Source organism: Gorilla gorilla, chromosome 12 (genome assembly GCF_029281585.2).
Source record: "Gorilla gorilla gorilla isolate KB3781 chromosome 12, NHGRI_mGorGor1-v2.1_pri, whole genome shotgun sequence".
NCBI lineage: Eukaryota > Metazoa > Chordata > Mammalia > Primates > Hominidae > Gorilla > Gorilla gorilla.
Genome location: NC_073236.2, coordinates 17,483,681 through 17,555,769, shown reverse-complemented (window position 1 = coordinate 17,555,769; position 72,089 = coordinate 17,483,681).

Below are 72,089 nucleotides of genomic sequence, written 5' to 3'. Positions count from 1 at the left end.
CGTTCCGTTCCATTCCTTTCCATTCCATTCCATTCCGTTCCAGTGCACTCTACTGCACTCCACTCCACTCCACTCCACTCCGGTACATTCCATTCCATTCCATTCCATTCCATTCCATTCCATTTCCATTCCCATTCCATTTCCATTCCCGTTCCATTTCCATTCCCGTTTCTTTTCCATTCCCGTTCCATTTCCATTCCAGTTCCATTACCATTCCCGTTCCATTTCCATTCCCGATCCATTTCCATTCCCGTTCCATTTCCATTCCCGTTCCATTTCCATTCCCGTTCCATTACCATTCCCGTTCCATTTCCGTTCCCGTTCCGTTTCCGTTCCCGTTCCATTTCCGTTCTCGTTCCGTTTCCGTTCCCGTTCCATTTCCATTCCCGTTCCATTTCCGTTCCCGTTCCATTTCCATTCCCGTTCCATTTCCATTCCCTTTCCATTTCCATTTCATTCCATTCCGTTCTGCTCGGGTACATTCCATTCCATTCCATTGCATTCCATTCCGTTCTGCTCCTGTCCATTCCATTCCATTCCAATCCGTTCCATTCCATTCTACTCGGGTAGATTCCATTCCATTCCATTCCATTCCATTCCATTCCATTCCATTCCATTCCATTCCATTCCATTCTACTGGTGTCCATTCCATTCCATTCCATTCCATTCCATTCCATTCCATTCCATTCCATTCCATTCCATTGCATTGCATTCCATTCCATTCCATTCCATTCCGTTCCGTTCTACTCGGTTACATTCCATTCAATTCCATTCCATTCCGTTCTACTCGGGTAGATTCCATTCCATTCCATTCCATTCCTTTCCATTCCATTGCATTCCATTGCATTGCATTGCACTCAATTCCATTCCATTCCATTCCATTCCATTCCATTCCATTCCATTCCGTTCCGTTCAACTCGGTTACATTCCATTCAATTACATTCCATTCCGTTCTACTCGGTTACATTCCATTCCATTCCATTCCATTCCATTCCAATCCATTCCATTCCATTCCATTCCGTTCTACTCGGGTACATTCCGTTCCATTCCATTCCATTCCATTCCATTCCATTCCTTTCCGTTCTACTTTGGTACATTCCATTCCATTCCATTCCATTCCATTCCATTCCATTCCATTACATTCCATTCCATTCCATTCCGTTCTACTCAGGTTGATTCCATTCTATTCCATTCCACTCCATTCCATTCCATTCCATTCCATTCGATTCCATTCCATTCCATTCCATTGAATTCCATTCCATTCCATTCCATTCCATGGAATTCCATTCCATTCCATGGAATTCCATTCCATTCCATGGAATTCCATTCCATTCCATTCCATTCCATGGAATTCCATTCCATTCCATGGAATTCCATTCCATTCCATTCCATTCCATTCCATTCCATTCCATTCCATTCCATTCCTTTCCATTCCATTGAATTCCATTCCATTCCATTCCATTCCATTCCATTGAATTCCATTCCGTTCCATTCCATTCCATTGAATTCCATTCCATTCCATTCCATTCCATTCCATTCCATTCCATTGAATTCCATTCCATTCCATTCCATTCCATTCCATTCCATTCCATCCCATTCCATTCCATTCCATTCCATTCCGTTCTACTCGGGTTGATTCCATTCTATTCCATTCCATTCCATTCGATCCCTTTTGATTCCATTCGATTCCATTCAATTCCATTCGATTCCATTCCATTCCACTCCATTCCATTCCATTGAATTCCATTCCATTCCATTCCATTCCATTCCATAGAATTCCGTTCCATTCCATTCCATTCCGTTCCGTTCCGTTCCGTTCCGTTCCGTTGCGTTCCGTTCCGTTCCGTTGTGTTCCGTTCCGTTCTACTCGGGTTGATTCCATTCTATTCCATTCCATTCCAATCCATTCCGTTCCATTCCATTGAATTCCATTCCATTCCATTCCATTCCATTCCATTCCATTCCATTGAATTCCATTCCATTCCATTCCATTCCATGGAATTCCGTTCCATTCCATTCCATTCCGTTCCTTTCCGTCCCGTTCCGTTCCGTTCCGTTCCGTTGCGTTCCGTTCCGTTCTACTCGGGTTGATTCCATTCTATTCCATTCCATTCCATTCGATTCCATTCGATTCCATTCGATTCCACTCCATTCCATTCCATAGAATTCCATTCCATTCCATTCCATTCATTTGAATTCCATTCCATTCCATTCCATTCCATAGAATTCCATTCCATTCCATTCCATTCCATTGAATTCCATTCCATTCCATTCCATTCCATTCCATTCCATTCTACTGGTGTCCATTCCATTCCATTCCATTCCATTCCATTCCATTCCATTCCTTTCCATTCCATTGCATTCCATTGCATTCCATTCCATTCCATTCCATTCCATTCCATTCCACTCCATTCCACTCCACTCCACTCCATTCCACTCCACTCCACTCCGGTACATTCCATTCCATTCCATTCCATTCCATTTCCATTCCCATTCCATTTCCATTCCCGTTCCATTTCCATTCCCGTTTCTTTTCCATTCCCGTTCCATTTCCATTCCAGTTCCATTACCATTCCCGTTCCATTTCCATTCCCGATCCATTTCCATTCCCGTTCCTTTTCCATTCCCGTTCCATTTCCATTCCCGTTCCATTACCATTCCCGTTCCATTTCCGTTCTCGTTCCGTTTCCGTTCCCGTTCCATTTCCATTCCCGTTCCATTTCCGTTCCCGTTCCATTTCCATTCCCGTTCCATTTCCATTCCCTTTCCATTTCCATTTCATTCCATTCCGTTCTGCTCGGGTACATTCCATTCCATTCCATTGCATTCCATTCCGTTCTGCTCCTGTCCATTCCATTCCATTCCAATCCGTTCCATTCCGTTCTACTCGGGTAGATTCAATTCCATTCCATTCCATTCCATTCCATTCCATTCCATTCCATTCCATTCCGTTCCATTCCATTCCATTCTACTGGTGTCCATTCCATTCCATTCCATTCCATTCCATTCCATTCCATTCCATTCCATTCCATTCCATTCCATTGCATTCCATTCCATTCCATTCCATTCCGTTCCGTTCTACTCGGTTACATTCCATTCAATTCCATTCCATTCTGTTCTACTCGGGTAGATTCCATTCCATTCCATTCCATTCCTTTCCATTCCATTGCATTCCATTGCATTTCATTGCACTCAATTCCATTCCATTCCATTCCATTCCATTCCATTCCATTCCATTCCATTCCGTTCCGTTCAACTCGGTTACATTCCATTCAATTACATTCCATTCCGTTCTACTCGGTTACATTCCATTCCATTCCATTCCATTCCATTCCAATCCATTCCATTCCATTCCATTCCGTTCTACTCGGGTACCTTCCGTTCCATTCCATTCCATTCCATTCCATTCCATTCCATTCCTTTCCGTTCTACTTTGGTACATTCCATTCCATTCCATTCCATTCCATTCCATTCCATTACATTCCATTCCATTCCATTCCGTTCTACTCAGGTTGATTCCATTCTATTCCATTCCATTCCATTCCATTCCATTCCATTCCATTCGATTCCATTCCATTCCATTCCATTGAATTCCATTCCATTCCATTCCATTCCATTCCATTCCATTCCATTCCATTCCATTCCATTCCATTCCATTCCATTCCATTCCATTGAATTCCATTCCATTCCATTCCATTCCATTCCATTGAATTCCATTCCGTTCCATTCCATTCCATTGAATTCCATTCCATTCCATTCCATTCCATTCCATTCCATTCCATTCCATTCCATTCCATGGAATTCCATTCCATTCCATTCCATTCCATTCCATTCCATCCCATTCCATTCCATTCCATTCCATTCCATTCCATTCCATTCCATCCCATTCCATTCCATTCCATTCCATTCCGTTCTACTCGGGTTGATTCCATTCTATTCCATTCCATTCCATTCGATCCCATTTGATTCCATTCGATTCCATTCAATTCCATTCGATTCCATTCCATTCCACTCCATTCCATTCCATTGAATTCCATTCCATTCCATTCCATTCCATTCCATTCCATTCCATTCCATGGAATTCCATTCCATTCCATTCCATTCCATGGAATTCCATTCCATTCCATTCCATTCCATTCCATAGAATTCCATTCCATTCCATTCCATTCCACTGAATTCCGTTCCATTCCATTCCATTCCGTTCCGTTCCGTTCCGTTCCGTTCCGTTGCATTCCGTTCCGTTCCGTTGTGTTCCGTTCCGTTCTACTCGGGTTGATTCCATTCTATTCCATTCCATTCCAATCCATTCCGTTCCATTCCATTGAATTCCATTCCATTCCATTCCGTTCCATTCCATTCCATTCCATTCCATTCCATTCCATTCCATTGAATTCCATTCCATTCCATTCCATTCCATTCCATTCCATTCCATTGAATTCCATTCCATTCCATTCCATTCCATTCCATTGAATTCCATTCCGTTCCATTCCATTCCATTGAATTCCATTCCATTCCATTCCATTCCATTGAATTCCATTCCATTCCATTCCATTCCATTCCATTCCATTCCATTCCATTCCATTCCATTCTACTGGTGTCCATTCCATTCCATTCCATTCCATTCCATTCCATTCCATTCCATTCCTTTCCATTCCATTGCATTCCATTGCATTCCATTCCATTCCATTCCATTCCATTCCATTCCATTCCATTCCATTCCACTCCACTCCACTCCACTCCACTCCACTCCATTCCACTCCACTCCACTCCGGTACATTCCATTCCATTCCATTCCATTCCATTCCATTCCATTCCATTCCATTCCATTCCATTCCATTCCGTGCTTCTCGGGTACATTCCGTTCCGTTCCATTCCTTTCCATTCCATTCCATTCCGTTCCAGTGCACTCTACTGCACTCCACTCCACTCCACTCCACTCCGGTACATTCCATTCCATTCCATTCCATTCCATTCCATTCCATTCCATTTCCATTCCCATTCCATTTCCATTCCCGTTCCATTTCCATTCCCGTTTCTTTTCCATTCCCGTTCCATTTCCATTCCAGTTCCATTACCATTCCCGTTCCATTTCCATTCCCGATCCATTTCCATTCCCGTTCCATTTCCATTCCCGTTCCATTTCCATTCCCGTTCCATTTCCATTCCCTTTCCATTTCCATTTCATTCCATTCCGTTCTGCTCGGGTACATTCCATTCCATTCCATTGCATTCCATTCCGTTCTGCTCCTGTCCATTCCATTCCATTCCAATCCGTTCCATTCCATTCTACTCGGGTAGATTCCATTCCATTCCATTCCATTCCATTCCATTCCATTCCATTCCATTCCATTCCATTCTACTGGTGTCCATTCCATTCCATTCCATTCCATTCCATTCCATTCCATTCCATTCCATTCCATTCCATTCCATTGCATTCCATTCCATTCCATTCCATTCCGTTCCGTTCTACTCGGTTACATTCCATTCAATTCCATTCCATTCCGTTCTACTCGGGTAGATTCCATTCCATTCCATTCCATTCCTTTCCATTCCATTACATTCCATTGCATTGCATTGCACTCAATTCCATTCCATTCCATTCCATTCCATTCCATTCCATTCCATTCCGTTCCGTTCTACTCGGTTACATTCCATTCCATTCCATTCCATTCCATTCCATTCCAATCCATTCCATTCCATTCCATTCCGTTCTACTCGGGTACATTCCGTTCCATTCCATTCCATTCCATTCCATTCCATTCCATTCCTTTCCGTTCTACTTTGGTACATTCCATTCCATTCCATTCCATTCCATTCCATTCCATTCCATTACATTCCATTCCATTCCATTCCGTTCTACTCAGGTTGATTCCATTCTATTCCATTCCATTCCATTCCATTCCATTCCATTCCATTCCATTCGATTCCATTCCATTCCATTCCATTGAATTCCATTCCTTTCCATTCCATTCCATGGAATTCCATTCCATTCCATGGAATTCCATTCCATTCCATGGAATTCCATTCCATTCCATTCCATTCCATTCCATTCCATTCCATTCCATTCCTTTCCATTCCATTGAATTCCATTCCATTCCATTCCATTGAATTCCATTCCGTTCCATTCCATTCCATTGAATTCCATTCCATTCCATTCCATTCCATTCCATTCCATTCCATTGAATTCCATTCCATTCCATTCCATTCCATTCCATTCCATCCCATTCCATTCCATTCCATTCCATTCCGTTCTACTCGGGTTGATTCCATTCTATTCCATTCCATTCCATTCGATCCCTTTTGATTCCTTTCTATTCCATTCAATTCCATTCGATTCCATTCCATTCCACTCCATTCCATTCCATGGAATTCCATTCCATTCCATTCCATTCCATTCCATTCCATTCCATGGAATTCCATTCCATTCCATTCCATTCCATTCCATAGAATTCCGTTCCATTCCATTCCATTCCGTTCCGTTCCGTTCCGTTCCGTTCCGTTGCGTTCTGTTCCGTTCCGTTGTGTTCCGTTCCGTTCTACTCGGGTTGATTCCATTCTATTCCATTCCATTCCAATCCATTCCGTTCCATTCCATTGAATTCCATTCCATTCCATTCCATTCCATTCCATTCCATTGAATTCCATTCCATTCCATTCCATTCCATTCCATTCCATTCCATTGAATTCCATTCCATTCCATTCCATTCCATGGAATTCCGTTCCATTCCATTCCATTCCGTTCCTTTCCGTCCCGTTCCGTTCCGTTCCGTTCCGTTGCGTTCCGTTCCGTTCTACTCGGGTTGATTCCATTCTATTCCATTCCATTCCATTCGATTCCATTCGATTCCATTCGATTCCACTCCATTCCATTCCATAGAATTCCATTCCATTCCATTCCATTCCATTGAATTCCATTCCATTCCATTCCATTCCATAGAATTCCATTCCATTCCATTCCATTCCATTGAATTCCATTCCATTCCATTCCATTCCATTCCATTCCATTCCATTCCATTCCATTGTACTGGTGTCCATTCCATTCCATTCCATTCCATTCCATTCCATTCCATTCCATTCCTTTCCATTCCATTGCATTCCATTGCATTCCATTCCATTCCATTCCATTCCATTCCATTCCACTCCACTCCACTCCACTCCACTCCATTCCACTCCACTCCACTCCGGTACATTCCATTCCATTCCATTCCATTCCATTCCATTCCATTCCATTCCGTGCTTCTCGGGTACATTCCGTTCCGTTCCATTCCATTCCATTCCATTCCGTTCCAGTGCACTCTACTCCACTCCACTCCACTCCACTCCACTCCAGTACATTCCATTCCATTCCATTCCATTCCATTCCATTTCCATTCCCATTCCATTTCCATTCCCGTTCCATTTCCATTCCCGTTTCTTTTCCATTCCCGTTCCATTTCCATTCCAGTTCCATTACCATTCCCGTTCCATTTCCATTCCCGATCCATTTCCATTCCCGTTCCTTTTCCATTCCCGTTCCATTTCCATTCCTGTTCCGTTACCATTCCCGTTCCATTTCCGTTCCCGTTCCGTTTCCGTTCCCGTTCCATTTCCGTTCTCGTTCCGTTTCCGTTCCCGTTCCATTTCCATTCCCGTTCCATTTCCGTTCCCGTTCCATTTCCATTCCCGTTCCATTTCCATTCCCTTTCCATTTCCATTTCATTCCATTCCGTTCTGCTCGGGTACATTCCATTCCATTCCATTGCATTCCATTCCGTTCTGCTCCTGTCCATTCCATTCCATTCCATTCCGTTCCATTCCGTTCTACTCGGGTAGATTCCATTCCATTCCATTCCATTCCATTCCATTCCATTCCATTCCATTCCATTCCATTCCATTCCATTCCATTCCATTCCGTTCTACTCGGGTTGATTCCATTCTATTCCATTCCATTCCATTCCATTCCATTCCATTCCATTCCATTCCATTCCATGGAATTCCATTCCATTCCATTCCATTCCATGGAATTCTATTCCATTCCATTCCATTCCATTCCATTCCATTCCATTCCATTGAATTCCATTCCATTCCATTCCATTCCATTCCGTTCCATTCCATTCCATTGAATTCCATTCCATTCCATTCCATTCCATTCCATTGAATTCCATTCCATTCCATTCCATTCCATTCCATTCCATCCCATTCCATTCCATTCCATTCCATTCCGTTCTACTCGGGTTGATTCCATTCTATTCCATTCCATTCCATTCGATCCCATTTGATTCCATTCGATTCCATTCAATTCCATTCGATTCCTTTCCATTCCACTCCATTCCATTCCATTGAATTCCATTCCATTCCATTCCATTGAATTCCATTCCATTCCATTCCATTCCATTGAATTCCATTCCATTCCATTCCATTCCATTCCATTCCATTCCATTCCATTCCATTCCATTCTACTGGTGTCCATTCCATTCCATTCCATTCCATTCCATTCCATTCCATTCCTTTCCATTCCATTGCATTCCATTGCATTCCATTCCATTCCATTCCATTCCATTCCATTCCATTCCATTCCATTCCACTCCACTCCACTCCACTCCACTCCATTCCACTCCACTCCACTCCGGTACATTCCATTCCATTCCATTCCATTCCATTCCATTCCATTCCATTCCATTCCATTCCATTCCATTCCGTGCTTCTCGGGTACATTCCGTTCCGTTCCATTCCTTTCCATTCCATTCCATTCCGTTCCAGTGCACTCTACTGCACTCCACTCCACTCCACTCCACTCCGGTAGATTCCATTCCATTCCATTCCATTCCATTCCATTCCATTTCCATTCCCATTCCATTTCCATTCCCGTTCCATTTCCATTCCCGTTTCTTTTCCATTCCCGTTCCATTTCCATTCCAGTTCCATTACCATTCCCGTTCCATTTCCATTCCCGATCCATTTCCATTCCCGTTCCATTTCCATTCCCGTTCCATTTCCATTCCCGTTCCATTACCATTCCCGTTCCATTTCCGTTCCCGTTCCGTTTCCATTCCCGTTCCATTTCCATTCCCTTTCCATTTCCATTTCATTCCATTCCGTTCTGCTCGGGTACATTCCATTCCATTCCATTGCATTCCATTCCGTTCTGCTCCTGTCCATTCCATTCCATTCCAATCCGTTCCATTCCATTCTACTCGGGTAGATTCCATTCCATTCCATTCCATTCCATTCCATTCCATTCCATTCCATTCCATTCCATTCTACTGGTGTCCATTCCATTCCATTCCATTCCATTCCATTCCATTCCATTCCATTCCATTCCATTCCATTCCATTGCATTCCATTCCATTCCATTCCATTCCGTTCCGTTCTACTCGGTTACATTCCATTCAATTCCATTCCATTCCGTTCTACTCGGGTAGATTCCATTCCATTCCATTCCATTCCTTTCCATTCCATTGCATTCCATTGCATTGCATTGCACTCAATTCCATTCCATTCCATTCCATTCCATTCCATTCCATTCCATTCCGTTCCGTTCAACTCGGTTACATTCCATTCAATTACATTCCATTCCGTTCTACTCGGTTACATTCCATTCCATTCCATTCCATTCCATTCCAATCCATTCCATTCCATTCCATTCCGTTCTACTCGGGTACATTCCGTTCCATTCCATTCCATTCCATTCCATTCCATTCCATTCCTTTCCGTTCTACTTTGGTACATTCCATTCCATTCCATTCCATTCCATTCCATTCCATTACATTCCATTCCATTCCATTCCGTTCTACTCAGGTTGATTCCATTCTATTCCATTCCATTCCATTCCATTCCATTCCATTCCATTCGATTCCATTCCATTCCATTCCATTGAATTCCATTCCATTCCATTCCATTCCATGGAATTCCATTCCATTCCATGGAATTCCATTCCATTCCATTCCACTCCATGGAATTCCATTCCATTCCATGGAATTCCATTCCATTCCATTCCATTCCATTCCATTCCATTCCATTCCATTCCATTCCATTCCATTCCATTCCTTTCCATTCCATTGAATTCCATTCCATTCCATTCCATTCCATTCCATTGAATTCCATTCCGTTCCATTCCATTCCATTGAATTCCATTCCATTCCATTCCATTCCATTCCATTCCATTCCATTGAATTCCATTCCATTCCATTCCATTCCATTCCATTCCATCCCATTCCATTCCATTCCATTCCATTCCGTTCTACTCGGGTTGATTCCATTCTATTCCATTCCATTCCATTCGATCCCTTTTGATTCCATTCGATTCCATTCAATTCCATTCGATTCCATTCCATTCCACTCCATTCCATTCCATTGAATTCCATTCCATTCCATTCCATTCCATTCCATTCCATTCCATGGAATTCCATTCCATTCCATTCCATTCCATTCCATAGAATTCCGTTCCATTCCATTCCATTCCGTTCCGTTCCGTTCCGTTCCGTTCCGTTGCGTTCCGTTCCGTTCCGTTGTGTTCCGTTCCGTTCTACTCGGGTTGATTCCATTCTATTCCATTCCATTCCAATCCATTCCGTTCCATTCCATTGAATTCCATTCCATTCCATTCCATTCCATTCCATTCCATTGAATTCCATTCCATTCCATTCCATTCCATTCCATTCCATTCCATTGAATTCCATTCCATTCCATTCCATTCCATGGAATTCCGTTCCATTAAATTCCATTCCGTTCCTTTCCGTCCCGTTCCGTTCCGTTCCGTTCCGTTGCGTTCCGTTCCGTTCTACTCGGGTTGATTCCATTCTATTCCATTCCATTCCATTCGATTCCATTCGATTCCATTCGATTCCACTCCATTCCATTCCATAGAATTCCATTCCATTCCATTCCATTCCATTGAATTCCATTCCATTCCATTCCATTCCATAGAATTCCATTCCATTCCATTCCATTCCATTGAATTCCATTCCATTCCATTCCATTCCATTCCATTCCATTCCATTCCATTCTACTGGTGTCCATTCCATTCCATTCCATTCCATTCCATTCCATTCCATTCCATTCCTTTCCATTCCATTGCATTCCATTGCATTCCATTCCATTCCATTCCATTCCATTCCATTCCACTCCACTCCACTCCACTCCACTCCATTCCACTCCACTCCACTCCGGTACATTCCATTCCATTCCATTCCATTCCATTCCATTCCATTCCGTGCTTCTCGGGTACATTCCGTTCCGTTCCATTCCATTCCATTCCATTCCATTCCGTTCCAGTGCACTCTACTCCACTCCACTCCACTCCACTCCACTCCGGTACATTCCATTCCATTCCATTCCATTCCATTCCATTTCCATTCCCATTCCATTTCCATTCCCGTTCCATTTCCATTCCCGTTTCTTTTCCATTCCCGTTCCATTTCCATTCCAGTTCCATTACCATTCCCGTTCCATTTCCATTCCCGATCCATTTCCATTCCCGTTCCTTTTCCATTCCCGTTCCATTTCCATTCCTGTTCCGTTACCATTCCCGTTCCATTTCCGTTCCCGTTCCGTTTCCGTTCCCGTTCCATTTCCGTTCTCGTTCCGTTTCCGTTCCCGTTCCATTTCCATTCCCGTTCCATTTCCGTTCCCGTTCCATTTCCATTCCCGTTCCATTTCCATTCCCTTTCCATTTCCATTTCATTCCATTCCGTTCTGCTCGGGTACATTCCATTCCATTCCATTGCATTCCATTCCGTTCTGCTCCTGTCCATTCCATTCCATTCCATTCCGTTCCATTCCGTTCTACTCGGGTAGATTCCATTCCATTCCATTCCATTCCATTCCATTCCATTCCATTCCATTCCATTCCATTCCATTCCATTCCATTCCATTCCATTCCGTTCTACTCGGGTTGATTCCATTCTATTCCATTCCATTCCATTCCATTCCATTCCATTCCATTCCATTCCATTCCATTCCATTCCATGGAATTCCATTCCATTCCATTCCATTCCATGGAATTCCATTCCATTCCATTCCATTCCATGGAATTCAATTCCATTCCATTCCATTCCATTCCATTCCATTCCATTCCATTCCATTGAATTCCATTCCATTCCATTCCATTCCATTCCATTGAATTCCATTCCGTTCCATTCCATTCCATTGAATTCCATTCCATTCCATTCCATTCCATTGAATTCCATTCCATTCCATTCCATTCCATTGAATTCCATTCCATTCCATTCCATTCCATTCCATTCCATTCCATTCCATTCCATTGAATTCCATTCCATTCCATTCCATTCCATTCCATTCCATTCCATCCCATTCCATTCCATTCCATTCCATTCCGTTCTACTCGGGTTGATTCCATTCTATTCCATTCCATTCCATTCGATCCCATTTGATTCCATTCGATTCCATTCAATTCCATTCGATTCCATTCCATTCCACTCCATTCCATTCCATTGAATTCCATTCCATTCCATTCCATTCCATTCCATTCCATTCCATTCCATTGAATTCCATTCCATTCCATTCCATTCCATTCCATTGAATTCCATTCCATTCCATTCCATTCCATTCCATTCCATTCCATTCCATTCCATTCCATTCCATTCCATTCCATTCCATTCTACTGGTGTCCATTCCATTCCATTCCATTCCATTCCATTCCATTCCTTTCCATTCCATTGCATTCCATTGCATTCCATTCCATTCCATTCCATTCCATTCCATTCCACTCCACTCCACTCCACTCCACTCCATTCCACTCCACTCCACTCCGGTACATTCCATTCCATTCCATTCCATTCCATTCCATTCCATTCCGTGCTTCTCGGGTACATTCCGTTCCGTTCCATTCCATTCCATTCCATTCCATTCCGTTCCAGTGCACTCTACTCCACTCCACTCCACTCCACTCCACTCCGGTACATTCCATTCCATTCCATTCCATTCCATTCCATTCCATTCCATTTCCATTCCCATTCCATTTCCATTCCCGTTCCATTTCCATTCCCGTTTCTTTTCCATTCCCGTTCCATTTCCATTCCAGTTCCATTACCATTCCCGTTCCATTTCCATTCCCGATCCATTTCCATTCCCGTTCCATTTCCATTCCCGTTCCATTTCCATTCCCGTTCCGTTACCATTCCCGTTCCATTTCCGTTCCCGTTCCGTTTCCGTTCCCGTTCCATTTCCGTTCTCGTTCCGTTTCCGTTCCCGTTCCATTTCCATTCCCGTTCCATTTCCGTTCCCGTTCCATTTCCATTCACGTTCCATTTCCATTCCCTTTCCATTTCCATTTCATTCCATTCCGTTCTGCTCGGGTACATTCCATTCCATTCCATTGCATTCCATTCCGTTCTGCTCCTGTCCATTCCATTCCATTCCAATCCGTTCCATTCCGTTCTACTCGGGTAGATTCAATTCCATTCCATTCCATTCCATTCCATTCCATTCCATTCCATTCCATTCTACTGGTGTCCATTCCATTCCATTCCATTCCATTCCATTCCATTCCATTCCATTCCATTGCATTCCATTCCATTCCATTCCATTCCGCTCCGTTCTACTCGGTTACATTCCATTCCATTCCATTCCATTCTGTTCTACTCGGGTAGATTCCATTCCATTCCATTCCATTCCTTTCCATTCCATTGCATTCCATTGCATTGCATTGCACTCAATTCCATTCCATTCCATTCCATTCCATTCCATTCCGTTCCGTTCAACTCGGTTACATTCCATTCAATTACATTCCATTCCGTTCTACTCGGTTACATTCCATTCCATTCCATTCCATTCCATTCCAATCCATTCCATTCCATTCCATTCCGTTCTACTCGGGTACATTCCGTTCCATTCCATTCCATTCCATTCCATTCCATTCCATTCCTTTCCGTTCTACTTTGGTACATTCCATTCCATTCCATTCCATTCCATTCCATTCCATTACATTCCATTCCATTCCATTCCGTTCTACTCAGGTTGATTCCATTCTATTCCATTCCATTCCATTCCATTCCATTCCATTCCATTCGATTCCATTCCATTCCATTCCATTGAATTCCATTCCATTCCATTCCATTCCATGGAATTCCATTCCATTCCATTCCATTCCATTCCATAACATTGAATTCCATTCCATTCCATTCCATTCCATTCCATTCCATTCTACTGGTGTCCATTCCATTCCATTCCATTCCATTCCATTCCATTCCATTCCATTCCATTCCATTCCATTCCTTTCCATTCCATTGCATTCCATTGCATTCCATTCCATTCCATTCCATTCCATTCCATTCCATTCCATTCCATTCCACTCCACTCCACTCCACTCCACTCCATTCCACTCCACTCCACTCCGGTACATTCCATTCCATTCCATTCCATTCCATTCCATTCCATTCCGTGCTTCTCGGGTACATTCCGTTCCGTTCCATTCCATTCCATTCCATTCCATTCCGTTCCAGTGCACTCTACTCCACTCCACTCCACTCCACTCCACTCCGGTACATTCCATTCCATTCCATTCCATTCCATTCCATTTCCATTCCCATTCCATTTCCATTCCCGTTCCATTTCCATTCCCGTTTCTTTTCCATTCCCGTTCCATTTCCATTCCAGTTCCATTACCATTCCCGTTCCATTTCCATTCCCGATCCATTTCCATTCCCGTTCCTTTTCCATTCCCGTTCCATTTCCATTCCCGTTCCATTACCATTCCCGTTCCATTTCCGTTCTCGTTCCGTTTCCGTTCCCGTTCCATTTCCATTCCCGTTCCATTTCCGTTCCCGTTCCATTTCCATTCCCGTTCCATTTCCATTCCCTTTCCATTTCCATTTCATTCCATTCCGTTCTGCTCGGGTACATTCCATTCCATTCCATTGCATTCCATTCCGTTCTGCTCCTGTCCATTCCATTCCATTCCAATCCGTTCCATTCCGTTCTACTCGGGTAGATTCAATTCCATTCCATTCCATTCCATTCCATTCCATTCCATTCCATTCCATTCCATTCCATTCCATTCTACTGGTGTCCATTCCATTCCATTCCATTCCATTCCATTCCATTCCATTCCATTCCATTCCATTCCATTGCATTCCATTCCATTCCATTCCATTCCGTTCCGTTCTACTCGGTTACATTCCATTCAATTCCATTCCATTCTGTTCTACTCGGGTAGATTCCATTCCATTCCATTCCATTCCTTTCCATTCCATTGCATTCCATTGCATTTCATTGCACTCAATTCCATTCCATTCCATTCCATTCCATTCCATTCCATTCCATTCCATTCCGTTCCGTTCAACTCGGTTACATTCCATTCAATTACATTCCATTCCGTTCTACTCGGTTACATTCCATTCCATTCCATTCCATTCCATTCCAATCCATTCCATTCCATTCCATTCCGTTCTACTCGGGTACCTTCCGTTCCATTCCATTCCATTCCATTCCATTCCATTCCATTCCTTTCCGTTCTACTTTGGTACATTCCATTCCATTCCATTCCATTCCATTCCATTCCATTACATTCCATTCCATTCCATTCCGTTCTACTCAGGTTGATTCCATTCTATTCCATTCCATTCCATTCCATTCCATTCCATTCCATTCCATTCGATTCCATTCCATTCCATTCCATTGAATTCCATTCCATTCCATTCCATTCCATTCCATTCCATTCCATTCCATTCCATTCCATTCCATTCCATTCCATTCCATTCCATTGAATTCCATTCCATTCCATTCCATTCCATTCCATTGAATTCCATTCCGTTCCATTCCATTCCATTGAATTCCATTCCATTCCATTCCATTCCATTCCATTCCATTCCATTCCATTCCATTCCATGGAATTCCATTCCATTCCATTCCATTCCATTCCATTCCATCCCATTCCATTCCATTCCATTCCATTCCATTCCATTCCATTCCATCCCATTCCATTCCATTCCATTCCATTCCGTTCTACTCGGGTTGATTCCATTCTATTCCATTCCATTCCATTCGATCCCATTTGATTCCATTCGATTCCATTCAATTCCATTCGATTCCATTCCATTCCACTCCATTCCATTCCATTGAATTCCATTCCATTCCATTCCATTCCATTCCATTCCATTCCATTCCATGGAATTCCATTCCATTCCATTCCATTCCATGGAATTCCATTCCATTCCATTCCATTCCATTCCATAGAATTCCATTCCATTCCATTCCATTCCACTGAATTCCGTTCCATTCCATTCCATTCCGTTCCGTTCCGTTCCGTTCCGTTCCGTTGCATTCCGTTCCGTTCCGTTGTGTTCCGTTCCGTTCTACTCGGGTTGATTCCATTCTATTCCATTCCATTCCAATCCATTCCGTTCCATTCCATTGAATTCCATTCCATTCCATTCCGTTCCATTCCATTCCATTCCATTCCATTCCATTCCATTCCATTGAATTCCATTCCATTCCATTCCATTCCATTCCATTCCATTCCATTGAATTCCATTCCATTCCATTCCATTCCATTCCATTGAATTCCATTCCGTTCCATTCCATTCCATTGAATTCCATTCCATTCCATTCCATTCCATTGAATTCCATTCCATTCCATTCCATTCCATTCCATTCCATTCCATTCCATTCCATTCCATTCTACTGGTGTCCATTCCATTCCATTCCATTCCATTCCATTCCATTCCATTCCATTCCTTTCCATTCCATTGCATTCCATTGCATTCCATTCCATTCCATTCCATTCCATTCCATTCCATTCCATTCCATTCCACTCCACTCCACTCCACTCCACTCCACTCCATTCCACTCCACTCCACTCCGGTACATTCCATTCCATTCCATTCCATTCCATTCCATTCCATTCCATTCCATTCCATTCCATTCCATTCCGTGCTTCTCGGGTACATTCCGTTCCGTTCCATTCCTTTCCATTCCATTCCATTCCGTTCCAGTGCACTCTACTGCACTCCACTCCACTCCACTCCACTCCGGTACATTCCATTCCATTCCATTCCATTCCATTCCATTCCATTCCATTTCCATTCCCATTCCATTTCCATTCCCGTTCCATTTCCATTCCCGTTTCTTTTCCATTCCCGTTCCATTTCCATTCCAGTTCCATTACCATTCCCGTTCCATTTCCATTCCCGATCCATTTCCATTCCCGTTCCATTTCCATTCCCGTTCCATTTCCATTCCCGTTCCATTTCCATTCCCTTTCCATTTCCATTTCATTCCATTCCGTTCTGCTCGGGTACATTCCATTCCATTCCATTGCATTCCATTCCGTTCTGCTCCTGTCCATTCCATTCCATTCCAATCCGTTCCATTCCATTCTACTCGGGTAGATTCCATTCCATTCCATTCCATTCCATTCCATTCCATTCCATTCCATTCCATTCCATTCTACTGGTGTCCATTCCATTCCATTCCATTCCATTCCATTCCATTCCATTCCATTCCATTCCATTCCATTCCATTGCATTCCATTCCATTCCATTCCATTCCGTTCCGTTCTACTCGGTTACATTCCATTCAATTCCATTCCATTCCGTTCTACTCGGGTAGATTCCATTCCATTCCATTCCATTCCTTTCCATTCCATTACATTCCATTGCATTGCATTGCACTCAATTCCATTCCATTCCATTCCATTCCATTCCATTCCATTCCATTCCGTTCCGTTCTACTCGGTTACATTCCATTCCATTCCATTCCATTCCATTCCAATCCATTCCATTCCATTCCATTCCGTTCTACTCGGGTACATTCCGTTCCATTCCATTCCATTCCATTCCATTCCATTCCATTCCTTTCCGTTCTACTTTGGTACATTCCATTCCATTCCATTCCATTCCATTCCATTCCATTCCATTACATTCCATTCCATTCCATTCCGTTCTACTCAGGTTGATTCCATTCTATTCCATTCCATTCCATTCCATTCCATTCCATTCCATTCCATTCGATTCCATTCCATTCCATTCCATTGAATTCCATTCCATTCCATTCCATTCCATGGAATTCCATTCCATTCCATGGAATTCCATTCCATTCCATTCCATTCCATGGAATTCCATTCCATTCCATGGAATTCCATTCCATTCCATTCCATTCCATTCCATTCCATTCCATTCCATTCCTTTCCATTCCATTGAATTCCATTCCATTCCATTCCATTGAATTCCATTCCGTTCCATTCCATTCCATTGAATTCCATTCCATTACATTCCATTCCATTCCATTCCATTCCATTGAATTCCATTCCATTCCATTCCATTCCATTCCATTCCATCCCATTCCATTCCATTCCATTCCATTCCGTTCTACTCGGGTTGATTCCATTCTATTCCATTCCATTCCATTCGATCCCTTTTGATTCCATTCTATTCCATTCAATTCCATTCGATTCCATTCCATTCCACTCCATTCCATTCCATGGAATTCCATTCCATTCCATTCCATTCCATTCCATTCCATTCCATGGAATTCCATTCCATTCCATTCCATTCCATTCCATAGAATTCCGTTCCATTCCATTCCATTCCGTTCCGTTCCGTTCCGTTCCGTTCCGTTGCGTTCTGTTCCGTTCCGTTGTGTTCCGTTCCGTTCTACTCGGGTTGATTCCATTCTATTCCATTCCATTCCAATCCATTCCGTTCCATTCCATTGAATTCCATTCCATTCCATTCCATTCCATTCCATTCCATTCCATTCCATTGAATTCCATTCCATTCCATTCCATTCCATTCCATTCCATTCCATTGAATTCCATTCCATTCCATTCCATTCCATGGAATTCCATTCCATTCCATTCCATTCCGTTCCTTTCCGTCCCGTTCCGTTCCGTTCCGTTCCGTTGCGTTCCGTTCCGTTCTACTCGGGTTGATTCCATTCTATTCCATTCCATTCCATTCGATTCCATTCGATTCCATTCGATTCCACTCCATTCCATTCCATAGAATTCCATTCCATTCCATTCCATTCCATTGAATTCCATTCCATTCCATTCCATTCCATAGAATTCCATTCCATTCCATTCCATTCCATTGAATTCCATTCCATTCCATTCCATTCCATTCCATTCCATTCCATTCCATTGTACTGGTGTCCATTCCATTCCATTCCATTCCATTCCATTCCATTCCATTCCATTCCATTCCTTTCCATTCCATTGCATTCCATTGCATTCCATTCCATTCCATTCCATTCCATTCCATTCCACTCCACTCCACTCCACTCCACTCCATTCCACTCCACTCCACTCCGGTACATTCCATTCCATTCCATTCCATTCCATTCCATTCCATTCCGTGCTTCTCGGGTACATTCCGTTCCGTTCCATTCCATTCCATTCCATTCCGTTCCAGTGCACTCTACTCCACTCCACTCCACTCCACTCCACTCCAGTACATTCCATTCCATTCCATTCCATTCCATTCCATTTCCATTCCCATTCCATTTCCATTCCCGTTCCATTTCCATTCCCGTTTCTTTTCCATTCCCGTTCCATTTCCATTCCAGTTCCATTACCATTCCCGTTCCATTTCCATTCCCGATCCATTTCCATTCCCGTTCCTTTTCCATTCCCGTTCCATTTCCATTCCTGTTCCGTTACCATTCCCGTTCCATTTCCGTTCCCGTTCCGTTTCCGTTCCCGTTCCATTTCCGTTCTCGTTCCGTTTCCGTTCCCGTTCCATTTCCATTCCCGTTCCATTTCCGTTCCCGTTCCATTTCCATTCCCGTTCCATTTCCATTCCCTTTCCATTTCCATTTCATTCCATTCCGTTCTGCTCGGGTACATTCCATTCCATTCCATTGCATTCCATTCCGTTCTGCTCCTGTCCATTCCATTCCATTCCATTCCGTTCCATTCCGTTCTACTCGGGTAGATTCCATTCCATTCCATTCCATTCCATTCCATTCCATTCCATTCCATTCCATTCCATTCCATTCCATTCCATTCCGTTCTACTCGGGTTGATTCCATTCTATTCCATTCCATTCCATTCCATTCCATTCCATTCCATTCCATTCCATTCCATTCCATTCCATGGAATTCCATTCCATTCCATTCCATTCCATGGAATTCTATTCCATTCCATTCCATTCCATTCCATTCCATTCCATTCCATTGAATTCCATTCCATTCCATTCCATTCCATTCCGTTCCATTCCATTCCATTGAATTCCATTCCATTCCATTCCATTCCATTCCATTGAATTCCATTCCATTCCATTCCATTCCATTCCATTCCATCCCATTCCATTCCATTCCATTCCATTCCGTTCTACTCGGGTTGATTCCATTCTATTCCATTCCATTCCATTCGATCCCATTTGATTCCATTCGATTCCATTCAATTCCATTCGATTCCTTTCCATTCCACTCCATTCCATTCCATGGAATTCCATTCCATTCCATTCCATTGAATTCCATTCCATTCCATTCCATTCCATTGAATTCCATTCCATTCCATTCCATTCCATTCCATTCCATTCCATTCCATTCCATTCCATTCCATTCTACTGGTGTCCATTCCATTCCATTCCATTCCATTCCATTCCATTCCATTCCTTTCCATTCCGTTGCATTCCATTGCATTCCATTCCATTCCATTCCATTCCATTCCATTCCATTCCATTCCATTCCACTCCACTCCACTCCACTCCACTCCATTCCACTCCACTCCACTCCGGTACATTCCATTCCATTCCATTCCATTCCATTCCATTCCATTCCATTCCATTCCATTCCATTCCATTCCGTGCTTCTCGGGTACATTCCGTTCCGTTCCATTCCTTTCCATTCCATTCCATTCCGTTCCAGTGCACTCTACTGCACTCCACTCCACTCCACTCCACTCCGGTACATTCCATTCCATTCCATTCCATTCCATTCCATTCCATTTCCATTCCCATTCCATTTCCATTCCCGTTCCATTTCCATTCCCGTTTCTTTTCCATTCCCGTTCCATTTCCATTCCAGTTCCATTACCATTCCCGTTCCATTTCCATTCCCGATCCATTTCCATTCCCGTTCCATTTCCATTCCCGTTCCATTTCCATTCCCGTTCCATTACCATTCCCGTTCCATTTCCGTTCCCGTTCCGTTTCCGTTCCCGTTCCATTTCCGTTCTCGTTCCGTTTCCGTTCCCGTTCCATTTCCATTCCCGTTCCATTTCCGTTCCCGTTCCATTTCCATTCCCGTTCCATTTCCATTCCCTTTCCATTTCCATTTCATTCCATTCCGTTCTGCTCGGGTACATTCCATTCCATTCCATTGCATTCCATTCCGTTCTGCTCCTGTCCATTCCATTCCATTCCAATCCGTTCCATTCCATTCTACTCGGGTAGATTCCATTCCATTCCATTCCATTCCATTCCATTCCATTCCATTCCATTCTACTGGTGTCCATTCCATTCCATTCCATTCCATTCCATTCCATTCCATTCCATTCCATTGCATTCCATTCCATTCCATTCCATTCCGTTCCGTTCTACTCGGTTACATTCCATTCAATTCCATTCCATTCCGTTCTACTCGGGTAGATTCCATTCCATTCCATTCCATTCCTTTCCATTCCATTGCATTCCATTGCATTGCATTGCACTCAATTCCATTCCATTCCATTCCATTCCATTCCATTCCATTCCATTCCGTTCCGTTCAACTCGGTTACATTCCATTCAATTACATTCCATTCCGTTCTACTCGGTTACATTCCATTCCATTCCATTCCATTCCATTCCAATCCATTCCATTCCATTCCATTCCGTTCTACTCGGGTACATTCCGTTCCATTCCATTCCATTCCATTCCATTCCATTCCATTCCTTTCCGTTCTACTTTGGTACATTCCATTCCATTCCATTCCATTCCATTCCATTCCATTACATTCCATTCCATTCCATTCCGTTCTACTCAGGTTGATTCCATTCTATTCCATTCCATTCCATTCCATTCCATTCCATTCCATTCGATTCCATTCCATTCCATTCCATTGAATTCCATTCCATTCCATTCCATTCCATGGAATTCCATTCCATTCCATGGAATTCCATTCCATTCCATTCCACTCCATGGAATTCCATTCCATTCCATGGAATTCCATTCCATTCCATTCCATTCCATTCCATTCCATTCCATTCCATTCCATTCCATTCCTTTCCATTCCATTGAATTCCATTCCATTCCATTCCATTCCATTCCATTGAATTCCATTCCGTTCCATTCCATTCCATTGAATTCCATTCCATTCCATTCCATTCCATTCCATTCCATTCCATTGAATTCCATTCCATTCCATTCCATTCCATTCCATTCCATCCCATTCCATTCCATTCCATTCCATTCCGTTCTACTCGGGTTGATTCCATTCTATTCCATTCCATTCCATTCGATCCCTTTTGATTCCATTCGATTCCATTCAATTCCATTCGATTCCATTCCATTCCACTCCATTCCATTCCATTGAATTCCATTCCATTCCATTCCATTCCATTCCATTCCATTCCATGGAATTCCATTCCATTCCATTCCATTCCATTCCATAGAATTCCGTTCCATTCCATTCCATTCCGTTCCGTTCCGTTCCGTTCCGTTCCGTTGCGTTCCGTTCCGTTCCGTTGTGTTCCGTTCCGTTCTACTCGGGTTGATTCCATTCTATTCCATTCCATTCCAATCCATTCCGTTCCATTCCATTGAATTCCATTCCATTCCATTCCATTCCATTCCATTCCATTGAATTCCATTCCATTCCATTCCATTCCATTCCATTCCATTCCATTGAATTCCATTCCATTCCATTCCATTCCATGGAATTCCGTTCCATTAAATTCCATTCCGTTCCTTTCCGTCCCGTTCCGTTCCGTTCCGTTCCGTTGCGTTCCGTTCCGTTCTACTCGGGTTGATTCCATTCTATTCCATTCCATTCCATTCGATTCCATTCGATTCCATTCGATTCCACTCCATTCCATTCCATAGAATTCCATTCCATTCCATTCCATTCCATTGAATTCCATTCCATTCCATTCCATTCCATAGAATTCCATTCCATTCCATTCCATTCCATTGAATTCCATTCCATTCCATTCCATTCCATTCCATTCCATTCCATTCCATTCTACTGGTGTCCATTCCATTCCATTCCATTCCATTCCATTCCATTCCATTCCTTTCCATTCCATTGCATTCCATTGCATTCCATTCCATTCCATTCCATTCCATTCCATTCCACTCCACTCCACTCCACTCCACTCCATTCCACTCCACTCCACTCCGGTACATTCCATTCCATTCCATTCCATTCCATTCCATTCCATTCCGTGCTTCTCGGGTACATTCCGTTCCGTTCCATTCCATTCCATTCCATTCCATTCCGTTCCAGTGCACTCTACTCCACTCCACTCCACTCCACTCCACTCCGGTACATTCCATTCCATTCCATTCCATTCCATTCCATTTCCATTCCCATTCCATTTCCATTCCCGTTCCATTTCCATTCCCGTTTCTTTTCCATTCCCGTTCCATTTCCATTCCAGTTCCATTACCATTCCCGTTCCATTTCCATTCCCGATCCATTTCCATTCCCGTTCCTTTTCCATTCCCGTTCCATTTCCATTCCTGTTCCGTTACCATTCCCGTTCCATTTCCGTTCCCGTTCCGTTTCCGTTCCCGTTCCATTTCCGTTCTCGTTCCGTTTCCGTTCCCGTTCCATTTCCATTCCCGTTCCATTTCCGTTCCCGTTCCATTTCCATTCCCGTTCCATTTCCATTCCCTTTCCATTTCCATTTCATTCCATTCCGTTCTGCTCGGGTACATTCCATTCCATTCCATTGCATTCCATTCCGTTCTGCTCCTGTCCATTCCATTCCATTCCATTCCGTTCCATTCCGTTCTACTCGGGTAGATTCCATTCCATTCCATTCCATTCCATTCCATTCCATTCCATTCCATTCCATTCCATTCCATTCCATTCCATTCCGTTCTACTCGGGTTGATTCCATTCTATTCCATTCCATTCCATTCCATTCCATTCCATTCCATTCCATTCTACTGGTGTCCATTCCATTCCATTCCATTCCATTCCATTCCATTCCATTCCATTCCATTGCATTCCATTCCATTCCATTCCATTCCGCTCCGTTCTACTCGGTTACATTCCATTCCATTCCATTCCATTCTGTTCTACTCGGGTAGATTCCATTCCATTCCATTCCATTCCTTTCCATTCCATTGCATTCCATTGCATTGCATTGCACTCAATTCCATTCCATTCCATTCCATTCCATTCCATTCCGTTCCGTTCAACTCGGTTACATTCCATTCAATTACATTCCATTCCGTTCTACTCGGTTACATTCCATTCCATTCCATTCCATTCCATTCCAATCCATTCCATTCCATTCCATTCCGTTCTACTCGGGTACATTCCGTTCCATTCCATTCCATTCCATTCCATTCCATTCCATTCCTTTCCGTTCTACTTTGGTACATTCCATTCCATTCCATTCCATTCCATTCCATTCCATTACATTCCATTCCATTCCATTCCGTTCTACTCAGGTTGATTCCATTCTATTCCATTCCATTCCATTCCATTCCATTCCATTCCATTCGATTCCATTCCATTCCATTCCATTGAATTCCATTCCATTCCATTCCATTCCATGGAATTCCATTCCATTCCATTCCATTCCATTCCATAACATTGAATTCCATTCCATTCCATTCCATTCCATTCCATTCCATTCTACTGGTGTCCATTCCATTCCATTCCATTCCATTCCATTCCATTCCATTCCATTCCATTCCTTTCCATTCCATTGCATTCCATTGCATTCCATTCCATTCCATTCCATTCCATTCCATTCCATTCCACTCCACTCCACTCCACTCCACTCCATTCCACTCCACTCCACTCCGGTACATTCCATTCCATTCCATTCCATTCCATTCCATTCCATTCCGTGCTTCTCGGGTACATTCCGTTCCGTTCCATTCCATTCCATTCCATTCCATTCCGTTCCAGTGCACTCTACTCCACTCCACTCCACTCCACTCCACTCCGGTACATTCCATTCCATTCCATTCCATTCCATTCCATTCCATTTCCATTCCCATTCCATTTCCATTCCCGTTCCATTTCCATTCCCGTTTCTTTTCCATTCCCGTTCCATTTCCATTCCAGTTCCATTACCATTCCCGTTCCATTTCCATTCCCGATCCATTTCCATTCCCGTTCCATTTCCATTCCCGTTCCATTTCCATTCCCGTTCCATTACCATTCCCGTTCCATTTCCGTTCCCGTTCCGTTTCCGTTCCCGTTCCATTTCCGTTCTCGTTCCGTTTCCGTTCCCGTTCCATTTCCATTCCCGTTCCATTTCCGTTCCCATTCCATTTCCATTCCCGTTCCATTTCCATTCCCTTTCCATTTCCATTTCATTCCATTCCGTTCTGCTCGGGTACATTCCATTCCATTCCATTGCATTCCATTCCGTTCTGCTCCTGTCCATTCCATTCCATTCCAATCCGTTCCATTCCGTTCTACTCGGGTAGATTCCATTCCATTCCATTCCATTCCATTCCATTCCATTCCATTCCATTCCATTCCATTCCATTCTACTGGTGTCCATTCCATTCCATTCCATTCCATTCCATTCCATTCCATTCCATTCCATTCCATTGCATTCCATTCCATTCCATTCCATTCCGTTCCGTTCTACTCGGTTACATTCCATTCAATTCCATTCCATTCCGTTCTACTCGGGTAGATTCCATTCCATTCCATTCCATTCCTTTCCATTCCATTGCATTCCATTGCATTGCATTGCACTCAATTCCATTCCATTCCATTCCATTCCATTCCATTCCATTCCATTCCATTCCGTTCCGTTCAACTCGGTTACATTCCATTCAATTACATTCCATTCCGTTCTACTCGGTTACATTCCATTCCATTCCATTCCATTCCATTCCAATCCATTCCATTCCATTCCATTCCGTTCTACTCGGGTACATTCCGTTCCATTCCATTCCATTCCATTCCATTCCATTCCATTCCATTCCTTTCCGTTCTACTTTGGTACATTCCATTCCATTCCATTCCATTCCATTCCATTCCATTACATTCCATTCCATTCCATTCCGTTCTACTCAGGTTGATTCCATTCTATTCCATTCCATTCCATTCCATTCCATTCCATTCCATTCCATTCGATTCCATTCCATTCCATTCCATGGAATTCCATTCCATTCCATTCCATTCCATGGAATTCCATTCCATTCCATTGAATTCCATTCCATTCCATTCCATTCCATTGAATTCCATTCCATTCCATTCCATTCCATTCCATTGCATTCCATTCCATTCCATTCCATTCCGTTCCGTTCTACTCGGTTACATTCCATTCAATTCCATTCCATTCTGTTCTACTCGGGTAGATTCCATTCCATTCCATTCCATTCCTTTCCATTCCATTGCATTCCATTGCATTTCATTGCACTCAATTCCATTCCATTCCATTCCATTCCATTCCATTCCATTCCATTCCATTCCGTTCCGTTCAACTCGGTTACATTCCATTCAATTACATTCCATTCCGTTCTACTCGGTTACATTCCATTCCATTCCATTCCATTCCATTCCAATCCATTCCATTCCATTCCATTCCGTTCTACTCGGGTACCTTCCGTTCCATTCCATTCCATTCCATTCCATTCCATTCCATTCCTTTCCGTTCTACTTTGGTACATTCCATTCCATTCCATTCCATTCCATTCCATTCCATTACATTCCATTCCATTCCATTCCGTTCTACTCAGGTTGATTCCATTCTATTCCATTCCATTCCATTCCATTCCATTCCATTCCATTCCATTCGATTCCATTCCATTCCATTCCATTGAATTCCATTCCATTCCATTCCATTCCATTCCATTCCATTCCATTCCATTCCATTCCATTCCATTCCATTCCATTCCATTCCATTGAATTCCATTCCATTCCATTCCATTCCATTCCATTGAATTCCATTCCGTTCCATTCCATTCCATTGAATTCCATTCCATTCCATTCCATTCCATTCCATTCCATTCCATTCCATTCCATTCCATGGAATTCCATTCCATTCCATTCCATTCCATTCCATTCCATCCCATTCCATTCCATTCCATTCCATTCCATTCCATTCCATTCCATCCCATTCCATTCCATTCCATTCCATTCCGTTCTACTCGGGTTGATTCCATTCTATTCCATTCCATTCCATTCGATCCCATTTGATTCCATTCGATTCCATTCAATTCCATTCGATTCCATTCCATTCCACTCCATTCCATTCCATTGAATTCCATTCCATTCCATTCCATTCCATTCCATTCCATTCCATTCCATGGAATTCCATTCCATTCCATTCCATTCCATGGAATTCCATTCCATTCCATTCCATTCCATTCCATAGAATTCCATTCCATTCCATTCCATTCCACTGAATTCCGTTCCATTCCATTCCATTCCGTTCCGTTCCGTTCCGTTCCGTTCCGTTGCATTCCGTTCCGTTCCGTTGTGTTCCGTTCCGTTCTACTCGGGTTGATTCCATTCTATTCCATTCCATTCCAATCCATTCCGTTCCATTCCATTGAATTCCATTCCATTCCATTCCGTTCCATTCCATTCCATTCCATTCCATTCCATTCCATTCCATTGAATTCCATTCCATTCCATTCCATTCCATTCCATTCCATTCCATTGAATTCCATTCCATTCCATTCCATTCCATTCCATTGAATTCCATTCCGTTCCATTCCATTCCATTGAATTCCATTCCATTCCATTCCATTCCATTGAATTCCATTCCATTCCATTCCATTCCATTCCATTCCATTCCATTCCATTCCATTCCATTCTACTGGTGTCCATTCCATTCCATTCCATTCCATTCCATTCCATTCCATTCCATTCCTTTCCATTCCATTGCATTCCATTGCATTCCATTCCATTCCATTCCATTCCATTCCATTCCATTCCATTCCATTCCACTCCACTCCACTCCACTCCACTCCACTCCATTCCACTCCACTCCACTCCGGTACATTCCATTCCATTCCATTCCATTCCATTCCATTCCATTCCATTCCATTCCATTCCATTCCATTCCGTGCTTCTCGGGTACATTCCGTTCCGTTCCATTCCTTTCCATTCCATTCCATTCCGTTCCAGTGCACTCTACTGCACTCCACTCCACTCCACTCCACTCCGGTACATTCCATTCCATTCCATTCCATTCCATTCCATTCCATTCCATTTCCATTCCCATTCCATTTCCATTCCCGTTCCATTTCCATTCCCGTTTCTTTTCCATTCCCGTTCCATTTCCATTCCAGTTCCATTACCATTCCCGTTCCATTTCCATTCCCGATCCATTTCCATTCCCGTTCCATTTCCATTCCCGTTCCATTTCCATTCCCGTTCCATTTCCATTCCCTTTCCATTTCCATTTCATTCCATTCCGTTCTGCTCGGGTACATTCCATTCCATTCCATTGCATTCCATTCCGTTCTGCTCCTGTCCATTCCATTCCATTCCAATCCGTTCCATTCCATTCTACTCGGGTAGATTCCATTCCATTCCATTCCATTCCATTCCATTCCATTCCATTCCATTCCATTCCATTCTACTGGTGTCCATTCCATTCCATTCCATTCCATTCCATTCCATTCCATTCCATTCCATTCCATTCCATTCCATTGCATTCCATTCCATTCCATTCCATTCCGTTCCGTTCTACTCGGTTACATTCCATTCAATTCCATTCCATTCCGTTCTACTCGGGTAGATTCCATTCCATTCCATTCCATTCCTTTCCATTCCATTACATTCCATTGCATTGCATTGCACTCAATTCCATTCCATTCCATTCCATTCCATTCCATTCCATTCCATTCCGTTCCGTTCTACTCGGTTACATTCCATTCCATTCCATTCCATTCCATTCCAATCCATTCCATTCCATTCCATTCCGTTCTACTCGGGTACATTCCGTTCCATTCCATTCCATTCCATTCCATTCCATTCCATTCCTTTCCGTTCTACTTTGGTACATTCCATTCCATTCCATTCCATTCCATTCCATTCCATTCCATTACATTCCATTCCATTCCATTCCGTTCTACTCAGGTTGATTCCATTCTATTCCATTCCATTCCATTCCATTCCATTCCATTCCATTCCATTCGATTCCATTCCATTCCATTCCATTGAATTCCATTCCATTCCATTCCATTCCATGGAATTCCATTCCATTCCATGGAATTCCATTCCATTCCATTCCATTCCATGGAATTCCATTCCATTCCATGGAATTCCATTCCATTCCATTCCATTCCATTCCATTCCATTCCATTCCATTCCTTTCCATTCCATTGAATTCCATTCCATTCCATTCCATTGAATTCCATTCCGTTCCATTCCATTCCATTGAATTCCATTCCATTACATTCCATTCCATTCCATTCCATTCCATTGAATTCCATTCCATTCCATTCCATTCCATTCCATTCCATCCCATTCCATTCCATTCCATTCCATTCCGTTCTACTCGGGTTGATTCCATTCTATTCCATTCCATTCCATTCGATCCCTTTTGATTCCATTCTATTCCATTCAATTCCATTCGATTCCATTCCATTCCACTCCATTCCATTCCATGGAATTCCATTCCATTCCATTCCATTCCATTCCATTCCATTCCATGGAATTCCATTCCATTCCATTCCATTCCATTCCATAGAATTCCGTTCCATTCCATTCCATTCCGTTCCGTTCCGTTCCGTTCCGTTCCGTTGCGTTCTGTTCCGTTCCGTTGTGTTCCGTTCCGTTCTACTCGGGTTGATTCCATTCTATTCCATTCCATTCCAATCCATTCCGTTCCATTCCATTGAATTCCATTCCATTCCATTCCATTCCATTCCATTCCATTCCATTCCATTGAATTCCATTCCATTCCATTCCATTCCATTCCATTCCATTCCATTGAATTCCATTCCATTCCATTCCATTCCATGGAATTCCATTCCATTCCATTCCATTCCGTTCCTTTCCGTCCCGTTCCGTTCCGTTCCGTTCCGTTGCGTTCCGTTCCGTTCTACTCGGGTTGATTCCATTCTATTCCATTCCATTCCATTCGATTCCATTCGATTCCATTCGATTCCACTCCATTCCATTCCATAGAATTCCATTCCATTCCATTCCATTCCATTGAATTCCATTCCATTCCATTCCATTCCATAGAATTCCATTCCATTCCATTCCATTCCATTGAATTCCATTCCATTCCATTCCATTCCATTCCATTCCATTCCATTCCATTGTACTGGTGTCCATTCCATTCCATTCCATTCCATTCCATTCCATTCCATTCCATTCCATTCCTTTCCATTCCATTGCATTCCATTGCATTCCATTCCATTCCATTCCATTCCATTCCATTCCACTCCACTCCACTCCACTCCACTCCATTCCACTCCACTCCACTCCGGTACATTCCATTCCATTCCATTCCATTCCATTCCATTCCATTCCGTGCTTCTCGGGTACATTCCGTTCCGTTCCATTCCATTCCATTCCATTCCGTTCCAGTGCACTCTACTCCACTCCACTCCACTCCACTCCACTCCAGTACATTCCATTCCATTCCATTCCATTCCATTCCATTTCCATTCCCATTCCATTTCCATTCCCGTTCCATTTCCATTCCCGTTTCTTTTCCATTCCCGTTCCATTTCCATTCCAGTTCCATTACCATTCCCGTTCCATTTCCATTCCCGATCCATTTCCATTCCCGTTCCTTTTCCATTCCCGTTCCATTTCCATTCCTGTTCCGTTACCATTCCCGTTCCATTTCCGTTCCCGTTCCGTTTCCGTTCCCGTTCCATTTCCGTTCTCGTTCCGTTTCCGTTCCCGTTCCATTTCCATTCCCGTTCCATTTCCGTTCCCGTTCCATTTCCATTCCCGTTCCATTTCCATTCCCTTTCCATTTCCATTTCATTCCATTCCGTTCTGCTCGGGTACATTCCATTCCATTCCATTGCATTCCATTCCGTTCTGCTCCTGTCCATTCCATTCCATTCCATTCCGTTCCATTCCGTTCTACTCGGGTAGATTCCATTCCATTCCATTCCATTCCATTCCATTCCATTCCATTCCATTCCATTCCATTCCATTCCATTCCATTCCGTTCTACTCGGGTTGATTCCATTCTATTCCATTCCATTCCATTCCATTCCATTCCATTCCATTCCATTCCATTCCATTCCATTCCATGGAATTCCATTCCATTCCATTCCATTCCATGGAATTCTATTCCATTCCATTCCATTCCATTCCATTCCATTCCATTCCATTGAATTCCATTCCATTCCATTCCATTCCATTCCGTTCCATTCCATTCCATTGAATTCCATTCCATTCCATTCCATTCCATTCCATTGAATTCCATTCCATTCCATTCCATTCCATTCCATTCCATCCCATTCCATTCCATTCCATTCCATTCCGTTCTACTCGGGTTGATTCCATTCTATTCCATTCCATTCCATTCGATCCCATTTGATTCCATTCGATTCCATTCAATTCCATTCGATTCCTTTCCATTCCACTCCATTCCATTCCATGGAATTCCATTCCATTCCATTCCATTGAATTCCATTCCATTCCATTCCATTCCATTGAATTCCATTCCATTCCATTCCATTCCATTCCATTCCATTCCATTCCATTCCATTCCATTCCATTCTACTGGTGTCCATTCCATTCCATTCCATTCCATTCCATTCCATTCCATTCCTTTCCATTCCGTTGCATTCCATTGCATTCCATTCCATTCCATTCCATTCCATTCCATTCCATTCCATTCCATTCCACTCCACTCCACTCCACTCCACTCCATTCCACTCCACTCCACTCCGGTACATTCCATTCCATTCCATTCCATTCCATTCCATTCCATTCCATTCCATTCCATTCCATTCCATTCCGTGCTTCTCGGGTACATTCCGTTCCGTTCCATTCCTTTCCATTCCATTCCATTCCGTTCCAGTGCACTCTACTGCACTCCACTCCACTCCACTCCACTCCGGTACATTCCATTCCATTCCATTCCATTCCATTCCATTCCATTTCCATTCCCATTCCATTTCCATTCCCGTTCCATTTCCATTCCCGTTTCTTTTCCATTCCCGTTCCATTTCCATTCCAGTTCCATTACCATTCCCGTTCCATTTCCATTCCCGATCCATTTCCATTCCCGTTCCATTTCCATTCCCGTTCCATTTCCATTCCCGTTCCATTACCATTCCCGTTCCATTTCCGTTCCCGTTCCGTTTCCGTTCCCGTTCCATTTCCGTTCTCGTTCCGTTTCCGTTCCCGTTCCATTTCCATTCCCGTTCCATTTCCGTTCCCGTTCCATTTCCATTCCCGTTCCATTTCCATTCCCTTTCCATTTCCATTTCATTCCATTCCGTTCTGCTCGGGTACATTCCATTCCATTCCATTGCATTCCATTCCGTTCTGCTCCTGTCCATTCCATTCCATTCCAATCCGTTCCATTCCATTCTACTCGGGTAGATTCCATTCCATTCCATTCCATTCCATTCCATTCCATTCCATTCCATTCTACTGGTGTCCATTCCATTCCATTCCATTCCATTCCATTCCATTCCATTCCATTCCATTGCATTCCATTCCATTCCATTCCATTCCGTTCCGTTCTACTCGGTTACATTCCATTCAATTCCATTCCATTCCGTTCTACTCGGGTAGATTCCATTCCATTCCATTCCATTCCTTTCCATTCCATTGCATTCCATTGCATTGCATTGCACTCAATTCCATTCCATTCCATTCCATTCCATTCCATTCCATTCCATTCCGTTCCGTTCAACTCGGTTACATTCCATTCAATTACATTCCATTCCGTTCTACTCGGTTACATTCCATTCCATTCCATTCCATTCCATTCCAATCCATTCCATTCCATTCCATTCCGTTCTACTCGGGTACATTCCGTTCCATTCCATTCCATTCCATTCCATTCCATTCCATTCCTTTCCGTTCTACTTTGGTACATTCCATTCCATTCCATTCCATTCCATTCCATTCCATTACATTCCATTCCATTCCATTCCGTTCTACTCAGGTTGATTCCATTCTATTCCATTCCATTCCATTCCATTCCATTCCATTCCATTCGATTCCATTCCATTCCATTCCATTGAATTCCATTCCATTCCATTCCATTCCATGGAATTCCATTCCATTCCATGGAATTCCATTCCATTCCATTCCACTCCATGGAATTCCATTCCATTCCATGGAATTCCATTCCATTCCATTCCATTCCATTCCATTCCATTCCATTCCATTCCATTCCATTCCTTTCCATTCCATTGAATTCCATTCCATTCCATTCCATTCCATTCCATTGAATTCCATTCCGTTCCATTCCATTCCATTGAATTCCATTCCATTCCATTCCATTCCATTCCATTCCATTCCATTGAATTCCATTCCATTCCATTCCATTCCATTCCATTCCATCCCATTCCATTCCATTCCATTCCATTCCGTTCTACTCGGGTTGATTCCATTCTATTCCATTCCATTCCATTCGATCCCTTTTGATTCCATTCGATTCCATTCAATTCCATTCGATTCCATTCCATTCCACTCCATTCCATTCCATTGAATTCCATTCCATTCCATTCCATTCCATTCCATTCCATTCCATGGAATTCCATTCCATTCCATTCCATTCCATTCCATAGAATTCCGTTCCATTCCATTCCATTCCGTTCCGTTCCGTTCCGTTCCGTTCCGTTGCGTTCCGTTCCGTTCCGTTGTGTTCCGTTCCGTTCTACTCGGGTTGATTCCATTCTATTCCATTCCATTCCAATCCATTCCGTTCCATTCCATTGAATTCCATTCCATTCCATTCCATTCCATTCCATTCCATTGAATTCCATTCCATTCCATTCCATTCCATTCCATTCCATTCCATTGAATTCCATTCCATTCCATTCCATTCCATGGAATTCCGTTCCATTAAATTCCATTCCGTTCCTTTCCGTCCCGTTCCGTTCCGTTCCGTTCCGTTGCGTTCCGTTCCGTTCTACTCGGGTTGATTCCATTCTATTCCATTCCATTCCATTCGATTCCATTCGATTCCATTCGATTCCACTCCATTCCATTCCATAGAATTCCATTCCATTCCATTCCATTCCATTGAATTCCATTCCATTCCATTCCATTCCATAGAATTCCATTCCATTCCATTCCATTCCATTGAATTCCATTCCATTCCATTCCATTCCATTCCATTCCATTCCATTCCATTCTACTGGTGTCCATTCCATTCCATTCCATTCCATTCCATTCCATTCCATTCCTTTCCATTCCATTGCATTCCATTGCATTCCATTCCATTCCATTCCATTCCATTCCATTCCACTCCACTCCACTCCACTCCACTCCATTCCACTCCACTCCACTCCGGTACATTCCATTCCATTCCATTCCATTCCATTCCATTCCATTCCGTGCTTCTCGGGTACATTCCGTTCCGTTCCATTCCATTCCATTCCATTCCATTCCGTTCCAGTGCACTCTACTCCACTCCACTCCACTCCACTCCACTCCGGTACATTCCATTCCATTCCATTCCATTCCATTCCATTTCCATTCCCATTCCATTTCCATTCCCGTTCCATTTCCATTCCCGTTTCTTTTCCATTCCCGTTCCATTTCCATTCCAGTTCCATTACCATTCCCGTTCCATTTCCATTCCCGATCCATTTCCATTCCCGTTCCTTTTCCATTCCCGTTCCATTTCCATTCCTGTTCCGTTACCATTCCCGTTCCATTTCCGTTCCCGTTCCGTTTCCGTTCCCGTTCCATTTCCGTTCTCGTTCCGTTTCCGTTCCCGTTCCATTTCCATTCCCGTTCCATTTCCGTTCCCGTTCCATTTCCATTCCCGTTCCATTTCCATTCCCTTTCCATTTCCATTTCATTCCATTCCGTTCTGCTCGGGTACATTCCATTCCATTCCATTGCATTCCATTCCGTTCTGCTCCTGTCCATTCCATTCCATTCCATTCCGTTCCATTCCGTTCTACTCGGGTAGATTCCATTCCATTCCATTCCATTCCATTCCATTCCATTCCATTCCATTCCATTCCATTCCATTCCATTCCATTCCGTTCTACTCGGGTTGATTCCATTCTATTCCATTCCATTCCATTCCATTCCATTCCATTCCATTCCATTCTACTGGTGTCCATTCCATTCCATTCCATTCCATTCCATTCCATTCCATTCCATTCCATTGCATTCCATTCCATTCCATTCCATTCCGCTCCGTTCTACTCGGTTACATTCCATTCCATTCCATTCCATTCTGTTCTACTCGGGTAGATTCCATTCCATTCCATTCCATTCCTTTCCATTCCATTGCATTCCATTGCATTGCATTGCACTCAATTCCATTCCATTCCATTCCATTCCATTCCATTCCGTTCCGTTCAACTCGGTTACATTCCATTCAATTACATTCCATTCCGTTCTACTCGGTTACATTCCATTCCATTCCATTCCATTCCATTCCAATCCATTCCATTCCATTCCATTCCGTTCTACTCGGGTACATTCCGTTCCATTCCATTCCATTCCATTCCATTCCATTCCATTCCTTTCCGTTCTACTTTGGTACATTCCATTCCATTCCATTCCATTCCATTCCATTCCATTACATTCCATTCCATTCCATTCCGTTCTACTCAGGTTGATTCCATTCTATTCCATTCCATTCCATTCCATTCCATTCCATTCCATTCGATTCCATTCCATTCCATTCCATTGAATTCCATTCCATTCCATTCCATTCCATGGAATTCCATTCCATTCCATTCCATTCCATTCCATAACATTGAATTCCATTCCATTCCATTCCATTCCATTCCATTCCATTCTACTGGTGTCCATTCCATTCCATTCCATTCCATTCCATTCCATTCCATTCCATTCCATTCCTTTCCATTCCATTGCATTCCATTGCATTCCATTCCATTCCATTCCATTCCATTCCATTCCATTCCACTCCACTCCACTCCACTCCACTCCATTCCACTCCACTCCACTCCGGTACATTCCATTCCATTCCATTCCATTCCATTCCATTCCATTCCGTGCTTCTCGGGTACATTCCGTTCCGTTCCATTCCATTCCATTCCATTCCATTCCGTTCCAGTGCACTCTACTCCACTCCACTCCACTCCACTCCACTCCGGTACATTCCATTCCATTCCATTCCATTCCATTCCATTCCATTTCCATTCCCATTCCATTTCCATTCCCGTTCCATTTCCATTCCCGTTTCTTTTCCATTCCCGTTCCATTTCCATTCCAGTTCCATTACCATTCCCGTTCCATTTCCATTCCCGATCCATTTCCATTCCCGTTCCATTTCCATTCCCGTTCCATTTCCATTCCCGTTCCATTACCATTCCCGTTCCATTTCCGTTCCCGTTCCGTTTCCGTTCCCGTTCCATTTCCGTTCTCGTTCCGTTTCCGTTCCCGTTCCATTTCCATTCCCGTTCCATTTCCGTTCCCATTCCATTTCCATTCCCGTTCCATTTCCATTCCCTTTCCATTTCCATTTCATTCCATTCCGTTCTGCTCGGGTACATTCCATTCCATTCCATTGCATTCCATTCCGTTCTGCTCCTGTCCATTCCATTCCATTCCAATCCGTTCCATTCCGTTCTACTCGGGTAGATTCCATTCCATTCCATTCCATTCCATTCCATTCCATTCCATTCCATTCCATTCCATTCCATTCTACTGGTGTCCATTCCATTCCATTCCATTCCATTCCATTCCATTCCATTCCATTCCATTCCATTGCATTCCATTCCATTCCATTCCATTCCGTTCCGTTCTACTCGGTTACATTCCATTCAATTCCATTCCATTCCGTTCTACTCGGGTAGATTCCATTCCATTCCATTCCATTCCTTTCCATTCCATTGCATTCCATTGCATTGCATTGCACTCAATTCCATTCCATTCCATTCCATTCCATTCCATTCCATTCCATTCCATTCCGTTCCGTTCAACTCGGTTACATTCCATTCAATTACATTCCATTCCGTTCTACTCGGTTACATTCCATTCCATTCCATTCCATTCCATTCCAATCCATTCCATTCCATTCCATTCCGTTCTACTCGGGTACATTCCGTTCCATTCCATTCCATTCCATTCCATTCCATTCCATTCCATTCCTTTCCGTTCTACTTTGGTACATTCCATTCCATTCCATTCCATTCCATTCCATTCCATTACATTCCATTCCATTCCATTCCGTTCTACTCAGGTTGATTCCATTCTATTCCATTCCATTCCATTCCATTCCATTCCATTCCATTCCATTCGATTCCATTCCATTCCATTCCATGGAATTCCATTCCATTCCATTCCATTCCATGGAATTCCATTCCATTCCATTGAATTCCATTCCATTCCATTCCATTCCATTGAATTCCATTCCATTCCATTCCATTCCATTCCATTCCATTCCATTCTACTGGTGTCCATTCCATTCCATTCCATTCCATTCCATTCCATTCCTTTCCATTCCATTGCATTCCATTGCATTCCATTCCATTCCATTCCATTCCATTCCATTCCACTCCACTCCACTCCACTCCACTCCATTCCACTCCACTCCACTCCGGTACATTCCATTCCATTCCATTCCATTCCATTCCGTGCTTCTCGGGTACATTCCGTTCCGTTCCATTCCATTCCATTCCATTCCATTCCGTTCCAGTGCACTCTACTCCACTCCACTCCACTCCACTCCACTCCGGTACATTCCATTCCATTCCATTCCATTCCATTCCATTCCATTTCCATTCCCATTCCATTTCCATTCCCGTTCCATTTCCATTCCCGTTTCTTTTCCATTCCCGTTCCATTTCCATTCCAGTTCCATTACCATTCCCGTTCCATTTCCATTCCCGATCCATTTCCATTCCCGTTCCATTTCCATTCCCGTTCCATTTCCATTCCCGTTCCGTTACCATTCCCGTTCCATTTCCGTTCCCGTTCCGTTTCCGTTCCCGTTCCATTTCCGTTCTCGTTCCGTTTCCATTCCCGTTCCGTTACCATTCCCGTTCCGTTTCCGTTCCCGTTCCATTTCCGTTCCCGTTCCATTTCCATTCCCGTTCCATTTCCATTCCCTTTCCATTTCCATTTCATTCCATTCCGTTCTGCTCGGGTACATTCCATTCCATTCCATTGCATTCCATTCCGTTCTGCTCCTGTCCATTCCATTCCATTCCAATCCGTTCCATTCCGTTCTACTCGGGTAGATTCAATTCCATTCCATTCCATTCCATTCCATTCCATTCCATTCCATTCCATTCTACTGGTGTCCATTCCATTCCATTCCATTCCATTCCATTCCATTCCATTCCATTCCATTGCATTCCATTCCATTCCATTCCATTCCGCTCCGTTCTACTCGGTTACATTCCATTCCATTCCATTCCATTCTGTTCTACTCGGGTAGATTCCATTCCATTCCATTCCATTCCTTTCCATTCCATTGCATTCCATTGCATTGCATTGCACTCAATTCCATTCCATTCCATTCCATTCCATTCCATTCCGTTCCGTTCAACTCGGTTACATTCCATTCAATTACATTCCATTCCGTTCTACTCGGTTACATTCCATTCCATTCCATTCCATTCCATTCCAATCCATTCCATTCCATTCCATTCCGTTCTACTCGGGTACATTCCGTTCCATTCCATTCCATTCCATTCCATTCCATTCCATTCCTTTCCGTTCTACTTTGGTACATTCCATTCCATTCCATTCCATTCCATTCCATTCCATTCCATTCCATTCCATTCCATTCCGTTCTACTCAGGTTGATTCCATTCTATTCCATTCCATTCCATTCCATTCCATTCCATTCCATTCGATTCCATTCCATTCCATTCCATTGAATTCCATTCCATTCCATTCCATTCCATGGAATTCCATTCCATTCCATTCCATTCCATTCCATAACATTGAATTCCATTCCATTCCATTCCATTCCATTCCATTCCATTCTACTGGTGTCCATTCCATTCCATTCCATTCCATTCCATTCCATTCCATTCCATTCCATTCCTTTCCATTCCATTGCATTCCATTGCATTCCATTCCATTCCATTCCATTCCATTCCATTCCATTCCACTCCACTCCACTCCACTCCACTCCATTCCACTCCACTCCACTCCGGTACATTCCATTCCATTCCATTCCATTCCATTCCATTCCATTCCGTGCTTCTCGGGTACATTCCGTTCCGTTCCATTCCATTCCATTCCATTCCATTCCGTTCCAGTGCACTCTACTCCACTCCACTCCACTCCACTCCACTCCGGTACATTCCATTCCATTCCATTCCATTCCATTCCATTCCATTTCCATTCCCATTCCATTTCCATTCCCGTTCCATTTCCATTCCCGTTTCTTTTCCATTCCCGTTCCATTTCCATTCCAGTTCCATTACCATTCCCGTTCCATTTCCATTCCCGATCCATTTCCATTCCCGTTCCATTTCCATTCCCGTTCCATTTCCATTCCCGTTCCATTACCATTCCCGTTCCATTTCCGTTCCCGTTCCGTTTCCGTTCCCGTTCCATTTCCGTTCTCGTTCCGTTTCCGTTCCCGTTCCATTTCCATTCCCGTTCCATTTCCGTTCCCATTCCATTTCCATTCCCGTTCCATTTCCATTCCCTTTCCATTTCCATTTCATTCCATTCCGTTCTGCTCGGGTACATTCCATTCCATTCCATTGCATTCCATTCCGTTCTGCTCCTGTCCATTCCATTCCATTCCAATCCGTTCCATTCCGTTCTACTCGGGTAGATTCCATTCCATTCCATTCCATTCCATTCCATTCCATTCCATTCCATTCCATTCCATTCTACTGGTGTCCATTCCATTCCATTCCATTCCATTCCATTCCATTCCATTCCATTCCATTCCATTGCATTCCATTCCATTCCATTCCATTCCGTTCCGTTCTACTCGGTTACATTCCATTCAATTCCATTCCATTCCGTTCTACTCGGGTAGATTCCATTCCATTCCATTCCATTCCTTTCCATTCCATTGCATTCCATTGCATTGCATTGCACTCAATTCCATTCCATTCCATTCCATTCCATTCCATTCCATTCCATTCCATTCCGTTCCGTTCAACTCGGTTACATTCCATTCAATTACATTCCATTCCGTTCTACTCGGTTACATTCCATTCCATTCCATTCCATTCCATTCCAATCCATTCCATTCCATTCCATTCCGTTCTACTCGGGTACATTCCGTTCCATTCCATTCCATTCCATTCCATTCCATTCCATTCCATTCCTTTCCGTTCTACTTTGGTACATTCCATTCCATTCCATTCCATTCCATTCCATTCCATTCCATTACATTCCATTCCATTCCATTCCGTTCTACTCAGGTTGATTCCATTCTATTCCATTCCATTCCATTCCATTCCATTCCATTCCATTCCATTCGATTCCATTCCATTCCATTCCATGGAATTCCATTCCATTCCATTCCATTCCATGGAATTCCATTCCATTCCATTGAATTCCATTCCATTCCATTCCATTCCATTGAATTCCATTCCATTCCATTCCATTCCATTCCATTCCATTCCATTCTACTGGTGTCCATTCCATTCCATTCCATTCCATTCCATTCCATTCCTTTCCATTCCATTGCATTCCATTGCATTCCATTCCATTCCATTCCATTCCATTCCATTCCACTCCACTCCACTCCACTCCACTCCATTCCACTCCACTCCACTCCGGTACATTCCATTCCATTCCATTCCATTCCATTCCATTCCATTCCGTGCTTCTCGGGTACATTCCGTTCCGTTCCATTCCATTCCATTCCATTCCATTCCGTTCCAGTGCACTCTACTCCACTCCACTCCACTCCACTCCACTCCGGTACATTCCATTCCATTCCATTCCATTCCATTCCATTCCATTTCCATTCCCATTCCATTTCCATTCCCGTTCCATTTCCATTCCCGTTTCTTTTCCATTCCCGTTCCATTTCCATTCCAGTTCCATTACCATTCCCGTTCCATTTCCATTCCCGATCCATTTCCATTCCCGTTCCATTTCCATTCCCGTTCCATTTCCATTCCCGTTCCGTTACCATTCCCGTTCCATTTCCGTTCCCGTTCCGTTTCCGTTCCCGTTCCATTTCCGTTCTCGTTCCGTTTCCGTTCCCGTTCCATTTCCATTCCCGTTCCATTTCCGTTCCCGTTCCATTTCCATTCCCGTTCCATTTCCATTCCCTTTCCATTTCCATTTCATTCCATTCCGTTCTGCTCGGGTACATTCCATTCCATTCCATTGCATTCCATTCCGTTCTGCTCCTGTCCATTCCATTCCATTCCAATCCGTTCCATTCCGTTCTACTCGGGTAGATTCAATTCCATTCCATTCCATTCCATTCCATTCCATTCCATTCCATTCCATTCTACTGGTGTCCATTCCATTCCATTCCATTCCATTCCATTCCATTCCATTTCATTCCATTGCATTCCATTCCATTCCATTCCATTCCGCTCCGTTCTACTCGGTTACATTCCATTCCATTCCATTCCATTCTGTTCTACTCGGGTAGATTCCATTCCATTCCATTCCATTCCTTTCCATTCCATTGCATTCCATTGCATTGCATTGCACTCAATTCCATTCCATTCCATTCCATTCCATTCCATTCCGTTCCGTTCAACTCGGTTACATTCCATTCAATTACATTCCATTCCGTTCTACTCGGTTACATTCCATTCCATTCCATTCCATTCCATTCCAATCCATTCCATTCCATTCCATTCCGTTCTACTCGGGTACATTCCGTTCCATTCCATTCCATTCCATTCCATTCCATTCCATTCCTTTCCGTTCTACTTTGGTACATTCCATTCCATTCCATTCCATTCCATTCCATTCCATTACATTCCATTCCATTCCATTCCGTTCTACTCAGGTTGATTCCATTCTATTCCATTCCATTCCATTCCATTCCATTCCATTCCATTCCATTCCATTCCATTCCATTCCATTGAATTCCATTCCATTCCATTCCATTCCATGGAATTCCATTCCATTCCATTCCATTCCATTCCATAACATTGAATTCCATTCCATTCCATTCCATTCCATTCCATTCCATTCTACTGGTGTCCATTCCATTCCATTCCATTCCATTCCATTCCATTCCATTCCATTCCATTCCATTCCATTCCTTTCCATTCCATTGCATTCCATTGCATTCCATTCCATTCCATTCCATTCCGTTCCATTCCATTCCACTCCACTCCACTCCACTCCACTCCATTCCACTCCACTCCACTCCGGTACATTCCATTCCATTCCATTCCATTCCATTCCATTCCATTCCATTCCGTGCTTCTCGGGTACATTCCGTTCCGTTCCATTCCATTCCATTCCATTCCATTCCGTTCCAGTGCACTCTACTCCACTCCACTCCACTCCACTCCACTCCGGTACATTCCATTCCATTCCATTTCATTCCATTCCATTCCATTTCCATTCCCATTCCATTTCCATTCCCGTTCCATTTCCATTCCCGTTTCTTTTCCATTCCCGTTCCATTTCCATTCCAGTTCCATTACCATTCCCGTTCCATTTCCATTCCCGATCCATTTCCATTCCCGTTCCATTTCCATTCCCGTTCCATTTCCATTCCCGTTCCGTTACCATTCCCGTTCCATTTCCGTTCCCGTTCCGTTTCCGTTCCCGTTCCATTTCCGTTCTCGTTCCGTTTCCGTTCCCGTTCCATTTCCATTCCCGTTCCATTTCCGTTCCCGTTCCATTTCCATTCCCGTTCCATTTCCATTCCCTTTCCATTTCCATTTCATTCCATTCCGTTCTGCTCGGGTACATTCCATTCCATTCCATTGCATTCCATTCCGTTCTGCTCCTGTCCATTCCATTCCATTCCAATCCGTTCCATTCCGTTCTACTCGGGTAGATTCAATTCCATTCCATTCCATTCCATTCCATTCCATTCCATTCCATTCCATTCTACTGGTGTCCATTCCATTCCATTCCATTCCATTCCATTCCATTCCATTCCATTCCATTGCATTCCATTCCATTCCATTCCATTCCGCTCCGTTCTACTCGGTTACATTCCATTCCATTCCATTCCATTCTGTTCTACTCGGGTAGATTCCATTCCATTCCATTCCATTCCTTTCCATTCCATTGCATTCCATTGCATTGCATTGCACTCAATTCCATTCCATTCCATTCCATTCCATTCCATTCCATTCCGTTCCGTTCAACTCGGTTACATTCCATTCAATTACATTCCATTCCGTTCTACTCGGTTACATTCCATTCCATTCCATTCCATTCCATTCCAATCCATTCCATTCCATTCCATTCCGTTCTACTCGGGTACATTCCGTTCCATTCCATTCCATTCCATTCCATTCCATTCCATTCCTTTCCGTTCTACTTTGGTACATTCCATTCCATTCCATTCCATTCCATTCCATTCCATTACATTCCATTCCATTCCATTCCGTTCTACTCAGGTTGATTCCATTCTATTCCATTCCATTCCATTCCATTCCATTCCATTCGATTCCATTCCATTCCATTCCATTGAATTCCATTCCATTCCATTCCATTCCATGGAATTCCATTCCATTCCATTCCATTCCATTCCATAACATTGAATTCCATTCCATTCCATTCCATTCCATTCCATTCCATTCTACTGGTGTCCATTCCATTCCATTCCATTCCATTCCATTCCATTCCATTCCATTCCATTCCATTCCATTCCTTTCCATTCCATTGCATTCCATTGCATTCCATTCCATTCCATTCCATTCCATTCCATTCCATTCCACTCCACTCCACTCCACTCCACTCCATTCCACTCCACTCCACTCCGGTACATTCCATTCCATTCCATTCCATTCCATTCCATTCCATTCCATTCCGTGCTTCTCGGGTACATTCCGTTCCGTTCCATTCCATTCCATTCCATTCCATTCCGTTCCAGTGCACTCTACTCCACTCCACTCCACTCCACTCCACTCCGGTACATTCCATTCCATTCCATTCCATTCCATTCCATTCCATTTCCATTCCCATTCCATTTCCATTCCCGTTCCATTTCCATTCCCGTTTCTTTTCCATTCCCGTTCCATTTCCATTCCAGTTCCATTACCATTCCCGTTCCATTTCCATTCCCGATCCATTTCCATTCCCGTTCCATTTCCATTCCCGTTCCATTTCCATTCCCGTTCCATTACCATTCCCGTTCCATTTCCGTTCCCGTTCCGTTTCCGTTCCCGTTCCATTTCCGTTCTCGTTCCGTTTCCGTTCCCGTTCCATTTCCATTCCCGTTCCATTTCCGTTCCCATTCCATTTCCATTCCCGTTCCATTTCCATTCCCTTTCCATTTCCATTTCATTCCATTCCGTTCTGCTCGGGTACATTCCATTCCATTCCATTGCATTCCATTCCGTTCTGCTCCTGTCCATTCCATTCCATTCCAATCCGTTCCATTCCGTTCTACTCGGGTAGATTCCATTCCATTCCATTCCATTCCATTCCATTCCATTCCATTCCATTCCATTCTACTGGTGTCCATTCCATTCCATTCCATTCCATTCCATTCCATTACATTCCATTCCATTCCATTCCATTGCATTCCATTCCATTCCATTCCATTCCGTTCCGTTCTACTCGGTTACATTCCATTCAATTCCATTCCATTCCGTTCTACCCGGGTAGATTCCATTCCATTCCATTCCATTCCTTTCCATTCCATTGCATTCCATTGCATTGCATTGCACTCAATTCCATTCCATTCCATTCCATTCCATTCCATTCCATTCCATTCCATTCCGTTCCGTTCAACTCGGTTACATTCCATTCAATTACATTCCATTCCGTTCTACTCGGTTACATTCCATTCCATTCCATTCCATTCCATTCCATTCCAATCCATTCCATTCCATTCCATTCCGTTCTACTCGGGTACATTCCGTTCCATTCCATTCCATTCCATTCCATTCCATTCCATTCCATTCCATTCCTTTCCGTTCTACTTTGGTACATTCCATTCCATTCCATTCCATTCCATTCCATTCCATTCCATTACATTCCATTCCATTCCATTCCGTTCTACTCAGGTTGATTCCATTCTATTCCATTCCATTCCATTCCATTCCATTCCATTCCATTCCATTCGATTCCATTCCATTCCATTCCATGGAATTCCATTCCATTCCATTCCATTCCATGGAATTCCATTCCATTCCATGGAATTCCATTCCATTCCATTCCATTCCATGGAATTCCATTCCATTCCATGGAATTCCATTCCATTCCATTCCATTCCATGGAATTCCATTCCATTCCATGGAATTCCATTCCATTCCATTCCATTCCATTCCATTCCATTCCATTCCATTCCATTCCTTTCCATTCCATTGAATTCCATTCCATTCCATTCCATTCCATTCCATTCCATTGAATTCCATTCCGTTCCATTCCATTCCATTGAATTCCATTCCATTCCATTCCATTCCATTCCATTCCATTCCATTGAATTCCATTCCATTCCATTCCATTCCATTCCATTCCATCCCATTCCATTCCATTCCATTCCATTCCGTTCTACTCGGGTTGATTCCATTCTATTCCATTCCATTCCATTCGATCCCATTTGATTCCATTCGATTCCATTCAATTCCATTCGATTCCATTCCATTCCACTCCATTCCATTCCATTGAGTTCCATTCCATTCCATTCCATGGAATTCCATTCCATTCCATTCCATTCCATTCCATAGAATTCCGTTCCATTCCATTCCATTCCGTTCCGTTCCGTTCCGTTCCGTTCCGTTGCGTTCCGTTCCGTTCCGTTGTGTTCCGTTCCGTTCTACTCGGGTTGATTCCATTCTATTCCATTCCATTCCAATCCATTCCGTTCCATTCCATGGAATTCCATTCCATTCCATTCCATTCCATTCCATTCCATTCCATTGAATTCCATTCCATTCCATTCCATTCCATGGAATTCCGTTCCATTCCATTCCATTCCGTTCCTTTCCGTCCCGTTCCGTTCCGTTCCGTTCCGTTGCGTTCCGTTCCGTTCTACTCGGGTTGATTCCATTCTATTCCATTCCATTCCATTCCATTCCATTCGATTCCATTCGATTCCACTCCATTCCATTCCATAGAATTCCATTCCATTCCATTCCATTCCATTGAATTCCATTCCATTCCATTCCATTCCATTCCATTCCATTCCATTCCATTCCGTGCTTCTCGGGTACATTCCGTTCCGTTCCATTCCATTCCATTCCATTCCATTCCGTTCCAGTGCACTCTACTCCACTCCACTCCACTCCACTCCACTCCGGTACATTCCATTCCATTCCATTCCATTCCATTCCATTTCCATTCCCATTCCATTTCCATTCCCGTTCCATTTCCATTCCCGTTTCTTTTCCATTCCCGTTCCATTTCCATTCCAGTTCCATTACCATTCCCGTTCCATTTCCATTCCCGATCCATTTCCATTCCCGTTCCTTTTCCATTCCCGTTCCATTTCCATTCCTGTTCCGTTACCATTCCCGTTCCTTTTCCGTTCCCGTTCCATTTCCATTCCCGTTCCATTTCCGTTCCCGTTCCATTTCCATTCCCGTTCCATTTCCATTCCCTTTCCATTTCCATTTCATTCCATTCCGTTCTGCTCGGGTACATTCCATTCCATTCCATTGCATTCCATTCCGTTCTGCTCCTGTCCATTCCATTCCATTCCATTCCGTTCCATTCCATTCCATTCCATTCCATTCCATTCCGTTCTACTCGGGTTGATTCCATTCTATTCCATTCCATTCCATTCCATTCCATTCCATTCCATGGAATTCCATTCCATTCCATTCCATGGAATTCCATTCCATTCCATTCCATGGAATTCCATTCCATTCCATTCCATTCCATGGAATTCTATTCCATTCCATTCCATTCTATTCCATTCCATTCCATTCCATTCCATTGAATTCCATTCCATTCCATTCCATTCCATTCCATTGAATTCCATTCCGTTCCATTCCATTCCATTGAATTCCATTCCATTCCATTCCATTCCATTGAATTCCATTCCATTCCATTCCATTCCATTGAATTCCATTCCATTCCATTCCATTCCATTCCATTCCATTCCATTCCATTCCATTGAATTCCATTCCATTCCATTCCATTCCATTCCATTCCATTCCATCCCATTCCATTCCATTCCATTCCATTCCGTTCTACTCGGGTTGATTCCATTCTATTCCATTCCATTCCATTCGATCCCATTTGATTCCATTCGATTCCATTCAATTCCATTCGATTCCATTCCATTCCACTCCATTCCATTCCATTGAATTCCATTCCATTCCATTCCATTCCATTCCATTCCATTGAATTCCATTCCTTTCCATTCCATTCCATTCCATTGAATTCCATTCCATTCCATTCCATTCCATTGAATTCCATTCCATTCCATTCCATTCCATTCCATTCCATTCCATTCCATTCCATTCTACTGGTGTCCATTCCATTCCATTCCATTCCATTCCATTCCATTCCATTCCATTCCATTCCTTTCCATTCCATTGCATTCCATTGCATTCCATTCCATTCCATTCCATTCCATTCCATTCCATTCCATTCCACTCCACTCCACTCCACTCCACTCCATTCCACTCCACTCCACTCCGGTACATTCCATTCCATTCCATTCCATTCCATTCCATTCCATTCCATTCCATTGAATTCCATTCCATTCCATTCCATTCCATTCCATTCCATCCCATTCCATTCCATTCCATTCCATTCCGTTCTACTCGGGTTGATTCCATTCTATTCCATTCCATTCCATTCGATCCCATTTGATTCCATTCGATTCCATTCAATTCCATTCGATTCCATTCCATTCCACTCCATTCCATTCCATTGAGTTCCATTCCATTCCATTCCATGGAATTCCATTCCATTCCATTCCATTCCATTCCATAGAATTCCGTTCCATTCCATTCCATTCCGTTCCGTTCCGTTCCGTTCCGTTCCGTTGCGTTCCGTTCCGTTCCGTTGTGTTCCGTTCCGTTCTACTCGGGTTGATTCCATTCTATTCCATTCCATTCCAATCCATTCCGTTCCATTCCATGGAATTCCATTCCATTCCATTCCATTCCATTCCATTCCATTCCATTGAATTCCATTCCATTCCATTCCATTCCATGGAATTCCGTTCCATTCCATTCCATTCCGTTCCTTTCCGTCCCGTTCCGTTCCGTTCCGTTCCGTTGCGTTCCGTTCCGTTCTACTCGGGTTGATTCCATTCTATTCCATTCCATTCCATTCGATTCCATTCGATTCCATTCGATTCCACTCCATTCCATTCCATAGAATTCCATTCCATTCCATTCCATTCCATTGAATTCCATTCCATTCCATTCCATTCCATTCCATTCCATTCCATTCCATTCCGTGCTTCTCGGGTACATTCCGTTCCGTTCCATTCCATTCCATTCCATTCCATTCCGTTCCAGTGCACTCTACTCCACTCCACTCCACTCCACTCCACTCCGGTACATTCCATTCCATTCCATTCCATTCCATTCCATTTCCATTCCCATTCCATTTCCATTCCCGTTCCATTTCCATTCCCGTTTCTTTTCCATTCCCGTTCCATTTCCATTCCAGTTCCATTACCATTCCCGTTCCATTTCCATTCCCGATCCATTTCCATTCCCGTTCCTTTTCCATTCCCGTTCCATTTCCATTCCTGTTCCGTTACCATTCCCGTTCCTTTTCCGTTCCCGTTCCATTTCCATTCCCGTTCCATTTCCGTTCCCGTTCCATTTCCATTCCCGTTCCATTTCCATTCCCTTTCCATTTCCATTTCATTCCATTCCGTTCTGCTCGGGTACATTCCATTCCATTCCATTGCATTCCATTCCGTTCTGCTCCTGTCCATTCCATTCCATTCCATTCCGTTCCATTCCATTCCATTCCATTCCATTCCATTCCGTTCTACTCGGGTTGATTCCATTCTATTCCATTCCATTCCATTCCATTCCATTCCATTCCATGGAATTCCATTCCATTCCATTCCATGGAATTCCATTCCATTCCATTCCATGGAATTCCATTCCATTCCATTCCATTCCATGGAATTCTATTCCATTCCATTCCATTCTATTCCATTCCATTCCATTCCATTCCATTGAATTCCATTCCATTCCATTCCATTCCATTCCATTGAATTCCATTCCGTTCCATTCCATTCCATTGAATTCCATTCCATTCCATTCCATTCCATTGAATTCCATTCCATTCCATTCCATTCCATTGAATTCCATTCCATTCCATTCCATTCCATTCCATTCCATTCCATTGAATTCCATTCCATTCCATTCCATTCCATTCCATTCCATTCCATCCCATTCCATTCCATTCCATTCCATTCCGTTCTACTCGGGTTGATTCCATTCTATTCCATTCCATTCCATTCGATCCCATTTGATTCCATTCGATTCCATTCAATTCCATTCGATTCCATTCCATTCCACTCCATTCCATTCCATTGAATTCCATTCCATTCCATTCCATTCCATTCCATTCCATTGAATTCCATTCCTTTCCATTCCATTCCATTCCATTGAATTCCATTCCATTCCATTCCATTCCATTGAATTCCATTCCATTCCATTCCATTCCATTCCATTCCATTCCATTCCATTCCATTCTACTGGTGTCCATTCCATTCCATTCCATTCCATTCCATTCCATTCCATTCCATTCCATTCCTTTCCATTCCATTGCATTCCATTGCATTCCATTCCATTCCATTCCATTCCATTCCATTCCATTCCATTCCACTCCACTCCACTCCACTCCACTCCATTCCACTCCACTCCACTCCGGTACATTCCATTCCATTCCATTCCATTCCATTCCATTCCATTCCGTGCTTCTCGGGTACATTCCGTTCCGTTCCATTCCATTCCATTCCATTCCATTCCGTTCCAGTGCACTCTACTCCACTCCACTCCACTCCACTCCACTCCGGTACATTCCATTCCATTCCATTCCATTCCATTCCATTCCATTTCCATTCCCATTCCATTTCCATTCCCGTTCCATTTCCATTCCCGTTTCTTTTCCATTCCCGTTCCATTTCCATTCCAGTTCCATTACCATTCCCGTTCCATTTCCATTCCCGATCCATTTCCATTCCCGTTCCATTTCCATTCCCGTTCCATTTCCATTCCCGTTCCATTACCATTCCCGTTCCATTTCCGTTCCCGTTCCGTTTCCGTTCCCGTTCCATTTCCGTTCTCGTTCCGTTTCCGTTCCCGTTCCATTTCCATTCCCGTTCCATTTCCGTTCCCGTTCCATTTCCATTCCCGTTCCATTTCCATTCCCTTTCCATTTCCATTTCATTCCATTCCGTTCTGCTCGGGTACATTCCATTCCATTCCATTGCATTCCATTCCGTTCTGCTCCTGTCCATTCCATTCCATTCCAATCCGTTCCATTCCGTTCTACTCGGGTAGATTCAATTCCATTCCATTCCATTCCATTCCATTCCATTCCATTCCATTCCATTCCATTCCATTCTACTGGTGTCCATTCCATTCCATTCCATTCCATTCCATTCCATTCCATTCCATTCCACTAAATTCCATTGCATTCCATTCCATTCCATTCCATTCCGCTCCGTTCTACTCGGTTACATTCCATTCAATTCCATTCCATTCTGTTCTACTCGGGTAGATTCCATTCCATTCCATTCCATTCCTTTCCATTCCATTGCATTCCATTGCATTGCATTGCACTCAATTCCATTCCATTCCATTCCATTCCATTCCATTCCATTCCATTCCGTTCCGTTCAACTCGGTTACATTCCATTCAATTACATTCCATTCCGTTCTACTCGGTTACATTCCATTCCATTCCATTCCATTCCATTCCAATCCATTCCATTCCATTCCATTCCGTTCTACTCGGGTACATTCCGTTCCATTCCATTCCATTCCATTCCATTCCATTCCATTCCTTTCCGTTCTACTTTGGTACATTCCATTCCATTCCATTCCATTCCATTCCATTCCATTCCATTCCATTCCATTCCATTCCATTCCGTTCTACTCAGGTTGATTCCATTCTATTCCATTCCATTCCATTCCATTCCATTCCATAGAATTCCATTCCATTCCATTCCATTCCATTGAATTCCATTCCATTCCATTCCATTCCATTCTACTGGTGTCCATTCCATTCCATTCCATTCCATTCCATTCCATTCCTTTCCATTCCATTGCATTCCATTGCATTCCATTCCATTCCATTCCATTCCATTCCATTCCATTCCACTCCACTCCACTCCACTCCTCTCCATTCCACTCCACTCCACTCCGGTACATTCCATTCCATTCCATTCCATTCCATTCCATTCCATTCCATTCCATTCCGTGCTTCTCGGGTACATTCCGTTCCGTTCCATTCCATTCCATTCCATTCCATTCCGTTCCAGTGCACTCTACTCCACTCCACTCCACTCCACTCCACTCCGGTACATTCCATTCCATTCCATTCCATTCCATTCCATTTCCATTCCCATTCCATTTCCATTCCCGTTCCATTTCCATTCCCGTTTCTTTTCCATTCCCGTTCCATTTCCATTCCAGTTCCATTACCATTCCCGTTCCATTTCCATTCCCGATCCATTTCCATTCCCGTTCCTTTTCCATTCCCGTTCCATTTCCATTCCTGTTCCGTTACCATTCCCGTTCCTTTTCCGTTCCCGTTCCGTTTCCGTTCCCGTTCCATTTCCGTTCTCGTTCCGTTTCCGTTCCCGTTCCATTTCCATTCCCGTTCCATTTCCGTTCCCGTTCCATTTCCATTCCCGTTCCATTTCCATTCCCTTTCCATTTCCATTTCATTCCATTCCGTTCTGCTCGGGTACATTCCATTCCATTCCATTGCATTCCATTCCGTTCTGCTCCTGTCCATTCCATTCCATTCCATTCCGTTCCATTCCGTTCTACTCGGGTAGATTCCATTCCATTCCATTCCATTCCATTCCATTCCATTCCATTCCATTCCATTCCATTCCATTCCATTCCATTCCATTCCATTCCGTTCTACTCGGGTTGATTCCATTCTATTCCATTCCATTCCATTCCATTCCATTCCATTCCATGGAATTCCATTCCATTCCATTCCATGGAATTCCATTCCATTCCATTCCATGGAATTCCATTCCATTCCATTCCATTCCATGGAATTCTATTCCATTCCATTCCATTCTATTCCATTCCATTCCATTCCATTCCATTGAATTCCATTCCATTCCATTCCATTCCATTCCATTGAATTCCATTCCGTTCCATTCCATTCCATTGAATTCCATTCCATTCCATTCCATTCCATTGAATTCCATTCCATTCCATTCCATTCCATTCCATTCCATTCCATTCCATTGAATTCCATTCCATTCCATTCCATTCCATTCCATTCCATTCCATTCCATAGAATTCCATTCCATTCCATTCCATTCCACTGAATTCCGTTCCATTCCATTCCATTCCGTTCCGTTCAGTTCCGTTCCGTTCCGTTGCATTCCGTTCCGTTCCGTTGTGTTCCGTTCCGTTCTACTCGGGTTGATTCCATTCTATTCCATTCCATTCCAATCCATTCCGTTCCATTCCATTGAATTCCATTCCATTCCATTCCATTCCATTCCATTCCATTCCATTCCATTCCAATCCATTCCATTGAATTCCATTCCATTCCATTCCATTCCATTCCATTCCATTCCATTGAATTCCATTCCATTCCATTCCATTCCATTCCATTGAATTCCATTCCGTTCCATTCCATTCCATTGAATTCCATTCCATTCCATTCCATTCCATTCCATTGAATTCCATTCCATTCCATTCCATTCCATTCCATTCCATCCCATTCCATTCCATTCCATTCCATTCCGTTCTACTCGGGTTGATTCCATTCTATTCCATTCCATTCCATTCGATCCCATTTGATTCCATTCGATTCCATTCAATTCCATTCGATTCCTTTCCATTCCACTCCATTCCATTCCATTGAATTCCATTCCATTCCATTCCATTCCATTGAATTCCATTCCATTCCATTCCATTCCATTGAATTCCATTCCATTCCATTCCATTCCATTCCATTCCATTCCATTCCATTCCATTCCATTCCATTCTACTGGTGTCCATTCCATTCCATTCCATTCCATTCCATTCCATTCCATTCCATTCCTTTCCATTCCATTGCATTCCATTGCATTCCATTCCATTCCATTCCATTCCATTCCATTCCATTCCATTCCATTCCACTCCACTCCACTCCACTCCACTCCATTCCACTCCACTCCACTCCGGTACATTCCATTCCATTCCATTCCATTCCATTCCATTCCATTCCATTCCATTCCATTCCATTCCATTCCATTCCATTCCATTCCATTCCATTCCATTCCGTGCTTCTCGGGTACATTCCGTTCCGTTCCATTCCTTTCCATTCCATTCCATTCCGTTCCAGTGCACTCTACTGCACTCCACTCCACTCCACTCCACTCCGGTACATTCCATTCCATTCCATTCCATTCCATTCCATTCCATTTCCATTCCCATTCCATTTCCATTCCCGTTCCATTTCCATTCCCGTTTCTTTTCCATTCCCGTTCCATTTCCATTCCAGTTCCATTACCATTCCCGTTCCATTTCCATTCCCGATCCATTTCCATTCCCGTTCCATTTCCATTCCCGTTCCATTTCCATTCCCGTTCCATTACCATTCCCGTTCCATTTCCGTTCCCGTTCCGTTTCCGTTCCCGTTCCATTTCCGTTCTCGTTCCGTTTCCGTTCCCGTTCCATTTCCATTCCCGTTCCATTTCCGTTCCCGTTCCATTTCCATTCCCGTTCCATTTCCATTCCCTTTCCATTTCCATTTCATTCCATTCCGTTCTGCTCGGGTACATTCCATTCCATTCCATTGCATTCCATTCCGTTCTGCTCCTGTCCATTCCATTCCATTCCAATCCGTTCCATTCCATTCTACTCGGGTAGATTCCATTCCATTCCATTCCATTCCATTCCATTCCATTCCATTCCATTCCATTCCATTCTACTGGTGTCCATTCCATTCCATTCCATTCCATTCCATTCCATTCCATTCAATTCCATTCCATTCCATTGCATTCCATTCCATTCCATTCCATTCCGTTCCGTTCTACTCGGTTACATTCCATTCAATTCCATTCCATTCCGTTCTACTCGGGTAGATTCCATTCCATTCCATTCCATTCCTTTCCATTCCATTGCATTCCATTGCATTGCATTGCACTCAATTCCATTCCATTCCATTCCATTCCATTCCATTCCATTCCGTTCCGTTCAACTCGGTTACATTCCATTCAATTACATTCCATTCCGTTCTACTCGGTTACATTCCATTCCATTCCATTCCATTCCATTCCAATCCATTCCATTCCATTCCATTCCGTTCTACTCGGGTACATTCCGTTCCATTCCATTCCATTCCATTCCATTCCATTCCATTCCATTCCATTCCATTGAATTCCATTCCATTCCATTCCATTCCATTCCATTCCATTCCATCCCATTCCATTCCATTCCATTCCATTCCGTTCTACTCGGGTTGATTCCATTCTATTCCATTCCATTCCATTCGATCCCTTTTGATTCCATTCGATTCCATTCAATTCCATTCGATTCCATTCCATTCCACTCCATTCCATTCCATTGAATTCCATTCCATTCCATTCCATTCCATTCCATTCCATTCCATGGAATTCCATTCCATTCCATTCCATTCCATTCCATAGAATTCCGTTCCATTCCATTCCATTCCGTTCCGTTCCGATCCGTTCCGTTGCGTTCCGTTCCGTTCCGTTGTGTTCCGTTCCGTTCTACTCGGGTTGATTCCATTCTATTCCATTCCATTCCAATCCATTCCGTTCCATTCCATTGAATTCCATTCCATTCCATTCCATTCCATTCCATTCCATTCCATTCCATGGAATTCCATTCCATTCCATTCCATTCCATTCCATTCCATGGAATTCCATTCCATTCCATTCCATTCCATTCCATTCCATTCCATGGAATTCCATTCCATTCCATTCCATTCCATTCCATTCCATGGAATTCCATTCCATTCCATTCCATTCCATTCCATGGAATTCCATTCCATTCCATTCCATTCCATTCCATTCCATAGAATTCCATTCCATTCCATTCCATTCCATTCCATTCCATAGAATTCCATTCCATTCCATTCCATTCCACTGAATTCCGTTCCATTCCATTCCATTCCGTTCCGTTCCGTTCCGTTGCATTCCGTTCCGTTCCGTTGTGTTCCGTTCCGTTCTACTCGGGTTGATTCCATTCTATTAAATTCCATTCCAATCCATTCCGTTCCATTCCATTGAATTCCATTCCATTCCATTCCATTCCATTCCATTCCATTCCATTCCATTCCATTGAATTCCATTCCATTCCATTCCATTCCATTCCATTCCATTCCATCGAATTCCATTCCATTCCATTCCATTCCATTCCATTGAATTCCATTCCGTTCCATTCCATTCCATTGAATTCCATTCCATTCCATTCCATTCCATTCCATTCCATTCCATTCCATTCCATTCCATTCCATTCCATCCCATTCCATTCCATTCCAGTCCATTCCGTTCTACTCGGGTTGATTCCATTCTATTCCATTCCATTCCATTCGATCCCATTTGATTCCATTCGATTCCATTCAATTCCATTCGATTCCTTTCCATTCCACTCCATTCCATTCCATTGAATTCCATTCCATTCCATTCCATTCCATTGAATTCCATTCCATTCCATTCCATTCCATTGAATTCCATTCCATTCCATTCCATTCCATTCCATTCCATTCCATTCCATTCCATTCCATTCCATTCCTTTCCATTCCATTGCATTCCATTGCATTCCATTCCATTCCATTCCATTCCATTCCATTCCATTCCATTCCACTCCACTCCACTCCACTCCACTCCATTCCACTCCACTCCACTCCGGTACATTCCATTCCATTCCATTCCATTCCATTCCATTCCATTCCATTCCATTCCATTCCATTCCATTCCATTCCGTGCTTCTCGGGTACATTCCGTTCCGTTCCATTCCTTTCCATTCCATTCCATTCCGTTCCAGTGCACTCTACTGCACTCCACTCCACTCCACTCCACTCCGGTACATTCCATTCCATTCCATTCCATTCCATTCCATTCCATTTCCATTCCCATTCCATTTCCATTCCCGTTCCATTTCCATTCCCGTTTCTTTTCCATTCCCGTTCCATTTCCATTCCAGTTCCATTACCATTCCCGTTCCATTTCCATTCCCGATCCATTTCCATTCCCGTTCCATTTCCATTCCCGTTCCATTTCCATTCCCGTTCCATTACCATTCCCGTTCCATTTCCGTTCCCGTTCCGTTTCCGTTCCCGTTCCATTTCCGTTCTCGTTCCGTTTCCGTTCCCGTTCCATTTCCATTCCCGTTCCATTTCCGTTCCCGTTCCATTTCCATTCCCGTTCCATTTCCATTCCCTTTCCATTTCCATTTCATTCCATTCCGTTCTGCTCGGGTACATTCCATTCCATTCCATTGCATTCCATTCCGTTCTGCTCCTGTCCATTCCATTCCATTCCAATCCGTTCCATTCCATTCTACTCGGGTAGATTCCATTCCATTCCATTCCATTCCATTCCATTCCATTCCATTCCATTCCATTCCATTCCATTCTACTGGTGTCCATTCCATTCCATTCCATTCCATTCCATTCCATTCCATTCCATTCCATTCCATTGCATTGCATTCCATTCCATTCCATTCCATTCCGTTCCGTTCTACTCGGTTACATTCCATTCAATTCCATTCCATTCCGTTCTACTCGGGTAGATTCCATTCCATTCCATTCCATTCCTTTCCATTCCATTGCATTCCATTGCATTGCATTGCACTCAATTCCATTCCATTCCATTCCATTCCATTCCATTCCGTTCCGTTCAACTCGGTTACATTCCATTCAATTACATTCCATTCCGTTCTACTCGGTTACATTCCATTCCATTCCATTCCATTCCATTCCAATCCATTCCATTCCATTCCATTCCGTTCTACTCGGGTACATTCCGTTCCATTCCATTCCATTCCATTCCATTCCATTCCTTTCCGTTCTACTTTGGTACATTCCATTCCATTCCATTCCATTCCATTCCATTCCATTCCATTACATTCCATTCCATTCCATTCCGTTCTACTCAGGTTGATTCCATTCTATTCCATTCCACTCCATTCCATTCCATTCCATTCCATTCGATTCCATTCCATTCCATTCCATGGAATTCCATTCCATTCCATTCCATTCCATGGAATTCCATTCCATTCCATGGAATTCCATTCCACTCCATTCCATTCCATTCCATTCCATTCCATTCCATTCCATTCCATTCCATTCCATTCCATTCCATTCCATTGAATTCCATTCCATTCCATTCCATTCCATTCCATTCCATCCCATTCCATTCCATTCCATTCCATTCCGTTCTACTCGGGTTGATTCCATTCTATTCCATTCCATTCCATTCGATCCCTTTTGATTCCATTCGATTCCATTCAATTCCATTCGATTCCATTCCATTCCACTCCATTCCATTCCATTGAATTCCATTCCATTCCATTCCATTCCATTCCATTCCATTTAAAGGAATTCCATTCCATTCCATTCCATTCCATTCCATAGAATTCCGTTCCATTCCATTCCATTCCGTTCCGTTCCGTTCCGTTCCGTTCCGTTGCGTTCCGTTCCGTTCCGTTGTGTTCCGTTCCGTTCTACTCGGGTTGATTCCATTCTATTCCATTCCATTCCAATCCATTCCGTTCCATTCCATTGAATTCCATTCCATTCCATTCCATTCCATTCCATTCCATTCCATTCCATTGAATTCCATTCCATTCCATTCCATTCCATGGAATTCCGTTCCATTCCATTCCATTCCGTTCCTTTCCGTCCCGTTCCGTTCCGTTCCGTTCCGTTGCGTTCCGTTCCGTTCTACTCGGGTTGATTCCATTCTATTCCATTCCATTCCATTCGATTCCATTCGATTCCATTCGATTCCACTCCATTCCATTCCATAGAATTCCATTCCATTCCATTCCATTCATTTGAATTCCATTCCATTCCATTCCATTCCATAGAATTCCATTCCATTCCATTCCATTCCATTGAATTCCATTCCATTCCATTCCATTCCATTCCATTCCATTCCATTCCATTCTACTGGTGTCCATTCCATTCCATTCCATTCCATTCCATTCCATTCCATTCCTTTCCATTCCATTGCATTCCATTGCATTCCATTCCATTCCATTCCATTCCATTCCATTCCACTCCATTCCACTCCACTCCACTCCATTCCACTCCACTCCACTCTGGTACATTCCATTCCATTCCATTCCATTCCATTTCCATTCCCATTCCATTTCCATTCCCGTTCCATTTCCATTCCCGTTTCTTTTCCATTCCCGTTCCATTTCCATTCCAGTTCCATTACCATTCCCGTTCCATTTCCATTCCCGATCCATTTCCATTCCCGTTCCTTTTCCATTCCCGTTCCATTTCCATTCCCGTTCCATTACCATTCCCGTTCCATTTCCGTTCTCGTTCCGTTTCCGTTCCCGTTCCATTTCCATTCCCGTTCCATTTCCGTTCCCGTTCCATTTCCATTCCCGTTCCATTTCCATTCCCTTTCCATTTCCATTTCATTCCATTCCGTTCTGCTCGGGTACATTCCATTCCATTCCATTGCATTCCATTCCGTTCTGCTCCTGTCCATTCCATTCCATTCCAATCCGTTCCATTCCGTTCTACTCGGGTAGATTCAATTCCATTCCATTCCATTCCATTCCATTCCATTCCATTCCATTCCATTCCATTCCATTCCATTCTACTGGTGTCCATTCCATTCCATTCCATTCCATTCCATTCCATTCCATTCCATTCCATTGCATTCCATTCCATTCCATTCCATTCCGTTCCGTTCTACTCGGTTACATTCCATTCAATTCCATTCCATTCTGTTCTACTCGGGTAGATTCCATTCCATTCCATTCCATTCCTTTCCATTCCATTGCATTCCATTGCATTTCATTGCACTCAATTCCATTCCATTCCATTCCATTCCATTCCATTCCATTCCATTCCATTCCGTTCCGTTCAACTCGGTTACATTCCATTCAATTACATTCCATTCCGTTCTACTCGGTTACATTCCATTCCATTCCATTCCATTCCATTCCAATCCATTCCATTCCATTCCATTCCGTTCTACTCGGGTACCTTCCGTTCCATTCCATTCCATTCCATTCCATTCCATTCCATTCCTTTCCGTTCTACTTTGGTACATTCCATTCCATTCCATTCCATTCCATTCCATTCCATCCCATTCCATTCCATTCCATTCCGTTCTACTCAGGTTGATTCCATTCTATTCCATTCCATTCCATTCCATTCCATTCCATTCCATTCCATTCGATTCCATTCCATTCCATTCCATTGAATTCCATTCCATTCCATTCCATTCCATGGAATTCCATTCCATTCCATTCCATTCCATTCCATTCCATTCCATTCCATTCCATTCCATTGAATTCCATTCCATTCCATTCCATTCCATTCCATTGAATTCCATTCCGTTCCATTCCATTCCATTGAATTCCATTCCATTCCATTCCATTCCATTCCATTCCATTCCATTCCATTCCATTCCATGGAATTCCATTCCATTCCATTCCATTCCATTCCATTCCATCCCATTCCATTCCATTCCATTCCATTCCATTCCATTCCATTCCATCCCATTCCATTCCATTCCATTCCATTCCGTTCTACTCGGGTTGATTCCATTCTATTCCATTCCATTCCATTCGATCCCATTTGATTCCATTCGATTCCATTCAATTCCATTCGATTCCATTCCATTCCACTCCATTCCATTCCATTGAATTCCATTCCATTCCATTCCATTCCATTCCATTCCATTCCATTCCATGGAATTCCATTCCATTCCATTCCATTCCATGGAATTCCATTCCATTCCATTCCATTCCATTCCATAGAATTCCATTCCATTCCATTCCATTCCACTGAATTCCGTTCCATTCCATTCCATTCCGTTCCGTTCCGTTCCGTTCCGTTCCGTTGCATTCCGTTCCGTTCCGTTGTGTTCCGTTCCGTTCTACTCGGGTTGATTCCATTCTATTCCATTCCATTCCAATCCATTCCGTTCCATTCCATTGAATTCCATTCCATTCCATTCCGTTCCATTCCATTCCATTCCATTCCATTCCATTCCATTCCATTGAATTCCATTCCATTCCATTCCATTCCATTCCATTCCATTCCATTGAATTCCATTCCATTCCATTCCATTCCATTCCATTGAATTCCATTCCGTTCCATTCCATTCCATTGAATTCCATTCCATTCCATTCCATTCCATTGAATTCCATTCCATTCCATTCCATTCCATTCCATTCCATTCCATTCCATTCCATTCCATTCCATTCTACTGGTGTCCATTCCATTCCATTCCATTCCATTCCATTCCATTCCATTCCATTCCATTCCTTTCCATTCCATTGCATTCCATTGCATTCCATTCCATTCCATTCCATTGCATTCCATTCCATTCCATTCCATTCCACTCCACTCCACTCCACTCCACTCCACTCCATTCCACTCCACTCCACTCCGGTACATTCCATTCCATTCCATTCCATTCCATTCCATTCCATTCCATTCCATTCCATTCCATTCCATTCCGTGCTTCTCGGGTACATTCCGTTCCGTTCCATTCCTTTCCATTCCATTCCATTCCGTTCCAGTGCACTCTACTGCACTCCACTCCACTCCACTCCACTCCGGTACATTCCATTCCATTCCATTCCATTCCATTCCATTCCATTCCATTTCCATTCCCATTCCATTTCCATTCCCGTTCCATTTCCATTCCCGTTTCTTTTCCATTCCCGTTCCATTTCCATTCCAGTTCCATTACCATTCCCGTTCCATTTCCATTCCCGATCCATTTCCATTCCCGTTCCATTTCCATTCCCGTTCCATTTCCATTCCCGTTCCATTTCCATTCCCTTTCCATTTCCATTTCATTCCATTCCGTTCTGCTCGGGTACATTCCATTCCATTCCATTGCATTCCATTCCGTTCTGCTCCTGTCCATTCCATTCCATTCCAATCCGTTCCATTCCATTCTACTCGGGTAGATTCCATTCCATTCCATTCCATTCCATTCCATTCCATTCCATTCCATTCCATTCCATTCTACTGGTGTCCATTCCATTCCATTCCATTCCATTCCATTCCATTCCATTCCATTCCATTCCATTCCATTCCATTGCATTCCATTCCATTCCATTCCATTCCGTTCCGTTCTACTCGGTTACATTCCATTCAATTCCATTCCATTCCGTTCTACTCGGGTAGATTCCATTCCATTCCATTCCATTCCTTTCCATTCCATTCCATTCCATTGCATTGCATTGCACTCAATTCCATTCCATTCCATTCCATTCCATTCCATTCCATTCCATTCCGTTCCGTTCTACTCGGTTACATTCCATTCCATTCCATTCCATTCCATTCCAATCCATTCCATTCCATTCCATTCCGTTCTACTCGGGTACATTCCGTTCCATTCCATTCCATTCCATTCCATTCCATTCCATTCCTTTCCGTTCTACTTTGGTACATTCCATTCCATTCCATTCCATTCCATTCCATTCCATTCCATTACATTCCATTCCATTCCATTCCGTTCTACTCAGGTTGATTCCATTCTATTCCATTCCATTCCATTCCATTCCATTCCATTCCATTCCATTCGATTCCATTCCATTCCATTCCATTGAATTCCATTCCATTCCATTCCATTCCATGGAATTCCATTCCATTCCATGGAATTCCATTCCATTCCATTCCATTCCATGGAATTCCATTCCATTCCATGGAATTCCATTCCATTCCATTCCATTCCATTCCATTCCATTCCATTCCTTTCCATTCCATTGAATTCCATTCCATTCCATTCCATTGAATTCCATTCCGTTCCATTCCATTCCATTGAATTCCATTCCATTCCATTCCATTCCATTCCATTCCATTCCATTGAATTCCATTCCATTCCATTCCATTCCATTCCATTCCATCCCATTCCATTCCATTCCATTCCATTCCGTTCTACTCGGGTTGATTCCATTCTATTCCATTCCATTCCATTCGATCCCTTTTGATTCCATTCTATTCCATTCAATTCCATTCGATTCCATTCCATTCCACTCCATTCCATTCCATGGAATTCCATTCCATTCCATTCCATTCCATTCCATTCCATTCCATGGAATTCCATTCCATTCCATTCCATTCCATTCCATAGAATTCCGTTCCATTCCATTCCATTCCGTTCCGTTCCGTTCCGTTCCGTTCCGTTGCGTTCTGTTCCGTTCCGTTGTGTTCCGTTCCGTTCTACTCGGGTTGATTCCATTCTATTCCATTCCATTCCAATCCATTCCGTTCCATTCCATTGAATTCCATTCCATTCCATTCCATTCCATTCCATTCCATTCCATTCCATTGAATTCCATTCCATTCCATTCCATTCCATTCCATTCCATTCCATTGAATTCCATTCCATTCCATTCCATTCCATGGAATTCCGTTCCATTCCATTCCATTCCGTTCCTTTCCGTCCCGTTCCGTTCCGTTCCGTTCCGTTGCGTTCCGTTCCGTTCTACTCGGGTTGATTCCATTCTATTCCATTCCATTCCATTCGATTCCATTCGATTCCATTCGATTCCACTCCATTCCATTCCATAGAATTCCATTCCATTCCATTCCATTCCATTGAATTCCATTCCATTCCATTCCATTCCATAGAATTCCATTCCATTCCATTCCATTCCATTGAATTCCATTCCATTCCATTCCATTCCATTCCATTCCATTCCATTCCATTCTACTGGTGTCCATTCCATTCCATTCCATTCCATTCCATTCCATTCCATTCCATTCCTTTCCATTCCATTGCATTCCATTGCATTCCATTCCATTCCATTCCATTCCATTCCATTCCACTCCACTCCACTCCACTCCACTCCATTCCACTCCACTCCACTCCGGTACATTCCATTCCATTCCATTCCATTCCATTCCATTCCATTCCGTGCTTCTCGGGTACATTCCGTTCCGTTCCATTCCATTCCATTCCATTCCGTTCCAGTGCACTCTACTCCACTCCACTCCACTCCACTCCACTCCAGTACATTCCATTCCATTCCATTCCATTCCATTCCATTTCCATTCCCATTCCATTTCCATTCCCGTTCCATTTCCATTCCCGTTTCTTTTCCATTCCCGTTCCATTTCCATTCCAGTTCCATTTCCATTCCCGTTCCATTTCCATTCCCGTTCCTTTTCCATTCCCGTTCCATTTCCATTCCTGTTCCGTTACCATTCCCGTTCCATTTCCGTTCCCGTTCCGTTTCCGTTCCCGTTCCATTTCCGTTCTCGTTCCGTTTCCGTTCCCGTTCCATTTCCATTCCCGTTCCATTTCCGTTCCCGTTCCATTTCCATTCCCGTTCCATTTCCATTCCCTTTCCATTTCCATTTCATTCCATTCCGTTCTGCTCGGGTACATTCCATTCCATTCCATTGCATTCCATTCCGTTCTGCTCCTGTCCATTCCATTCCATTCCATTCCGTTCCATTCCGTTCTACTCGGGTAGATTCCATTCCATTCCATTCCATTCCATTCCATTCCATTCCATTCCATTCCATTCCATTCCATTCCATTCCATTCCGTTCTACTCGGGTTGATTCCATTCTATTCCATTCCATTCCATTCCATTCCATTCCATTCCATTCCATTCCATTCCATTCCATGGAATTCCATTCCATTCCATTCCATTCCATGGAATTCTATTCCATTCCATTCCATTCCATTCCATTCCATTCCATTCCATTGAATTCCATTCCATTCCATTCCATTCCATTCCGTTCCATTCCATTCCATTGAATTCCATTCCATTCCATTCCATTCCATTCCATTGAATTCCATTCCATTCCATTCCATTCCATTCCATTCCATCCCATTCCATTCCATTCCATTCCATTCCGTTCTACTCGGGTTGATTCCATTCTATTCCATTCCATTCCATTCGATCCCATTTGATTCCATTCGATTCCATTCAATTCCATTCGATTCCTTTCCATTCCACTCCATTCCATTCCATTGAATTCCATTCCATTCCATTCCATTGAATTCCATTCCATTCCATTCCATTCCATTGAATTCCATTCCATTCCATTCCATTCCATTCCATTCCATTCCATTCCATTCCATTCCATTCTACTGGTGTCCATTCCATTCCATTCCATTCCATTCCATTCCATTCCATTCCATTCCTTTCCATTCCATTGCATTCCATTGCATTCCATTCCATTCCATTCCATTCCATTCCATTCCATTCCATTCCATTCCATTCCACTCCACTCCACTCCACTCCACTCCATTCCACTCCACTCCACTCCGGTACATTCCATTCCATTCCATTCCATTCCATTCCATTCCATTCCATTCCATTCCATTCCATTCCATTCCATTCCGTGCTTCTCGGGTACATTCCGTTCCGTTCCATTCCTTTCCATTCCATTCCATTCCGTTCCAGTGCACTCTACTGCACTCCACTCCACTCCACTCCACTCCGGTACATTCCATTCCATTCCATTCCATTCCATTCCATTCCATTTCCATTCCCATTCCATTTCCATTCCCGTTCCATTTCCATTCCCGTTTCTTTTCCATTCCCGTTCCATTTCCATTCCAGTTCCATTACCATTCCCGTTCCATTTCCATTCCCGATCCATTTCCATTCCCGTTCCATTTCCATTCCCGTTCCATTTCCATTCCCGTTCCATTACCATTCCCGTTCCATTTCCGTTCCCGTTCCGTTTCCGTTCCCGTTCCATTTCCGTTCTCGTTCCGTTTCCGTTCCCGTTCCATTTCCATTCCCGTTCCATTTCCGTTCCCGTTCCATTTCCATTCCCGTTCCATTTCCATTCCCTTTCCATTTCCATTTCATTCCATTCCGTTCTGCTCGGGTACATTCCATTCCATTCCATTGCATTCCATTCCGTTCTGCTCCTGTCCATTCCATTCCATTCCAATCCGTTCCATTCCATTCTACTCGGGTAGATTCCATTCCATTCCATTCCATTCCATTCCATTCCATTCCATTCCATTCCATTCCATTCTACTGGTGTCCATTCCATTCCATTCCATTCCATTCCATTCCATTCCATTCCATTCCATTCCATTCCATTCCATTCCATTCCATTCCATTCCATTCCATTCCGTTCCGTTCTACTCGGTTACATTCCATTCAATTCCATTCCATTCCGTTCTACTCGGGTAGATTCCATTCCATTCCATTCCATTCCTTTCCATTCCATTGCATTCCATTGCATTGCATTGCACTCAATTCCATTCCATTCCATTCCATTCCATTCCATTCCATTCCATTCCGTTCCGTTCAACTCGGTTACATTCCATTCAATTACATTCCATTCCGTTCTACTCGGTTACATTCCATTCCATTCCATTCCATTCCATTCCAATCCATTCCATTCCATTCCATTCCGTTCTACTCGGGTACATTCCGTTCCATTCCATTACATTCCATTCCATTCCATTCCATTCCTTTCCGTTCTACTTTGGTACATTCCATTCCATTCCATTCCATTCCATTCCATTCCATTACATTCCATTCCATTCCATTCCGTTCTACTCAGGTTGATTCCATTCTATTCCATTCCATTCCATTCCATTCCATTCCATTCCATTCGATTCCATTCCATTCCATTCCATTGAATTCCATTCCATTCCATTCCATTCCATGGAATTCCATTCCATTCCATTCCATTCCATTCCATTCCATTCCATTCCATTCCATTCCTTTCCATTCCATTGAATTCCATTCCATTCCATTCCATTCCATTCCATTGAATTCCATTCCGTTCCATTCCATTCCATTGAATTCCATTCCATTCCATTCCATTCCATTCCATTCCATTCCATTGAATTCCATTCCATTCCATTCCATTCCATTCCATTCCATCCCATTCCATTCCATTCCATTCCATTCCGTTCTACTCGGGTTGATTCCATTCTATTCCATTCCATTCCATTCGATCCCTTTTGATTCCATTCGATTCCATTCAATTCCATTCGATTCCATTCCATTCCACTCCATTCCATTCCATAGAATTCCATTCCATTCCATTCCATTCCATTCCATTCCATTCCATGGAATTCCATTCCATTCCATTCCATTCCATTCCATAGAATTCCGTTCCATTCCATTCCATTCCGTTCCGTTCCGTTCCGTTCCGTTCCGTTGCGTTCCGTTCCGTTCCGTTGTGTTCCGTTCCGTTCTACTCGGGTTGATTCCATTCTATTCCATTCCATTCCAATCCATTCCGTTCCATTCCATTGAATTCCATTCCATTCCATTCCATTCCATTGAATTCCATTCCATTCCATTCCATTCCATTCCATTCCATTCCATTGAATTCCATTCCATTGCATTCCATTCCATGGAATTCCGTTCCATTAAATTCCATTCCGTTCCTTTCCGTCCCGTTCCGTTCCGTTCCGTTCCGTTGCGTTCCGTTCCGTTCTACTCGGGTTGATTCCATTCTATTCCATTCCATTCCATTCGATTCCATTCGATTCCATTCGATTCCACTCCATTCCATTCCATAGAATTCCATTCCATTCCATTCCATTCCATTGAATTCCATTCCATTCCATTCCATTCCATAGAATTCCATTCCATTCCATTCCATTCCATTGAATTCCATTCCATTCCATTCCATTCCATTCCATTCCATTCCATTCTACTGGTGTCCATTCCATTCCATTCCATTCCATTCCATTCCATTCCATTCCTTTCCATTCCATTGCATTCCATTGCATTCCATTCCATTCCATTCCATTCCACTCCACTCCACTCCACTCCACTCCATTCCACTCCACTCCACTCCGGTACATTCCATTCCATTCCATTCCATTCCATTCCATTCCATTCCGTGCTTCTCGGGTACATTCCGTTCCGTTCCATTCCATTCCATTCCATTCCATTCCGTTCCAGTGCACTCTACTCCACTCCACTCCACTCCACTCCACTCCGGTACATTCCATTCCATTCCATTCCATTCCATTCCATTTCCATTCCCATTCCATTTCCATTCCCGTTCCATTTCCATTCCCGTTTCTTTTCCATTCCCGTTCCATTTCCATTCCAGTTCCATTACCATTCCCGTTCCATTTCCATTCCCGATCCATTTCCATTCCCGTTCCTTTTCCATTCCCGTTCCATTTCCATTCCTGTTCCGTTACCATTCCCGTTCCATTTCCGTTCCCGTTCCGTTTCCGTTCCCGTTCCATTTCCGTTCTCGTTCCGTTTCCGTTCCCGTTCCATTTCCATTCCCGTTCCATTTCCGTTCCCGTTCCATTTCCATTCCCGTTCCATTTCCATTCCCTTTCCATTTCCATTTCATTCCATTCCGTTCTGCTCGGGTACATTCCATTCCATTCCATTGCATTCCATTCCGTTCTGCTCCTGTCCATTCCATTCCATTCCATTCCGTTCCATTCCGTTCTACTCGGGTAGATTCCATTCCATTCCATTCCATTCCATTCCATTCCATTCCATTCCATTCCATTCCATTCCATTCCATTCCATTCCATTCCGTTCTACTCGGGTTGATTCCATTCTATTCCATTCCATTCCATTCCATTCCATTCCATTCCATTCCATTCCATTCCATTCCATTCCATTCCATGGAATTCCATTCCATTCCATTCCATTCCATGGAATTCTATTCCATTCCATTCCATTCCATTCCATTCCATTCCATTCCATTCCATTCCATTGAATTCCATTCCATTCCATTCCATTCCATTCCATTGAATTCCATTCCGTTCCATTCCATTCCATTGAATTCCATTCCATTCCATTCCATTCCATTGAATTCCATTCCATTCCATTCCATTCCATTGAATTCCATTCCATTCCATTCCATTCCATTCCATTCCATTCCATTCCATTCCATTGAATTCCATTCCATTCCATTCCATTCCATTCCATTCCATTCCATTCCATCCCATTCCATTCCATTCCATTCCATTCCGTTCTACTCGGGTTGATTCCATTCTATTCCATTCCATTCCATTCGATCCCATTTGATTCCATTCGATTCCATTCAATTCCATTCGATTCCATTCCATTCCACTCCATTCCATTCCATTGAATTCCATTCCATTCCATTCCATTCCATTCCATTCCATTCCATTCCATGGAATTCCATTCCATTCCATTCCATTCCATGGAATTCCATTCCATTCCATTCCATTCCATTCCATAGAATTCCATTCCATTCCATTCCATTCCACTGAATTCCGTTCCATTCCATTCCATTCCGTTCCGTTCCGTTCCGTTCCGTTCCGTTGCATTCCGTTCCGTTCCGTTGTGTTCCGTTCCGTTCTACTCGGGTTGATTCCATTCTATTCCATTCCATTCCAATCCATTCCGTTCCATTCCATTGAATTCCATTCCATTCCATTCCGTTCCATTCCATTCCATTCCATTCCATTCCATTCCATTCCATTGAATTCCATTCCATTCCATTCCATTCCATTCCATTCCATTCCATTGAATTCCATTCCATTCCATTCCATTCCATTCCATTGAATTCCATTCCGTTCCATTCCATTCCATTGAATTCCATTCCATTCCATTCCATTCCATTGAATTCCATTCCATTCCATTCCATTCCATTCCATTCCATTCCATTCCATTCCATTCCATTCCATTCTACTGGTGTCCATTCCATTCCATTCCATTCCATTCCATTCCATTCCATTCCATTCCATTCCTTTCCATTCCATTGCATTCCATTGCATTCCATTCCATTCCATTCCATTGCATTCCATTCCATTCCATTCCATTCCACTCCACTCCACTCCACTCCACTCCACTCCATTCCACTCCACTCCACTCCGGTACATTCCATTCCATTCCATTCCATTCCATTCCATTCCATTCCATTCCATTCCATTCCATTCCGTGCTTCTCGGGTACATTCCGTTCCGTTCCATTCCTTTCCATTCCATTCCATTCCGTTCCAGTGCACTCTACTGCACTCCACTCCACTCCACTCCACTCCGGTACATTCCATTCCATTCCATTCCATTCCATTCCATTCCATTCCATTTCCATTCCCATTCCATTTCCATTCCCGTTCCATTTCCATTCCCGTTTCTTTTCCATTCCCGTTCCATTTCCATTCCAGTTCCATTACCATTCCCGTTCCATTTCCATTCCCGATCCATTTCCATTCCCGTTCCATTTCCATTCCCGTTCCATTTCCATTCCCGTTCCATTTCCATTCCCTTTCCATTTCCATTTCATTCCATTCCGTTCTGCTCGGGTACATTCCATTCCATTCCATTGCATTCCATTCCGTTCTGCTCCTGTCCATTCCATTCCATTCCAATCCGTTCCATTCCATTCTACTCGGGTAGATTCCATTCCATTCCATTCCATTCCATTCCATTCCATTCCATTCCATTCCATTCCATTCCATTCTACTGGTGTCCATTCCATTCCATTCCATTCCATTCCATTCCATTCCATTCCATTCCATTCCATTCCATTCCATTCCATTGCATTCCATTCCATTCCATTCCATTCCGTTCCGTTCTACTCGGTTACATTCCATTCAATTCCATTCCATTCCGTTCTACTCGGGTAGATTCCATTCCATTCCATTCCATTCCTTTCCATTCCATTCCATTCCATTGCATTGCATTGCACTCAATTCCATTCCATTCCATTCCATTCCATTCCATTCCATTCCATTCCGTTCCGTTCTACTCGGTTACATTCCATTCCATTCCATTCCATTCCATTCCAATCCATTCCATTCCATTCCATTCCGTTCTACTCGGGTACATTCCGTTCCATTCCATTCCATTCCATTCCATTCCATTCCATTCCTTTCCGTTCTACTTTGGTACATTCCATTCCATTCCATTCCATTCCATTCCATTCCATTCCATTCCATTACATTCCATTCCATTCCATTCCGTTCTACTCAGGTTGATTCCATTCTATTCCATTCCATTCCATTCCATTCCATTCCATTCCATTCCATTCGATTCCATTCCATTCCATTCCATTGAATTCCATTCCATTCCATTCCATTCCATGGAATTCCATTCCATTCCATGGAATTCCATTCCATTCCATTCCATTCCATGGAATTCCATTCCATTCCATGGAATTCCATTCCATTCCATTCCATTCCATTCCATTCCATTCCATTCCTTTCCATTCCATTGAATTCCATTCCATTCCATTCCATTGAATTCCATTCCGTTCCATTCCATTCCATTGAATTCCATTCCATTCCATTCCATTCCATTCCATTCCATTCCATTGAATTCCATTCCATTCCATTCCATTCCATTCCATTCCATCCCATTCCATTCCATTCCATTCCATTCCGTTCTACTCGGGTTGATTCCATTCTATTCCATTCCATTCCATTCGATCCCTTTTGATTCCATTCTATTCCATTCAATTCCATTCGATTCCATTCCATTCCACTCCATTCCATTCCATGGAATTCCATTCCATTCCATTCCATTCCATTCCATTCCATTCCATGGAATTCCATTCCATTCCATTCCATTCCATTCCATAGAATTCCGTTCCATTCCATTCCATTCCGTTCCGTTCCGTTCCGTTCCGTTCCGTTGCGTTCTGTTCCGTTCCGTTGTGTTCCGTTCCGTTCTACTCGGGTTGATTCCATTCTATTCCATTCCATTCCAATCCATTCCGTTCCATTCCATTGAATTCCATTCCATTCCATTCCATTCCATTCCATTCCATTCCATTCCATTGAATTCCATTCCATTCCATTCCATTCCATTCCATTCCATTCCATTGAATTCCATTCCATTCCATTCCATTCCATGGAATTCCGTTCCATTCCATTCCATTCCGTTCCTTTCCGTCCCGTTCCGTTCCGTTCCGTTCCGTTGCGTTCCGTTCCGTTCTACTCGGGTTGATTCCATTCTATTCCATTCCATTCCATTCGATTCCATTCGATTCCATTCGATTCCACTCCATTCCATTCCATAGAATTCCATTCCATTCCATTCCATTCCATTGAATTCCATTCCATTCCATTCCATTCCATAGAATTCCATTCCATTCCATTCCATTCCATTGAATTCCATTCCATTCCATTCCATTCCATTCCATTCCATTCCATTCCATTCTACTGGTGTCCATTCCATTCCATTCCATTCCATTCCATTCCATTCCATTCCTTTCCATTCCATTGCATTCCATTGCATTCCATTCCATTCCATTCCATTCCATTCCATTCCACTCCACTCCACTCCACTCCACTCCATTCCACTCCACTCCACTCCGGTACATTCCATTCCATTCCATTCCATTCCATTCCATTCCATTCCGTGCTTCTCGGGTACATTCCGTTCCGTTCCATTCCATTCCATTCCATTCCGTTCCAGTGCACTCTACTCCACTCCACTACACTCCACTCCACTCCAGTACATTCCATTCCATTCCATTCCATTCCATTCCATTTCCATTCCCATTCCATTTCCATTCCCGTTCCATTTCCATTCCCGTTTCT